The sequence below is a fragment of the Pteropus medius genome, unplaced genomic scaffold (assembly GCF_902729225.1).
Source record: "Pteropus medius unplaced genomic scaffold, Ma_sr-lr_union100, whole genome shotgun sequence".
Taxonomy (NCBI): Eukaryota; Metazoa; Chordata; class Mammalia; order Chiroptera; family Pteropodidae; genus Pteropus; species Pteropus medius.
Window position 1 is genome coordinate 1050152 of NW_024345479.1, and position 64276 is coordinate 1114427.

A 64276-nucleotide genomic window follows, 5' to 3' on the forward strand; every position below is an offset into this window, starting at 1 on the left:
GCCCTGGGGGTCTGACCTTGGCTTTGAGCCCACTCCGCACCCCCTAGCAACCTTGAGAACCCCTGGACTCCACAGGCAGGATGGGAGCAGGATGAGATGGGGGTTGGTCCCTTTTCTCCCACGTAGCTGGTGTGGTCCCCGAGCGAGGAGACACCTTCGTGTAAGAGGCCCACCCACCTTCTAAGCAGGAAGCCTTTCATAGGGAAAGCCCGACTCCCTCCTTGTCCCTGTGTGTGGCGGAGAGCCCAGGCCACCCGCAAGCTTCCTGTGGAGCCAGGCTCGCCCTCCCCTGCCCATCCCATGGGGCCCTGGCTGGCCCGGGAAGCTTCCCATTCAGACAAGCCCGGTGCAGACGCCAGTGTCCTGGCAGCGCCTAAATCATTAGCGCCGCAGAGATTAGGCTGGTAATCTCCTTGTCAGCCACCAAGATGTGGAATCACACGGGTTCCTGGTGGGGTACGGGCGTGGCGCTGGCTGAGGGGCACCCTGCCACGTAGAGCTTGCTTCTCCTCATCATGCCTCCTGGGGTGGGAGGGCCAGGAATGGCTTTCCTCAGGTGCTGGAGGATGAGCTGGAGTGGCCGCCCTAACTCTCTGCTTCAGCCTCTCCCTTAGCCCCAGCTTGATTAAATGTTACTAGCTCTCCAGGTTCCCTCCAAGACCATGGGAGACAGGAAGTATCCCCATTTTACAAGTGAGGAAACTGAGGCTCACGAATTGACTTCCTATAAGACTCAGGTCCACGGCGTGTCTACTCCCCTCAGATGTGGGGACTCCCCGGCCAAGACTACAGACTTGGGATGATCCCAAGAGAGCTGGGGGCTTCCCAGGTCAGAGGCGGATTCTCCCTCAGCCCGGGGGGCTTCTTCAGGGCCACGTCGGACCCCGGGGAGGGCATCACTCCTAGTCTCTCCATCCTTTTCCTGGGGACCAGGAATCCTGGGTAGAGGACCAGCGCAGCCTCCAGGCTCCAGGACTGCGGAGCCTTGTTCCAGGCCTTTTCTGGCTCCTAAGGCTGGGTACTCTCTGACTCCCCCCGAGAATGAGCTCAGCGGCCTAATTGCTGCTGAGAATGGAGGATCACCCTACCCTGAGGCTGCGGCTCCAACACCCCCTTTGTTTCTGAACAATGGGCTACTCAGAGGCCACCTGCCCAGGCCAGGCTCTGGCAGGAGAAGGGGCCTGGGGGATGCACTCGGCATGTCCAGCCTGAGCCCCAGGCCCTGGGCGGCTGGTACAGAAGCAGATTACATGGCTGGGGTTTTGGCTTTGACTTCAAGGGCCAGGGGCCCAGCCCTTCTGTAGCCCGGCTATAAAAGGCTGCCCAGGGTCTCTGTCCAGACCAGACACTGCTTCTGACCCGTGGACACCATGGCTGCCACCACCACCAGCATCCGCCAGTTCTCAACCTCTGGCTCTGTCAAGGGCCCATGCGTGCCCAGCGGGGGTTTCTCTCGGATGTCCACTGTCCGTGTCGGGAGCTCCTGTAGAGCCCCCAGCCTCCTGGGATCTGGCAGCTGTGGCAACATGTCGGTCACCTCATCCCGCTTCTCGGCGGGCTTGGGGGGCGGCTATAGTGGGGGCTACACTTGCAACCTGGGTGGGGGCTTTGGCGCCAGCTTCGGTGTATCGGATGCTCTGCTGGGTGGTGGTGAGAAGGAGACCATGCAGAACCTCAACGACCGCCTGGCCTCCTACCTGGAGAAGGTGCGCGCCCTGGAGGAGGCCAACACCGACCTGGAGGTGAAGATCCGTGACTGGTATAAGAAGCAGGGCCCTGAACCCACCCGTGACTACAGCCACTATTTCAAGACCATCGAGGAGCTGAGGAACAAGGTGTGTGGACCAGCCAGCTTCCTGCCCTCTGCTCTCTGTCCTCAGTACCTGCTTCTGACCCATTCTATCTCAACTCTGGGTCTTTGTGAACATTTCTCTTCCACCTGGGGTCTTCATTCATTCATTCATTCACTCACTCACTTGCCCTGGAACCCTGCCCTGGGGCAGTCCTGGTCCCAGGCTTGGAGGATATCCCATGCAGGGAGGTTTTCTTGAATTCTCTCTTTCTGAGAGGCGTGTATTTGGGGTGGGTGATGGAGGAGTCAGCAGGGAAGGCTTCAGAACCTTGAAGGCAGCAGAAGGCATTCCAGGTATAGAGAACAGTACGGAAAAAGGCATAGAGGTGGGGAGCTGAGAATGGATGTCTTCTCACTATCCCAGTACCCTCTGGGTCTGCTGTCTGCCCACCTCACCTCCTCCAAGAAGTCCTCTTGGGTGGATGGCACTTGCCTTTTGTCCCCAGATCTTGGGGTCCTTTCAACACTTTGAGGTTCAGTCTACGCCCTGTTCATTATTTTGATTTCACTGAGTCTGATATGTTTTTATGGCTGCTTTAGTTGTGGGTCCTCCTCTCTTCCTCTGTGATGGTCACTCTGGGGATCTATGAGGGCAGAGGACAGATCTCTCCTTGCAGATTGGGGGAGAGTCCCTGAAGGAAGGAGCTATGGCTTCCTACTCAGACTGGAAGCTCCCAAAGGAGGGAATTTTGCTTACTTAGTCTCATGAAGACAACACACGTGTGCGCGTGTGTGCGCACACACTACTTCTAAGACCATGGTCTTGGCATTCCGTAAACGTGGCACCTGGGCTTCTGCACAAACACTGGAGGGTCCTACAGTGCTGCAGCCCCCAGAGGCAGGTGAGAGGTCAAAGATGCCGAGAGCCAGGCCTGGTTGGCCCAGGGCAGTCAGGCCTGCTCGGTGTCCTGGTGAGAAACCAGGCTTGGTGCTGGCCTGCTAGGGGTTTGTCTCCTTCTGCCTGGAACCTCTGCCAGCCAGGGAATTCCTGCAATTGCCCCCTGGAAGCAGAGCTACTGGGAGTGCCAGATCAGATACCGGGCTTGGCCTGGGCAGCGGGGAACCCGGGGGAGCCCTGGTGAGTCAGTGTTCCTGGTTCAGTCAGCCAGCGACTCACCGCCATCTCCCAGCTCACCCCACACCAGGCCTCCACACCTCTGAGTCACTGTGCCCCTCAGGGTTTTTCACAATGGCCCCTCTCTGGGCCCAATCAGCTTCCTGAGCGGGGAGGTGGGTGGGATAGGCCCACAGGTCTGGTGCAGGTAACAAGCTGGCCCTCGGGCACAGTATGGAAATAGGGCCTGAGCAGGTGGCTTCCTAGACCCAGGATGAGCCTACTGGGGCTGCTTTTGCCTGCAACGTTTCCCCCTCTTACTTCTCCTAGCTTCAGCCCTCAGCTCCTCCTCCAGCTCCACCGAGACCTCTCTGCTCCCTCTGGGCCTCGCTCTCCTCCCGCCCCCATGACCTTCGACGGGAGCTTCTCTTAGGCATTTTTCGCAGTAAAATGACAGCAGCAAGAATAATAACTAACCCTCTGCTCTTTCCAGAGCCTTCCATGTTCTCACTTAAACTTCCCGGATGACCCTGCGGGAAAAGAAAACTTTGCTTTAGGTTTGAGTTGGAGCCAGTCATAACCTCATTAATTAACTAATCACTTAATTAAACTAGTGTTTGCTGAGGCCCGACTCTGGGCCAGGCGCAGTGCCCAGGGCTGGGGATTCTGAAGGGAGTGAAACAGATATGGCCTTGTTCCCTGGGACTCAGACTCCACTGGAGGAGGAAATAACCAGAAAAGTCATGGAACAATTGCACCTGGGAGAAGTGCCGTGAAAGAGAGATGGCCGGGGAGGAGGTTTGACCGGGAGGAGGGACCCAGATTGAGGGCTTCCTGGAGGAGGTGGCGAGTGAGTCTAGAGGTGAAGTTAGTTGGGGAAGAGGGAGCAAATTTCAGGCAGCTTGGGCAGTGACCCCACAGTGATTGAGGGGTGCATCTGAGTTTCTCCTCTGGCGTCGTGGTTACCTGTGCCTGGGCATCATGCCCCCACCATTCTGCCAGGCCCCCAGCAGGGTCCTCAGAGGAGGAGAAGACCACAGGGACCCTCCCACTCTGGCCCACTCTCCAAAATGCTGCAAGACGGCTGTCACAGGGCCCTCTCAGGTGCTTGCTCACTGAGCACATTGTCTCCCCCAGATCCTGGCGGCCACCGTGGACAATGCTCGCTTGGTGCTGCAGGTAGACAATGCCCGCCTGGCAGCCGACGACTTCCGCACCAAGTGAGTCTGGGCCTCCGGGGCTGCTAGGGGTGGGTTTGGCTCTGCACACCACAGAGCCCTCTGTGTGTATGAGGGGTGGCCTCGTGGCCCTCCGTGTCTCATGCCCCTACCCTCCCCACCCCAGGTATGAGACGGAGCTGAACCTGCGCATGAGCGTGGAGGCCGACATCAATGGCCTGCGCAGGGTGCTGGACGAGCTGACCCTGGCCAGAGCCGACCTGGAGATGCAGATCGAGAACCTGAAGGAGGAGCTGGCCTACCTGAGGAAGAACCACGAGGAGGTGAGGCCGGCTTGGGAATGCATGCAGGAGGAGCTCTCCTGGGAACAAGCAAGGCTGAGGCCCTCGAATCCCCTTGGGCCCACCCAGGGGTCTGCATCCTAGGCAACCCTCACAGGGCCCTGGGTGAGGCCTGGAGGGTCCTCTCCCCACAGAGATACTTCCCTTGTCCCTCGAAGCACGGCCCATTGCGTAGCGGCAGTTAATATCTAGTGAGCAAATCAGTCTCAGAACATGCATGCTAATTATTACAATTAATTATAATAGTGATAGTCATAACAACGAACATCTGCCCAGCGTATTATAAGTGATTCACAGTAATTACTTCAGCTGATACTGACAGCCGTCCTGGGAGAAGGCGCTTGTTCTTTCCTTCACCAGTGAAGAAACTCAGGCTCAGAGAGGTGAAGAGATTTGTCCAAGGCTGCACGGGAGTAACCACCCCGTCTGTCTGACCCATGCTCACACCCAGGTCTCACTCCACTACTCTGCCACGTCTCCAACCTCTTTTTTCAGAGAACTCTGGGTCCCAGGGACCCCCAGGCTCAACCCACGACCCTGCAGGGGGACTAATGAGCCTGCGGCTCCCTTCTCAGTTGCCCTGTGGGCTGACGGAAGCGGGGAGCCCAACCCCCGAGGAGCAGGAGCCCAGAAAGAGTCTCCACTTGGCTTTGGGGCTGGTTATGGGGATCGCATTTCCTAAGGAGGTCTGGCTCTGCTGATAGCGACTTGGGGCTGCTTTCCTCTTGCTGTGCTGCGTGATTGGCAGTGGGTGACAAAGCTGGTGGTCAGCGTTGGCGAGCGAGGTTGTCCTGGCTTATCTCCTGCCATGATGGAGAATTGCCGCCTGTCCCGACCCAGCACACATTGGGGGTGAACCCCGAGTGCGTGTTGGGAGAGATGTTTGAGGAGCTGTTGGCCTATCTGTGTCTGTCTGTCATCTGCACTCATCTCCTCAAGGTAGAGAAGGCCCCAGGGTCTTTCGCCAGGATGGCCTCGGGTGAGCTTTTGCTCTGCTTTCTGCCAGGAAATGAACGCCCTGCGAGGCCAGGTGGGTGGAGACGTCAGCGTGGAGATGGACGCCGCCCCTGGCGTGGACCTGAGCCGCATCCTGAACGAGATGCGTGACCAGTACGAGAAGATAGCCGAGAAGAACCGCAAGGACGCCGAGGACTGGTTCTTCAGCAAGGTGGGTGGCCGTGTGTGAGCAGGTGCGCACGCATGCGCGTACGTGTGCTGCGTGCTGAGTACGGGCTGGACAATGTGTGGATCCACAGACTGTCCCAGCTGGAAAGACCTTTGGAAACCAGTTGGACCAACCCCCGATGTGTAGATGCAGATGTGAGGCTCAGAGAGGCCTCAAGCTCACACAGCCCTTCACTGCGGCCTGGGGACCGGGTCCAGGGCTCCTGGCTCCCAGTGAGGGCTTCTCCCGCACAGCCTTCGTGGGTATGTCTGCGCTTGGATGCATAACACATATTCTTAGAAAACACACACTGAGCAGCTACAGTGCCCTGGACAATAACAGGCACAAAAAGAATAAAACCTAGGGCCTGTCTTTGAGCAGTGCTTGCAGCTCAGGAGGAGTAACCAAGGTAAATGACCACGAAGCAAAGTGAATTCTGCTAAGTTCCTGTGTGGGCACAGAGGATGTCTGTGTGCAGGTGTGTTTGGGGCCCCATACAGGCCAGCGGGGTGCTGGGAGAGCAGGTCCGGGAGGTCAGAGCTCAGGTAGGGCCCGTGTCCTCCCTCTGCCCCACCTCCGCAAGCTTCCTCAAGCCCCTGTGGCCCACCCTGCCTTCCAGACGGAGGAGCTGAACCGTGAGGTGGCCACCAACACCGAGGCCCTGCAAAGCAGCAGGACGGAGATCACCGAGCTTCGTCGCTCTGTGCAGAACCTGGAGATTGAGCTGCAGTCCCAGCTCAGCATGGTAGGGCGTCTGTCCTCTCCCCGCCTGTAACTTCGTCCCAGCGCAGGCCCAGCCTCGTAAGCCCCCAGTTGGAGAACCAGAGACTCCCGCACTGTGTCACTTCACGCAGTGATACGGGCCCCTCTCTGCCCTGGTTCCTGCCCCACCGCACTGGCAGCACCCACAACCCCACACGGTGGGGCCTCCCTCTGGGTTCTCCGCTGTAGGGAAGGTTCCCATCTTGGTCTCACCCAGCCACCTACCCCCTGACCCACAGAAAGCATCCCTGGAGGGCAGCCTGGCGGAGACCGAGGCCCGCTACGGGGTTCAGCTGGCTCAGCTGCAGGGGCTCATCAGCAGCATCGAGCAGCAGCTGGGTGAGCTCCGCTGTGACATGGAGCGTCAGAACCATGAGTATCAGGTGCTACTGGATGTGAAGACGAGGCTGGAGCAGGAGATCGCTACCTACCGCCGCCTGCTGGAGGGCGAGGACGCCCAGTGAGTGGGGCACCGGGGACCCGCTCGGGCGGGCTGGGGCCCCTTCACCCAGTGAGGGATGTGCGAGCTGTGGTAATAGCTCCAGCAAAGGCCAGGAGGAGGCAGGGAGGTTTGCAGGGGGGTGAAACTGAGAACAATGGCTGGGATCCAGCTGTGAGGAACCCTGAAGGCCACAGAAAAGCATGCAGACAGGATAATGTAGGCCATGGGACACTGTGCACAGGAGGGGTATGATCAAGATATCTCGGAACACCCACTCTGGCTGCAGAGGGAGAAATGCATCAGCGGGGCCACGGCGGGCTCAGGGAGCCCTGTCTGGAGGCTGGAGCAGGGAGTCAGGCGGGTGGACCGTGAGGCGAGGGGCGGAGGGCGGGGAAAGGAAGGCGATGCACCAAGGGGATGTGTTACAGTGAAAAACGGCAGGGCTGGGTGCCTGGACGCGGGGGCGGGCGCGGCTCGCAGGCAGGACTCGGTGAATGTCGAGTGAGCACACACGATAACTCTGGGTTTCTGGTTTTGATGACTGTGTCATTGGTGATGCCATTACCCGGGATGGGATGAGGAGCGATTGGCAGGAAGGCAGAGCGGGGCGTTACTCTAAAGGGTCGCGAATGTTCAGAATCTTCATGCTTATTCGCATATTCCAGCTTTTCTGCTCCCTGAAGATAGTGAAGTCCATCTGCAGTCTAACCGCAGTCTCTCCTGCTTTAATTGATTCTATTTGTTGGACCCTATGGGGTATAGAAAAACCACTTGCTCAGCTTCTCCTTGTAAATCCTTGATTAGCTGCAAAGTGCCTCTGAGCCTCCTTTTGGGGTGTCTGCTTTCCCCCTGGGCCCGTGCCCGCTGACCCTTGTGGTTGCTGTTCTCTTCCGTGCACGCTCAGCTGTGATTTCTCTCTGATTTGCTGGGACCTCTCTCCCCTGGCCCTGGGCTCCCCCAGCTGCTCCCGCTCCCAGAGGGCTGGGCTCCTAGTGGGCACCCCTGGGTTGACAGGTCTCCCTCTTTCTTCCTGCAGCCTGGCCACCCAGTACTCCTTGTCCCTGGCCTCGCAGCCCACCAGGGAAGGTAAGAGCTTGCCCCGTCCTGCCCAGACCGGGTGGGGGAGGCTGAGGACCCTTCCGTGTGGAAGCCTGGGGGAGAGGCTCCAGCCTGAGGTCCCCTGCACCCCCTCTACTGCCCGCACCCACAGTGACCAGCCGCCAGGTGCGCACCATCGTGGAGGAGGTCCAAGACGGCAAGGTGGTCTCTTCTCGAGAGCAAGTCCATCGCTCCACCCACTGAGGCCCCTTTCCACTTGCAACAGCCCAGCCTCGAAGGTCCTGGGGCAGCCATCGCCTTCAGCTCCTAGCATGCTACTGCTGAGCCCCGAGTGCCTGTCTGGGCCACTGCCCAAGAGCTGTTGCCTTTCTGTATCTGCTTCCTGCAGCCCCTCACTGAGGGGCCTCCTGGGTTTGCCCCAGTGCACACTATTAAAGCTTTGCCTGAAGTTCAATGCCTTGTGTGATCTGGTGTGGTCATTGGCTTAGGGCAGTGTGGGCTGAGGGACTGGGGGAGGAGAGTTTGTTGAATGTTTGGGTGGCGCTTGTCAGCTGCTAACCTATTCTACCCACCCCATCCAGGCCTGGGAGGAGGAGAGGGAAGGAGGCAGAAGGATTGAGGGTGGGGCGTGGGGGGAATGAGACAGCCCAACAAGCTGGGAAAGTTTCTAAGAATCAGCCCCCGGGTCCCCATTGCTTATGGCTGGTTGCTGGGAGGGCCCCTAGACTTTCCGAGGGAACCACGCCTGTTCTAAGAGAACTCTTGCCTAGCCGTGAGCAGGTCTGGTTCAAAATCAGAGGGAGAGGGGCTGGGCAGGGGGTTTTCCGAAGGAGTGGCCCGAGACATTGATGGGTGAGAGGAGGTGGCAGCAGCACAGCCAGCCCAGGAAACCAGACTGGCTCTGCCCAACTCGGGGGCGTGTGTGGGGCGGGGTGGCTGCTGTGCGTGTGAGTGTGGGGGGCGTCCTGTTTTCTTTGGTGGCTTGGCAGCTGCCAGGCTATTGGGGAATCTCTCTCAGCTGCTGGCTGGGGCTGTCTGGGCCTGTCTGGGGAGTAGAAGCCACTGGCAGTCTGAGACACGACTACATTCCACCCAGTGGGCCTGCTGGGACCCTGGGACCCAGGGCCCGGCTGGGGCGGTGGGCAGGGCAGGGTGGGGCTGTAGGGAGGCTCAGGGCACATCCTGAGGGGCCACAGTCAGGGGACTGGGTGGGGCCTCTGGAGAAGGCTGTTGCGGGGCGGTGGGGGGGTCTCAGGAAGACCCTCTTCTTGAGCAGTGTCCTTTAGGTTTCAGCCGGCTGGGGCCTGAGGTACATGCCCCTCGCCTCACTCCGAAGCCTCTTGGGGTCTAGGAAGGAGCCTGGAAAGGGGCACGCCCCTCGGTTCTCCCAGCTGCCATTTCCCCATCCTGCAGCTAAGCTCCTCTTTTCCCACCTGAGCCCAGGATCCCCCTAGCCCCTCGCCATCTGTTAGAGGGAGGTAGGAAAAGATTTGTCTGGGTCGCCAGGGGGTCTAGGGATGCGGCAGTTCAGAAAACTGGCCAGATGGAATCATTACCCCAGATGTGCTTCCTTGGGGTCAAGGCTGTGCAGAGGGGCCAGGGTGCCTGGGGTCCCAGGGACGGGGGATGACCGGTAAAGCCCTGCCAGCCCAGTCTTGCAGGTAGGTGAGGTGCTCACTTCAGCAGTACATATACTAACATTGCAGGTAGATGGGGCGGTGGGACACTATCCCTCTCAAGCCCCAGTTTCCTTATCTGTAAAATGGGGTGATCATCTGAGGTAGGTTTAGGACCAGTTTTCAGGGTGGGATTGAGGCTCGGTTCTCACTGTCTCCCCAGTACCCAGCCCCAGGCCAGGACTGTGTGTGAAGCGGTGTCTCATGAAGGAGAGTAACCTCAGGCTGGGGCTGCCTGGTTCTCCAACCTGTTTCCCCACCAGACGCAGGGTCCCGATGGGCCAGGCTGGGGTGGCAGCTGCCTGGGAGGGCCTGGTGACGGTGACGTCCTGCCTCTCCTCTTCTCCGTATTAGGTCATGGGAAAGCATAGCTGGAGGGCCTGCCTGAATCACAGGTGATGAGCCCGGGACCAGAGACACGCGCACACACACATGCAGACACCCAGCATGGGGTTCGGAGTGAGGCAAAGCTCCGGTGGTGGGAGGAGGGGGGCCCACAGCCACCTGGGAGCTGGCAGGCGGCCAGCAGTGATGAAAGCCCAAGGGAATGGAAACAGAGGATGGAGCCTGTTGTAATCGTTATGCCCGCCCACTTGTTGGCCTATAAAGGAGGCGGGCGAGCCCCAGCAGTGACACGCACCTCAGACCTCTCTCCTCTAGAGCTCATTCGCTCTGTGCTCGCCCACCTCCTGCCGCCGCCACCATGACCACCACCATCCGCCAGTTCACTTCCTCCAGCTCCATCAAGGGTTCATCGGGCCTGGGCGGTGGCTCATCCCGCCCCTCCTGCCGGCTGTCTGGTGGCCTGGGTGCCGGCTCCTGCAGGCTGGGGGCTGCCAGTGGCCTGGGCGGGGCCCTCGGGGGCAGCAGCTATTCCAGCTGCTACAGCTTTGGCTCTGGTGGTGGCTATGGCGGCAGCTTTGGAGGAGTCGATGGGCTGCTGGCAGGAGGTGAGAAGGCCACCATGCAGAACCTCAACGACCGCCTGGCCTCCTACCTGGACAAGGTGCGCGCCCTGGAGGAGGCCAACACGGAGCTGGAGGTGAAGATCCGCGACTGGTACCAGAAGCAGGCCCCGGGCCCCGCCCGCGACTACAGCCACTACTACCAGACCATCGAGGACCTGAAGAACAAGGCAGGGCCTGCTGGCGGGAGGGGCCTGTGGGGCATGACTTCTTCCCCATCTCCTGCCCGTGACCTGGAGTCCAGCCTGGGGGGCTGGCATCGGCCTCAGGAAGCCAAGGACAGCTTGGCTTTGGCTTGGCCTTTGGGAACCCACCTTGGGGCTGCGATGTACGTGTGTCACCCTTTTCAGGGGGCAGCGGGCTGGGTCAGGGACAATCATGGAGCTCCTTTGAGCTCCAGTTTCCTCATGGCAGAGCTTCTCGTCACCTCGTGTAGTGATAGGATAAGGCAAGTGGACGCTTGTGGAGGGCTAGGCTCATGAGGCTGCCAGGTACATGGGCATCTCTCTCCTTGGAGTGCTATGGGGATTTGGGGCAATGGTGGGGTAAGGGGTCTGAGTGAGTACCCGATGACACTTGCTAGGAGCTGGAGGCAGAAGAGAGGGAGTAGGACCTTAGGAGGCCTCTTGTGAGCTTTACTTGGGGATTTTTCTGCCTTCCCCATCCCTCCTGCTGTCCCCTCAAGAATGGGGCTGAGCAAACCTGGGGAGAGGGGACTGCTGTCTGCCGGATCCCCAGGCCAGCGCTTAGCGGGGCTCATGACTTCTGTTTTGAAACTACTCTTCAGCGAGGTCTCTTTTAGCTTTCCTCTTGGGGGAGCCCCTCAGAGGCACCATCTCCCCAGCTGTAAAATGAAGGGATTGCCCGTATCCTCTCTGCTTTCTGGGATTCCGGAACAGCTTCTGTCCCGTGGGCACCCTCCTATTTTCTGGCTGTCCTGAATTCTCAGCCTGAGAACTCCCTGCTCTGGTTTAAGGCAGAGCCTGGCATGGGGGTCTGTGTCGGGGGAGGTAGGTCCTGGGGGAACAGGAGGCAAGTTTCAGCGCATCAGACTCCTGCTGGCTCCACCTTTGTCAACAATTGCAGCAGAGTAAAAGGGAAAGGCTGGGTGGGAAGGGAGCCTTCTTGGAGAAGACAGCCACCTCCTGGCCTCCAGGCAGGAAGACCCATCCCAGAACCCTGACCTGGGCTGAGCTACCCTTACCCAGTGACCTGACTACTCGCCTACCTCCCCAGATCCTCACGGCCACCGTGGACAACGCCAGTATCCTGTTGCAGATCGACAATGCCCGTTTGGCTGCTGATGACTTCCGCACCAAGTGAGCCTTTGCCAGTGAGCTAGAAAGGAACTGGGGGGCATCCCTCTCCACCCTAGGACTCCTTGGCTGCTTGTGGCATGGGCCAGGAGCCGGGGTGGGGGCGTCTACCTCTTTGTCCAGGGTGCAGCAAATTCTGAAGGTCGCTGGGCTTAGGCTGATGATGGAAGAGAGGGAGGGGAGGCAGAAGGCAGAGAGGAGAGAATTAGAAATTAGAGGAGAGAGAATTAGAATTAGAAGGCAGAGAGGAGAGAATTGGGTGGAGGTTGGGCCTTGCCCTGCATGGTCTCAGGTCCCTGGGGCTGGATTTGCTTCCACTCCATCTTCTCATTATTTCTCACAAGCCCTTAGTGCCCTGGTGAAGTCAAGGTGCTGGCCAGGACCTGGACCTGCCAGTCCGAGCATCGAAACTGAAGCTTCTGGTTTCCTTTTCAGGTTTGAGACAGAGCAGGCCCTGCGTGTGAGCGTGGAGGCCGACATCAATGGCCTGCGCAGGGTGCTGGACGAGCTGACCCTGGCCAGAGCCGACCTGGAGATGCAGATCGAGAACCTGAAGGAGGAGCTGGCCTACCTGAGAAAGAACCACGAGGAGGTGAGAGGGAGGGGGAGCAGGTCGAAGAGGCCGTGGAGTGGGAGGCAGGGCTCTGGGGCGGGGCCAAGATTGAGACCGAGGGAAGAGTACAGAACAGGTGCTTCAGGGCTGGTCACCTTATAGGGCTGCCCTGTCTGTGGAGCCAAGCAGCAGAGGAGCCTCCTTCCAGCTTCCCTGAATCTGGGGAACCTCCCAGGGGCCCAGAGAGACCTCTTCTGCCTGCCCTGGCCTCCCTCAGGAGGACAGGGGATAAGTGGGGAGGTCTCTTCCTTCTCCCAGCTCAAACCCTTGAATCTGGGTCCTATGTAAAAGTTTGGAAATTAGAGGGGATATTCTGGAGGCACAGGCCTAAGAATGAGATTGTATTTTTGGAAGCCCTCAGTCTAATGGGAGAGACACAGAACCTGCCCTCAGGGAGCCCCCAGTCTGATGGTGGAGGCAAAGCCCATACAGAGCAGGTGCATAAAAGTCTTTGGGAAGGTCAGAGGCTACAAGACAGGTGGAACGAGAAAGGGGTCTTTGGGAGGGACCCGGAGAGCTTGTGTGGGAGTGGGAGAGCAGGACAGGCACGGATGCCCACGCCACAGTCCCCCTCCTCCACAGGAGATGAGCACCCTGCGAGGCCAGGTGGGCGGTGAGATCAACGTGGAGATGGACGCCGCCCCTGGCGTGGACCTGAGCCGCATCCTGAACGAGATGCGTGACCAGTACGAGAAGATAGCCGAGAAGAACCGCAAGGACGCCGAGGACTGGTTCTTCAGCAAGGTGGGGGCTGCTGTGGGCTGGAGGCCTCTTCCAAGAGATGGGTGTAAGGACCGAGTCCAGACGGCAAGCCCAGTGCCTGGCATCTTGGGGGCTCCCTCTCCTTGGTGAGCTGCATGGACCCCAGGCTCACCCGCTGCATCTACAGGCTTGGGACTTGGCTAAAGCTAGGATCTGGGGGGTGGCTGGGGAGCCCCGGGGAGCTCCACTCAGACCCCAGGAGCTTCCTACCCTCAGGAACTAGCACAAGGGGCCAGGCTACTACTCTCCTGGAAAGTTCTCAAGTTTCTTATTCCTTTCTTATTCTTATTTCCACTCGTAGGGATTAAAGATAAAATTAACATCATTTCAAAGATTTTTGGGCTTTGGGAAGTGGGAAGCTGGTGAGAAAGCACTGCCCTGGTCAGGTGGTCCAGGGAAGGTCAAGGCCAGGGGTATTATGGGGAGCGGGAAGAGCCCCAGGTGCCTGTCTGGGCACAGAATGGGCCTTGGGCTGAGCATATAAAGGGCATGGCGGTCGTCTGACTTGGAGAAGGGATCCCAGGCTCACGTTGCACTGTCCTGGGTCCTGTCTGCAGACAGAGGAGCTGAACCGCGAGGTGGCCACCAACAGCGAGCTGGTGCAGAGCGGCAAGAGCGAGATCTCCGAGCTCCGGCGCACGGTGCAGGCCTTGGAGATCGAGCTGCAGTCCCAGCTCAGCATGGTACGGCTGCTGCCAGGCCGGGGGTGGGCTCAGGGCCCCGGAGGGACATTGACCACCATTGCTGACCCCTGCTCCTCCCACCTTCCTGCAGAAAGCATCCCTGGAAGGCAGTCTGGCGGAGACCGAGAACCGCTACTGTGTGCAGCTGTCCCAGATCCAGGGGCTGATAGGCAGCGTGGAGGAGCAGCTGGGCCAGCTGCGCTGTGACATGGAGCAGCAGAACCAGGAATACAAGATCCTGCTGGACGTGAAGACGCGGCTGGAGCAGGAGATCGCCACCTACCGCCGCCTGCTGGAGGGCGAGGATGCCCAGTGCGTGGGGGCCTGGGTCCAGGGTTGGGGGCCTGGGTCCAGGGTTCTGGGCCAGGGGTGGAGGTGGGGCTCTCAGACCCACAACTAATCTCCTCTCTCTGTTTTCTTTGCAGCCTGACTCAGTACAAGCCCAAAGAACGTAAGGATCTTGGTAGCTGAGGGAGGGGTATCACCTACCTGTACCTTGCTGGAGGAGGGTCCCCAGGAGCTCCAGGAAATGATGGCTGATCTTTAGGCCTCAGGGCTGATGCTTAGGAGAATAAGAAGAAGGAGACACTGTCTAGTCTGATGGGGGGCGGGGCAGGGAGTTGGCCCTTAGCCCGGAGTTCCTAGTCTGATGGGGGAGATATGGTCCTGGCTCTGGAGACTCTTATCTGTTGGGGAGAAAGGGACATGGCCTCCCGATCTTTGTTCGGAGGCCCTACAGGTGAGCAAAAGTAGTCCTGTCTCTGGGCTCTAGTCTGATGGGAGAAAGGGACTTGGTCCTTGTCCTCCAGATCTCAGCTTCATAGGGAAGATGAGATCCTAGCCCTGGGGTACCTGGTCTATGGGGGTAATGGGGACCAGGTTCTTATCCTGGAGAGTCCAGTCTGATGGGAGAGACAGGAGCATAGTCCACACCCTGAGAACTGCAGAGACACAGAGATAAACACCACTTCGGGGAGCACCCAGTGTGCATGAGGCCTGGAGGACGTGGGGGTCAGCATCGCTCCACCCCTCTGGGAAGTAGGACTCATACAGGGGCCCCAGCATAGGGACAAGATGGAAGGGAGAAAGAGGCGAGGGCAGGAGGGACACAGGTGTGGGTGTGATGCTGAGGGGCCGACGGAGGCATGGACACCGAGGGTCTATAGGGGAGAGAGCTGGCTCCACTCAGCGGCTGGGGGCTGAGCCGGGCTCTCTCGGCCCCTGCCCACCTCCGAGTGTCTGTCTCTTGCAGCTGTGACCACCCGCCAGGTGCGCACCATTGTGGAAGAGGTCCAGGACGGCAAGGTCATCTCCTCCCGCGAGCAGGTCCACCAGACCACCCGCTAAGGACTCTGCTCCCCTGGCCAGCCCCCCAGGGCCCCTCAGCCCTGCAGCCTCTGGGCTTCCCAGCCTCAATGCCCCCGGCTTTCAAGTGCCTTTCCTATACCCCACGGCCTGACCAATAAAGCTTGTTGACTCAGATGTGGAATGCGTCCTGGTTGTGAGGTGGACCCTCATGAAGGATGGGTGAATGACGGGGCTGGGGAGGAGCTGATGCGAGCAGGGGAAGGAGTCTGGTGACACCCACTGTCACTGACTTAGGGGTCAGGGTCATCTTAGACCAGAGTAAAGAGAAGGTCTGGGCAGAGCTTGTATGTGTGGGGGCTTCGCATCTCCCAAGGGCCGGTGATCCGAGGGAGGGTGGTCCAGTGCCAGACCCAGGGTGAGGTCAGCGTATGGGGGGTCTTAAGTGGCCACTTCTTGTTTTATAAGTAGGTCCGTGACCATGGGCAGTCACTTCCCTTTGCTGAGCTTCATTTCTCATCCAGAAATGGACAAAAAGAGCTCAGGTCACGGAGCCGGAGTCCCAAGGGATGATGCATCCAGTCAATCGCTCCTCGAGGTTCCTCCTCCGAGAGGGGCAGGGGTGGGCAAGGACGGGAGTCAGGGTCCTTTTGGGAGAGGCACGGGGTGGGGGGGAGAGGAGGCAGGCTGGGTGGTTAGGGCCCCCAGTATCTGATCCCAGGAGTAGGAACTGGAGACCTGTATCTCTAGAGAAGGCTGTGGACCCCGGGCAGCTGTGGGAGAAAGGTGGGGCCATCCTCAGGGATGTTTCCTTAAATGGCCAGCTGCAGCTCAGGATGGGGATGCTGGGGGCGGGGTGGCAGGTGCGAGTTGTGTCTGGGAAGCAGCACTACCTCACTTGATTCCAGCAGCCTGGAGGTGGGGGTGAGTGGGACACTGCAGCCTGGGGAAGGGGGCAGCGGGCAGGGGCAGCCCTGCCCAAGCCACTCCCAAGACCCTCTGGGCCCCAGATCCTTTCACTCTGGTGGCCTGTGATGAGCAGTTGGGGAGGAGCCCGATACCTGGAAGTCTGCCTTTGAGTAAATCCGGAAACCACTGGGTGGGGTAGGCCTGCTTTCCTGGTTTTCTTAAAAAAGTGGGGTTACATGGAAGGGGTTATGAGAGAAGGAGTGTCTCTTCCCCTCAATTCACTGATAAGCCTGGGACCGTCTGCGCTGCAGAATCAGACCAGGGCATCCAAAAGCCTGAGCTCTCCTGGTCCCTGGCGACTGAGGGTGGAGCTTGGGGCAGGGAGTGGGCAGGAACAATCAGATTCGCACCTTCCCCCTAGGCCTGGCATAGTGGTGGGGCTTGGGAGGGGTGGCTGTGTATGAAGTGAGCAGCTGGGTGTGGGGACTTTAGGCAGGTCCCAAGCCGTCTCTGAACTTTAGAAGCCACAATAAGTGAAGAGTGAACCCCAGCTAACAGTCCTTCCGGCCCTGATCCTGGGGATGGTGAGGGCAGTGAGCTGGCTGGTGTTTGGGAGCCCACGCTGCAGCGGTAACTAGAGCCCTCGACGCAGGCTGGCTGTGCAGGTTCCGCTCCATCAGAGGCTGGCGCCTCTCAGCCGTCTGAACAGCAGTCAGGGCAAGGATGGAGGGCAGGCGGGAGGCACTGTGCCCCCCAGTCCACCACGGCACATTCCACCACAACCAGAAGAACCAGCCCTGGGCTGAGGGTGGCTCATCCGGAGGGTGATCTCATTTATTTGAACAACCATCCCAGGAAGCAGGAAGGCTCTGGGAAGAGGCGCTCCATTGTGTAGATGGGGACACTGAGGCTCTGAGAAGCAGTGACTCAGCCCTTTCCTGGAGCCCGGCACGTTAGGGGTGGAGCAGGTGCCAAAGGGGAGGCGGCTGTGCTGGGAAGAGGAGCCAGGAGCGTAATTCCTTCCCAACCCCAGGCTCCCAGGCAGCGGTCCTCTCCCTCAGACTCCAGAGGTCCCCTCCTACTGATGATGTAGCTGAGAAGGGGTCAGGTTGGAAGAAAGTCTCCCCTCTGCTGAGAAAGAACCCACAAACTGGCAGTGGGCGGTGGGGATGTGTGTGGCTCAAGAGGCAGTCATGGGGGAGAAGCCAGGTGTGCTGAGAGCTAAGCCAGGAGAGGCAGTGGTTGCTGTGTCGGGGTTAGGGTTCTGCGGGTGATGGTCCTGGGCCCAGAGAGGGAAAGCCCCGCCCTTTCTAGAAGTGCTCAGCCCAGGCCTGGGCAGGTGGGGGACACAGGGCAGAGGGACTAGGTCCAGAGGGCCTGTGGGAACCCTGATGGACCGCAGCTTAGGGGCACACACACTCCCTCAGACCCCGTGCACTGCTGGTCTCCTGTGCCGTCCTAGGCTGTGGGTGGCTGAGGAGAACAGAGAGACCTGAGCCAGGACGGTTCTGCCGTCAGGCCCAGGGCTGAGGACGTAACTGAGCTTCGCCCAGCCATGGACTTTCCTGAGAGTGTCTTAGTTGTGCAGACCATCGTGAGGGGCCATGACAGCTCCCACCCTTGGGAAGGGGGACGTCAAACATGTGGGAGGGTAGAGGACTGCCTAAGGCGGGCTTGGTACTCACTGATTCACCCAGATCCTGGGACTAGTCATGGGGCCAGAGCCTGCATCAGGGGCATATGTTCAGTCCCAGGGAGCCTGCCCCTCCCTGCTGGCCCCTTCACCCCATCACGGCCTGAGCGCATGATATCGGGACTGTTTCTGCCCCCTCTCTCCCCACCAGATGGTAAGCCCCCAGGGCTTCTCTTGGTTTTTTTTTGCACCCGAGTGTACATAGTAGGTGCTTCATAAATATCTGTGAATAAATGCAATATGGCCACCAGTCTGTGCCAGTGCTTTATTTATTCCGTTCCGTCTCTAACATGCCTGCGAAGTAGTGCTGGCCTTCCTAATCCCGGAGAAGGACACTGAGGCTCAGAGAGGCCGAACGACTTGCTCAACACCTGGCTCCCACTTGCCTGATTCCAGGCTGCTCTGTCCTGGCGTGTTCAGGCTCTTCTCTTTTTATCCTGCCCTGAGGCCGTGGCTCTGGCTCCCACGGAGGCTGGGGGCCCAGCAGCAGCCTCCTTTCTCCCTTCTGTCTCCCTGGGGACTCCTTCCCCTGCCCTCTCTTCTCAGGGCCTGGCTGGTCATCAGCGGACCTTTGCCAGGGCCAGGTTCGTCCCGGTGATGCTGATGCAGTGGGCCGGAGCGCTGCCCGGGGAGCTGGATGGGATACTGGTGATCAATCTGGTTTGGGAATCACAGCAAGTCGAGGCGTGGTACTGGCCAGTGATATTTTCTGGCCAACTCTGGAATGAGATGACCTCACGCCCGAGATGGGGCGGGTGGAGGAGAGAGGAGAGAGGCCAGGTGGGGAAAGGAACCCCCTGCCTGGGAGGTTGCCAGCTGGGTGGGAGTCAGTGCTCTGCGCCCATCAGACCTGGTGATTCTGCTCTTGGCAACCTTAGAGCAGGTGTAATGGAGGAAATGTCCCTCCCACCCCCTTCTCTGCCAATTCACATCTTCTGAGGCCCAGCTGCAGCTGCCCCTGGTTGCTGCCCAGGCATCTTCTGGAGAGGAACTCAGAGGCAGCCCCTTCCTTTCCTTCTGGGGCTCAGAGTTGGTAACACTCACCCAGCTGCATCCCGCAGGCTGAGCACCTCAGGGTTTCCTGCACCCGGCGCTGTATTCTCGCCCTAGTTTTCTCTCTAGGTCAAATGATGAGTCCCAAAGCCAGAGACTGTGTCACATCTTTCCCAGTCCCTACACCCTGAATGCTGGGCATGCAGTGGGTGCTTGGTCTGTGGTGTTGATGGTTTGGTTGGCAATTTCCTTTGTGTAGCTCCCTGGACCCTCAGAGATGGGTCAGTACTCCTCGAGGAATGGGGGAGGGGCAGCGATCCAATTAGAAAGGAGGTGGACAGTGTGCCGAGGACAGAGAAGGACAGCTCCCGGAGAGCACTGGGAGAGCCGGTGTGTACCTCGGTTAGGGTGCCGGAGCTGGGTTTGAGTCTTCACTCCTCTGCCTCCAAGCTGTGTAACCTGGGACAATTCTTTCACTCTCGGGTTGGGGCTTGGTGGCCTTTGGTAGCTTCGAAGGTCATTTCTAGTTGTGAGGGTGATAAGTCTGTGATTGGACCTGAACTTCAGGCCCATCCTGACACCTGGGACAGCAGGATTTTTTGTCTAAGATTTCAGGGCCCCTTTGCCTGTTTTGGGGGCTGGGGGAAGGGAGCGTCAGGTTGTCTCTCCCAGGCCTAGTGCTGAAGGCATACGCGGGGCACAAGCTCTGCTCATACCTCTGGGCCCTGTGCCCACGAGCAAAGCGACTGACAGGACGCGATGTGGCAGTAACAAAGCTCTGGTTATGCTGAGGCAGAGACTTTCCTGCCCCAGGGTTTGAGGTGGTATCACGCAGCACAGCTCAGGCTGAGGCAAGCCTTCTCTCGGCTCCTCTCAACTCCACGGAGGCACTTCAGAACAAGGACCGTTGCCAGCTCTGTGGGTCACCTCTAAGACCACCCCGTGGAGGCTTCTGTTTTGGGGTCCAGATCCCCCAATCCTGTCTCTAGCTCTTGGGCCAAGGTCACTCTCACCATGCGCATAGCTCCATCTAGGCACCATGGGGAGGGAGATGAGAATGGACACGCCTGGCCCCTGTCTACCAAGTGCCTTGGGAGACGGCCCGAGCTCTGGGTTCTAGTCTCAGACTAGTGACTTTGGGCGAATCACTCTCTCTGGTTTCCCCTCTCTCCTCTCCATGTCACAGGATGAATTCAAGACAATGCGTATGTTGGAGACGCATAGAGAGAGTGGTTCAGGATGGTGGAAAGGGCTTGAGCTGGGCAAGCAAACACCAGGGGTTCAAACCTCAGCTCCCCATCGACTGGTGTCTTGAGAAGCCCACTTACCCTTCCAGCTCCCTCGTCTGTGACTTGGTGACAGGAATAGGCCCCTCATGAAACCATGTGGCACAGGTGGGGTGCTCTATACAATACCTGAGCATGGCAAGTGACAGGAGAACCACCTTCTCCCCTCTCTTGACTGAATGAATGAAGCTGCGAAGCCCAGTCAGGAATCTGTGCACACCGGAGAAAAGACTGTTGGGAACTGAGCCCTGGAGACAGTATGGGGACTTGGAGGCCCCTATACGGTGGGGTCAGGGGTTACTCATGGTACTAGTGGCAGAACAGGGGCTCCCTTCCATCACAGTTTACACCGGGCACTGGTAATTGGGTGGAGCAATGCATTGGGGGTGGGTTACTCAAAGGCTGAGAGTGTGGGGGTACAAGGGGGAGGGCAGGATGTGAGAGGGAGGTGCCAGAGAATAGAGCTGGGTGTGAGGAGGCAGGCAAGGGGCAGCCATGCTGGAGAGAAAGGATGGGGAGGCTGAGGGTCAGGGCTGGCCATTGGGGAGTGGACAGCAGGGTCTTTTACGCATGTTCCTCTCTGGCTGGTGGTATGTCTTCCCCTTTTACAGATGAGAAAACTGAGGCCCAGAGGGGCTAGAGGACTGCCTAAGCCATGCGGCCTGTAAAGGGCAGAGTGGGGATTCGAGCTACCACCTATCTGGCTCTGAAGTACCTGCTGGTTCCACGGTATACGCCACTTCTGGAAGTTCTGGAGGCTCAAGGCGGCCTCAGAAAACAGACTGAATCCAGTAAGGGAAAGAGAGTCATAGAATTTTTCGAACTAGAAAGGACTCCGAGATCACTCAGTCCAGTTTTGTCATCTACCCCCAGAGAGGGTAGATGAGGGGCCTGTGGTCACACAGCAGGCAAAGCAGAGTGAGGCCATGAACTCAGCTCTCTTGTCCAGAGCCAGGCATGTCGGATCCCTACAGGGGCATCCTGAGACAGCCCTGGGACGGCATCACTGAGGCTGCTTCAACCGAGGCTGTCACCGTGGGGCAGGGAGTCCTCCATGGGCTGACTCACTGCCTGGGGACGCAACCGCCACACAGCCGCCTGTGCCAAGGCCCTGCTGGCCCCTCGGGCTCCAGGAACAGAAGCCAGATTCCTGCCGCCCAGCCTGAGTCAGACTGACTCGTTTTTGTGTATTTTCTCTCAGCCCCACACCACCCCAAAACTGGGTGGGAACTCCGAGCAGCACAGCAAAGTGAGTCGACCCTGGGCTGAGTAATCCGGAGTGGGGAGTTGGACGGGACCTGCAGTGACGAAATCCGAGGGGAACCCGGAGTCAGCAGTTGAAAGGGCCCCACCTTTCCCAGGTGCATATAAAGGTGCCTGGAATTCGAGGCAGCCACAGCACCCTCCCAGCCTCGCTGAGCACCTTTCTCTTCTCTCCTCCACTCGCTCAGTCGCTCACCTCCCTCCTCAGCACCATGACCACCTGCAGCCGCCAGTTTACCTCCTCCAGCTCCATGAAGGGCTCCTGTGGCATCGGTGGTGGCTCCAGCCGCATGTCCTCTGTCCTGGCCGGAGGGTCCTGCCGGGCCCCCAGTGCCTACGGGGGGCTGTCAGTCTCCTCCTCCCGCTTTTCCTCCGGAGGAGCCTGTGGGCTGGGGGGCGGCTATGGCGGTGGCTTCAGCAGCAGCAGCAGCTTTGGTGGGGCCCTGGGTAGCGGCTTTGGCGGAGGATATGGTGGTGGCCTTGGTGCCGGCTTCGGCGGTGGCTTTGGTGCTGGCTTCGGCGGTTTCGATGGCGGCCTCCTCTCTGGCAACGAGAAGATCACCATGCAGAACCTCAATGACCGCCTGGCCTCCTACCTGGACAAGGTGCGCGCCCTGGAAGAGGCCAACGCCGACCTGGAGGTGAAGATCCGCGACTGGTACCAGAGGCAGAGGCCCAGTGAGGTCAAGGACTACAGTCCCTACTTCAAGACCATCGAGGACCTGAGGAACAAGGTGGGTGGACTATGTGGGTGAAGCATTGAGAGAGGTCATGTGTGCGCAGTGGCCCGGAGAAAACCACTTACTTGCTAGCATCGCCATTTTGTAAACAGGGGGACTGAAGCTGGCCTTGAAGGAGTAGCCAAGGGCCACTCAGAGAATTGGTAGCAGAAGGTCCTTTTTCAGCATCTAAGTGTCTGAGCTGAGCCTGGACCCCTGTTCTCCTATTCCTTGCAAGCGTTCTTTGCAATGCACCCTCGGCTTCTCTCAGCCTTGGGCCCAGGATGGGGTGGGTGGTGGGAGAGGTGGGATGCATCTCCTACATTCCCTGAACTGGGTGGAGAAGGTACCCCAGGCTGGCTGGGGGAGCATAGGGCATGACCCGTCAGCCAGGCGACCCCCAAATTTGGGGAAGCTCCTTTCTCCTCTCTGTGCTCTTCACCCCTGAGCAGCAGGATCTTGGCTAACCCAGCCTCCTGTCCTTCATCCCCTCTGCAGATCATTGCAGCCACCATCGAGAACGCTCAGCCTATTCTGCAGATTGACAATGCCAGGCTGGCAGCTGATGACTTCAGGACCAAGTGAGCAGCCATGGGGTGGGCCGAGGGCAGAGAGTATAGGGCAGGGAGCGAGCAGTGGGGCCGTTTATCCAAGAGGACCAGCAGGTATTGAGCCTCAGAAGCCTCACGGATGGAACCTCATGCCCTGACCTCTGTCTTGCCAGGTATGAGCATGAGCTGGCCCTGCGCCAGAGCGTGGAGGCCGACATCAATGGCCTGCGCAGGGTGCTGGACGAGCTGACCCTGGCCAGAGCCGACCTGGAGATGCAGATCGAGAGCCTGAAGGAGGAGCTGGCCTACCTGAGGAAGAACCACGAGGAGGTGAGGTCACTGCTGGTTCAGTGGGGTTGCAGATGCACCTGGGGTCAGGAAAGGGATCAGCTGACCTGACCACTTCCCGCCATCCCTTCCTAGGAGATGCTAGCCCTGCGGGGTCAGACCGGCGGGGACGTCAACGTGGAGATGGACGCCGCCCCTGGAGTGGACCTGAGCCGCATCCTGAATGAGATGCGTGACCAGTACGAGCAGCTGGCCGAGAAGAACCGCAAGGATGCCGAGGCCTGGTTCCTGAGCAAGGTGGGGCTCAGGTCCTCAGCCCTCCTGAAGAACTGCCCCGCCCGCGAGTGCCTCTGCGGTGCCTCATGCCTTCCGCTCTTCTTTCTCATCTCAGACCGAGGAGCTGAACAGAGAAGTAGCCTCTCACAGCGAACAGGTGCAGACTAGCCGCAGCGAGGTGACGGAACTCCGGAGGGTGCTCCAGGGCCTGGAGATTGAACTGCAGTCCCAGCTCAGCATGGTATGAAGGACCTGGTCCAGCCCCAGCCCCCAAGTCACCAGTAATGGCCACCACCACCTGAACACTGCCACAATACAGTTCCCAGGAGTGGGACTGAGGGATTATTGTACCCACTATATAGATGAAGACATTAAGGCCCAGAATGGTGGAATAACTCTTCTCCATGTCGTCTGGCCTATCAATGGCCCACCTGGGGCCAAAAGCTATGCACCTCACAGGAAGCATGCCCAGAGACCTGGAGAGATAGCAGTGACCACCTTCGATGACTCTCCTTTTTTCTCTCTTGCTCACAGAAAGCATCCCTGGAGGGCAGCCTGGAGGAGACCAAAGGCCGGTACTGCATGCAGCTGTCCCAGATCCAGGGGCTGATCAGCAGCGTGGAGGAGCAGCTGGCCCAGCTGCGCTGTGAGATGGAGCAGCAGAGCCAAGAGTACCAGATCCTGCTGGACGTGAAGACACGGCTGGAGCAGGAGATCGCCACCTACCGCCGCCTGCTGGAGGGCGAGGATGCTCAGTGAGTGCCAGGCCCCCCAGTCCTGCTCCACAGACCCTTTGGCCCCCTGCTGCTCCCAGTTCATCTAATTGCTCTGCCTTTTCTCCCCCACAGCTTCTCCCAGAACACATCCGGCCAAGCCTATTCTTCCCGAGAAGGTAAGGTTTCTGCGAGTTCTGGGCACTCCAGAGCACCACAGCCCATCTTCTCTCTATGTGGGACTAGCTTAGATCCCAGAGCATTTCTGACCTCTTCTCTTCTCTCCACAGTATTCTCCTCCTCATCCTCTGGCCACCAGACACGGCCCATCCTCAAGGAGCAGGGCTCATCCAGCTTCAGCCAGAGCCAGACCTCCAAGCATTGAGCTGCCTCTCCAGAGGCCCCTGCCCTGCCGCCGGCTCCGATTCCCGAAGGCCTGGGTCAGGCCCCTGTTCTCCCAGCGCAGTTCCCAGCTGTCTCCCCTCCCTCTCTGCTGGTGGTGGGCTAATAAAAGCTGACTTTCTGGTTGATGCAAACCTTTGTGGTCTCTGTTCTTGAACTGATGGGAGGGGAGTTGAAGGTGCCTCCCAGGAACCTTCTGGGACCTCACAACCTGGGGACCTCTCTTCCTGAAAGTCCTCCATGCCGTCTCAGGAGTGGGAGGTGGGATGTAGGACGGGAGAGAGCGCACACGTGTTACAGAGGTACTTTCCTTAGACCTTCCTGGCAACTCTGTGGGCTGGGTGCGGTCAGGCTCATTTTTGGAATGGAGACAACCCTGGGATTCAGAGAGGTTAAGTAACTTGCATGAAGTCACACTGATGTAAGAGGCATGACTGCAGTTCGCCTAACTTCAAAGTCCACGCCTTTCTTTTATACCGCTCCAACTTTTTAGATATTTTAACCCAAAGACACCAATGCTTGAGCTCTCAGCCCTACCCCTGTCTCCTCACATTTGCACACAATGATTTTTGTGTTGAATGGTGGAGGGAGAGCCTTCTGCCTTGGGGATGGTGGCCAGAGTTGTTAGAACCCTTCTTCTCCCAACCCGCTCTTCCTCATCACCCGCCTCAACTTCTTCCTCAGCCTGTGAATCGAGCACCGACGAGTTCCCTAGGAAATACCTGCCACCCGCACACACCTTTTCATCCCCACAACCACCGCCACATTCAGAGTTGCTTCCTCTCTCCCTAGAACTGGCCACAGCCTACTCGCTGGGGCCTCTTGCTGTCCATCTCTCCCACTCCCATTTCTGCCTAATGACCTTCTTAACAAGAATGTGGTCAAGGTCAAGAACAAGGATGTGATCAGGATGCCCCTGCTTCACAGCCCGTGATGTTCCCTGTCCCCTCTGATGCTTGGCCCTTATGTCTCAACCCACTTTGGTGCCTTCCCGCCCTTCCCTGCCCTGCTCGCCGTGAGTCAGCCACACCTGTGTAATTTCAGTGTCCCATACCTCTCAGTTACCACGGGTGCCATCCATGCTGAAAACTTCTCATTAAAAAAAAATCAACGTTATGTATGGGTAACATAATAAGACTTGGTATGAAAAAGAGCCACCCTAGTTTGTGTCCCATGCCTCCATCCCCGCCTCTTACTTTTAACTCTTAGCTGCTATTTTTGGCATTTACCCCCTTATTTCTAGCAGTGAATACTACCGTTTCTTGATTTTTTTTTTTCAGTTTTAGTTTTTAATTCCTTGACTTCCTGCTTTAAAAGTTGGAGACTTAGCTCTCTTATACCGCCTGACTCCTTTCCACTTTTTTTACCCTCTCAAAATATTCCTCTTTTCATTAGATAAATGTTTAATATTTATATTATTATGACTGTTTAAATATTATTCATAGTCAAATTACGTTTTCCACTATGTTAAAATTCCTTGGAATAAATATCTCTTTTTCAATTTGTTTAGGTTTTCTATCACTAATATATTCTCTCATTCACTGCCAGAAGTATACATCTCCTCTTGATATGTTAAATGTTCCGTATTCCATCGTTATCATCTTCTTAGGGATGGCCCTCCTGGAGCTCTCTGTTCTCCTGCTTCGGTCTGTCTGGCTGCTCTCTAGGCCTGCTGTCAACCCTGGAATGTCCTTCCAAGATGCCCTTGGGCATCCCTTCTTTCTGCGTTGCATCCCTCGTTTCCTGGATCCCATGTCTTCCTTTTTTTAGTGAAGCACATCCTCTAGTAGTTTCTGGGGAAGGATTCATAGACCCTTTCTGTCTGAAAATATTGTTAGTCTACCCTCAGTCTTGACTGATATTTTGGCTGGGTATAGAATTCTAGGCTGGAAATAATTTCCCGTCAGCATTTTAAAGATATTGTTATACTGTTTCCTGGCATCCAGCGTGGCTATTGAAAAGTCTAATGCTATTTTGATTCTAGATGGTTTGTCCAATTCTATTTCCACTCCTTTCTGCAATTCTTCTCTTTCTCTCTAGCAGGCTGAAATATCACATGTTCTGCCTTGATGTGGCTGTCTCTTCACCTGCTGGACTGGGCACTTAACAGAATCTTTCGATGTGGAAATTCATGCTCTTCGGTGCTGGGAAATTTTCTTGAATATTTATGTGATGATTTCCTCTCCTCCATTTTCTCTCATCCTGGAACTCCTTTTTTTTCCCTATGTATTTCATTTTGCTTGTCTTTTTTTTGACTGTCTGAGATTTAATTACACTATGCCATCTAATCTTATTATTTTGAGTTTAACTAAACTGATGTATTTTTAATACCTTATAGCTCTGGATATTTCTTTTTATAGTCTCTTGTTTTTGTGTCAAGATGGAATATTTAAGCCTATTCCCTCATCCCTTTAAGCCTATTAATCATGGCTTTAATAACTCTTCTACTTAGTATATAAAACATAACTACAACCACACTGACCGTCTATACCATTTTGCATTCAGTTTTTATTAATATTATAAGAGAAGCACTTCCTTGTATTATTAAAAGTGTTATACAGTAGTCCTCCCTTATCTGTGGGGGACATGTTCCAAGACCCCTAGTGGATGACCGAAACCACGGATAGTACCAAACCCTATATATACTATGTTTCTTCCTATACATACATACCTACGTTAAGTTTACAGCTTCTGTTTGGCATATCCGAATTGCCAGCATCTCTACTCTTGTGTTTTGGGGCCATTATTAAGTAAAATAAGGGTCACTTGAACACAGGCACTGCGATACGACAGCCAATCTGATAACTGAGATGGTGGGTAGTGTATGCAGTGTGGATATGTTGGTTAAAGAGATGATTCATTTTCTGGGCAGGATAGAGCAGGACGGTGAGAGATTTTATCACACTACTCAGAAAGGCACACAATTGAAAACTTATGAATGGTTTATTTCTGAAATTTTCTATTTAATATTTTTGGATAGTAGTTGCCTGTGCATACTGGAAGCTGTGGAAAGCAAAGCTGAGGATAAGGAAGAGACTGCCGTACATTTTTAATGCTGTTTCCCTTATTTTTTTTTTGGGGGGGGGTGCCATGCAACATAATGCAGCAATGAACATCTTTATGCAGAAAGCTTTTACAAATAATTTGCATTATTTCCTTATGCTGGATTCCCAGAAGTACAGTGACTAGGTGAGCAGATAACGGATGCTTTACAGTTCTTGATTTATGTTGCCAAATTGATTTAAAGAGGAGAGTTACAAATTTACATAATTTGCTAGCGGGTAATGGGAGTGCCTATTTCAAAACATGCTCACCAACTTTGAGTATTATCTTTTAAGGATCTCTTTAGGAAATGGATTTGTGTGTCACTTTTAAAGCTGAAGTTCTGGAAAGATTCTCACACTCAGATGTATTTCTGACCTGGGTTACTAAAACTCGGAGCTGGAGTATATGCTTCTGAGTTGTTCATTAATGAGATGTTGAAACAGAGGATGTAGAACACTCTCTGCCTGGGCGTGGGGAGAGATTTAAACAAAGCTGTTTGTGCCAGTGTCTTCAGAGGGCATGCCACCCATCAGCGGACCCTGAGGAAGCTCCACGAGAAAGGCCTCTATTTGATAGATGGGGGAACAAAGGTCCCAAATAATTAAGGGGAGAACAAACTTTCTTGGGGTCTCCCAGCTAGTTAGCAAAACTCCCTCTTCTCAGGAACCACATTTCTTCTGTTTGTTGCTGTATCCTGTAGACACAAAACATGAACCCCTTTAAAGAAGGACAATATCGAAGCAGAAATGTGTTTCCCCTTTAATAACGGAACCAGCTTTTCCATCTGGAAATGCCTTGCCGCCTGGATTTCTCAGGCTAAGATCCAAGTCCCAAATCAGACTGCATTTTGCTCTTGGCTGGCCTGGCACTGAGATGAGGAGGTTGAGTGCTCTCGAATGTTCCTTGTAACTCATCTACTTTGAACACACCCTCAGATTCTTTATGCTTGACTTAGTGTCAAAGTTTGTGAAATATTGTTTCAGGTAATTAAATAAAGTGCTAAAACAATGGCTGGAGTGAGAATTAATGATAGCCTATAAAGTGTATCTGCTGAGGTAAATGAATTAGTGGTTAGCTCGTAAGGTTTTGCTTTCTTTGGGCCCATTGTTTCTGAGAGCTATAAAAAGCATGGCCGCCCTCCTCATGAGATAAGGGATTTCTTACCTTTGTCTTCTCACTGCTGTAGCTTGTTTAAGACCTTCTGATAGCTCCCTGAAACATAAACATGAATGAAGCTTTCTGTTTTGCGTGTCTGCCACAACCCTAGACAGCACACAGCCTGTAAGGGACACTCAATAAAGATTTGTAGAGTCGAACCCTGGGTTTGGTGTTCATGGAACATTTTCAGACGCAAATTTCTCAAGGACAGGCTTGTTTAAATTCCACGTGCCTCTTACCATGTTGGTACAAGGCAGCCACCATTGTAGGTATTGATGAGCTGCCATGGAAGAGAAAGCAAGTATCTTCTTGAGCCATGAAGGGACAAACCAGGTCTGCTGAGGCATCAAGCATGTGCAGCTATTTATCTGGCCTTCCTCTGATGGGCTGTGTGGTCACTTCTACGGGATGATGTAGCTTTGCATCCCTCCTTCCCCAATTGTTCAGGACCCCTACAGGGCTTCAAGCAGATCCAGGAGTGTTAAAGCAAGGAGAGTCCCTTTTTGACTTGGCTCTCTGTTAACCCATTGCTGGGATCCAAAGGTCCCTGTTTTTCCACGATCACAGGGTTGTCACATATAAAACCGATATGTTTTGGCCTTTCCAGCTTTGATCTGCCATACGAATAGTGTGACAACATAAATGGAAATGTGAAAAAATAAAAACATTCGTCTATTGTTCTGTCCCCAGGGTTTTTATTCTCCCAGGCTCCCTCCTGGCCTCATTATGTGTGGATACATAGCAAAGATGATTTTTAAATATTTAATGGGCTTCATTACTAAATGAATAAGTTCATGGACATAAAAGACGAGTGTAAAACGACATACGTGCAAGGATATTTATTGCTGCATTATTTATAGCGACTGAAAATGGAAAACAAAGTGACTATCCATCAGAAGTGTACAGCTGAGTAAATAATGGTCCACTTATACTATGGAATATTAAGTAGCCATCACGGTTGATAAATTGGAGCTACATCAGATGGCAAGAAGAGATTCCTCAAAGTACCGGGAAAGGGAAATGCACAACGCAGAAAAGCACATGTTGAATATTGATCTCACATGTGTGAATAAAGAAAACCAGTTCCCCATTCCTGTAAATGCATATGTGTGTGTATAATTATATGAGCACCAAAAATATGAAAGGGTACAGATGACGTTATGAGCATGGGTGACCTTGGGGGTAGGGTGAAGGGCTGATGTGGGTAGCGGGGGAGTAAATGGAAAGAGGGTATCTAAAAAAAAAAAACAAAACAGGAAAGGAAAAAAGGAGTGCACACATATTTATACATATACATCGAAGCGTGTATGTGTGTATATAAATAAAGAAAATAAACAAAAAATTTAAAAACTAAAGAATCAGTTAATTTTGTTGGCTATCACATCAATTTCTTAGTGAAAAACAGACTGCACACACAATATCCCAGACTGTCAATTTTATACTGCTATATAACAGATTTTTTTTTTACCATCTTAATAATTTTTTAGAGTACAGTTCAATAATGTTGAATATATTCACATGGCTGTGCAACAGACCTCTAGAAATTTTTCATCTTACAACGTCGAAACTCTCTGCCCTCTAAACTCGAATTTCCTCTTCTCTCTCTCCCCAGTCCTTGGCGATCAACTTTCTACTTTCTGTTTCTATGATTTTGACCACTTTAAGTACTTCATCTGTGTGGAATCAAACAGTATTTGTCCTTTTTTTGTGACTGGCTCATTTCACTTAGCATAATGTCCTCAAGGTTTATTCACATTGGTTTGCATGTGACATACCAGGTAATAGATTTTTAATTCATTTTGTATTTAGATAATAATATGACTACACAAATTAAAAGTGGCAAGCAAAAGAAGAAAAAAATAAAACTAAAGATCGTAGTCCCTTGCAGAAGGTAGTGTGGAATAGTGGAAGGAGACAAGAGGCCAACTGGGGTTTAACCTTGAGCATGACATTGGGCCGAATCTTTCATTTCTGAGTCTTTTATTCCTCTTCTATATATTCAGGGTATTAGTATCTACCTGAAGGGGTTCATGTGAGCATTAAAGTAGATAAAAGGTGGACAAAGCACACAGTAGGCACTCAATAAATGTTTGCTCATTCTTTCCCTCTCCCTTTGACAGTTTTCAAAATGGCCTGACCTGTTATTGCCTCATTTGATTCTTGCGGCGAGGCTGGGGACAGGCAGATGTATCTGCCTGCTAAGGCTGAGAGGGAGCAATCCCTTCCTTCCCAACGGCTCTCTGCCAAGGCTCCTCGCTATCTCCCTGCACTGTACTGATTTCGTTTTATGCGTGAGGAAACTGAGGCTCTGGGAGCTTGAACGACTTGCCCAAGGGTGCAGACTGGCAGGAGGACAGCCAGAACATCCTCTTCCCCCTGCCACCTCCATGTAGATCTTCCAGATGAGCAGAGCCCTGGCCCTGTTTGACTTGATCTGGGTTGCAGAGAAGGTGAGCTCTCGCAGGAGACAAGCGAACAGCCCATGTCCTCTTAGAGGAAGCTCTGGGCCAGGTGTGCCGGGCCTGGGGGCGGGTGCGGGATGGGGGCTACCGTGATCAGTCAGGAGCTGCCCTGGCCTTAAATGAGACACTGACTTTCAGCACTTAGCAGGGCATGGCACTTGTTGTCCTTCTCCTAGAGGTGCCTGTAGTGTGTGCAGGGCAGGCGGTGCCCTTGGTGGCTAAATTCCTCTTTGGCAGCTTGGCTGATTTGGTTGATTGACGCCCCCTCTCCCCTTCCTCCTCCTTTAGGTAAGGCAGTGGGGCGTTTATACCATGGAAATGGCAAACGCTACAAATCAGGGCTTGATTAATGGTCTAGACTTAAGAAAGTCTAGACTTAAAAATTTTAAGGAAAAAAAAATCGAAAGAACGCAGATTAGTCTTAAAAGTGTGTCACGTCTGTCGTTATTGCATTGCGAATAGCAAAATATGTAAGAAAACACTAAAAATATTCTTTCGGTATTTGAAATCTGCTATCTGATTCGGCATAGAAATCACTCATATCTTTGATGAATGACTGGAGTTAGGGAGGGGTCTTTGCTGTTTTGCCGTTATCATGCGCCTTAATATAAACACAAATTTTAACTAGCATTTATGTCAGAACCACATTCTTTTGTGAATTACAACTGTAGGTTGCAAGAATTTGGCAAGATACAAGACACAGAGTTTGGCAAAAATCAATGAAAGTGTCCTATGAGAATCATTGACTACATGGACTTTACAATAAAGAGTGCTTCTTATTATTTGTAAATTGAGTGCTGCTATACATCCCTTATATGAGTAAAATTTATGATAACATTTTATATATAATGTACATATAATGTGTATATATAATGTATAATGTATGTGTGTGTGTGTGCATCCCCCTAGGATAGATGGCTGGTGGCTAAATATTTCCCAGCATACCATTGGCTTATATAGTTAAAACTCAAAAATTTAGGTGCCTCTGTGTGGGTTCCAGAAGCAGACTCTGGACAAAAATTCAAATGCAAGAAGTGTTTTGAGTGGTGTCTTATAAAACACCATTAGGAAGCGGGTAGGTACGCCAGGCAAGGGAAGGAAGCTACTAAGGGGTGTGTAATCAAGCCGGTGAACACTGTGGATACCCGTAGCTTAATCCTGCTGGAGGACCCCAAGAGACAGTGAAGAATATGAACCTCCATATTCTTCCCAAAGGATGAGGAAGCTCGGGTGTTTGTCCTCCGATTCCATCCGTCACAGGTTGAGGGCCGCTCTCAGGCAGGGGACTGGTGTGAACTCCTCAGCGCTCTAGCCTGTCCCCCGCACAGGCACAGTGGGCTCTGGTGGCCAGAGAAGGTCCTCAGGCAGAAGTCTCTGGTGCTGACAGTTGGAAATCTGGCCAGAAGGTGCACAGGAGAAGTGGCCCGAGCTTGGCAGCTACAGGAGGCAGGCTGTGATGCTGCCAGGGGCAGAGGACCTCGCTTTGCGGAGGGCCCTGGCACCTTTGGGACACCTGCGCATTCAGTGGCAGCTGGGAGGGGCTCAGTCCTTGGGGACTGAGGCTCAGGGAGCTTCCTTACTTTTACTTCTCTAAGTTTATAGCGCAGAGACAATGACGCTTTCCCCAAGGGGATTGTTAGGGCTAAATGAGAACATGGGTGGCAAAGCCTCGCACAGCGCACGACAGAGCCGGGCTCAGTAAACCGAACTCTTAGTGTCCTTCGGAGTCTACGAAGACAGTCTTCTCAGGCCTCAGACTTTAGAAGTGTTTGTCTCTTTCGACAGTCAGATCTTTCTTATTAGTGAGAGATTTATATTCCATCATGTTTCCCTTTTTGTCTTGGCTGCCAGGAAACCTGGAGCTAGATGTCAGGTAGGGCAGCCTCTTCCCTCTGTTACTACCACCTCCCTTTCGCAGTAGACACGCACTGGGGTGGCTGCTTAGCTCATAAAGTTTGGGGCCAAATCTGTGCCCCATCTTCTTCTGATATCTTCCTTCTCGGTGTTTGGGGGAGAGTGGCCGCATATGCCTGCAGAGTTGGCCATATAGGAGTCTGGCCACACACACATAAGCCTTTCCTGGGGTTTTTCAAATTCGATCTGATTATCTCTGGCCACAAGGCTGAAGGATAAGTTCAGGGCTGGCTTCGGCTTTGGTTCTAGACTTATGGAAGAGGCCAGGAGGCAGAGCAAGGCCGAGGGGGGTGTGTGTGTGTGTGTGTGAGTGCGTGTGCAGATGTTACTCCTGTTGCACCAACAGCTAGTGCTGGGAGGAGAAGAGCCAGGCTTTGGGTGATGCTGAGTGACCAGCGGGGTTTCCCTGGCCCCAGGCCCTTATTGGACACCTGAGCTGCTGCTTCCCCATCTCCCTCTCTCCCAGGCTGGGGAAGGCAAAGCCGGGCGTCCCACTTCAGCATGGGGATCCTGCTGGCAGCTCCCAGGCCTTCTTCCCTCACACCCAAACCGTCCTGCTGACTCTTCTTCAGCAGGGCTTCTGGCCCAGCCTGTTCCCACAGACTCCTCCCTGGCCAGGCCCTCGCAGACTCACTAACTCATCACCTCGGCCCCGCTGGCCTCAGCAGCTCTTCTGAGGCCTCCCTCTTCCTGTCGTCACTCCAACACCCCAGCGCGTTCCAGGAATCCTCTTTGTTCTTTGCCTCTGTCTTTGCCTCCCTTTTAATACCTGTTCTCTAGTTGAGCTCGCCCCCGCCCTGCCATTGGTCAAACTCTAAGGCTTAATTTAAGGGAGCTTTTTACCAAACATTTACTCTGTGCTGAGCACCGTGCTGGCCACTTGCCATGAACTCTCTCCTCCTCTCCACAGTCCTGCTAGGTAGGAACTGTTATGCGCGTTCATTAGGAAACAGGCTGGGAGAGCTGCAGTGACTTGGCCAAGGTCGCCTGGCTGCTGAGTGGGGGGGCCCCAGACGGGAGTCCCTGGCTGACTGACTTGGGGGGCCCTGCTGTGTCCTGGGTCCCACATGGTGTGGGCCTGGGGGAGGATGTGGACCGCATGACACTAAATCTGTTCTCCAACCTCTGGCGGTGGAAACCACTCCCTTTCTCTCTGGAACTCTCCAGGGGCCCCGTTCCCTTTTTTGCCCTCTCTCGCCCCCACACCCTGTAGCTCAGGACTCCTGACACAGCCGTTTGGTCTCCCAAGTGCTGACTTTCCTAGAGACTCACCTGGTGCTGGAGTTCCCGCAGCCACGCCCCTGCTTGGGAATGCCCTCTCCCAGCTCCACCCACCAAGGCCTCTTCCTTCTTTCCAAACCTGAGTCAAAGGCAGCCTTTCCAAGAAGCGTTCCCTGTGCTACCCACCCCACCTTGTGGCACCTCGGCTCCAGCTCCCCTCGGCCCACGAAACAGGGAAAGCTCTGGTCGCATTTGCCCTTCGCCATCAGACTGGACGTCTCCAAGGGCACGAGTAATTATAGTATTTAACACGCTGAGCCCCTACTATTGGAGAGACATTCGGTGGTCCCCAAAGGCACTGTCGTGAGCTATAAGGGGTGAGGGTGGGGTGGTGCACAGATAATAGAGGCAGTGGGAGGGCTGAGAAGGGGAAAGTCAGGTGATCCGAGGTGATGGGGGTGGGACTTGGGAAGAGGAGCGGTCTGAGACTACACCACCCCTTACCTGGGTAATGGAAAGATGACATCTTCCTTCTGGTTTTCTGTTTTCTGCCAGAGTATGTTCCACTAGAATGCCAGAGTTGCTTTTGTAAAACACACCTAACGGCGCCACTCCTCTCCTTAGAACCTCAGAGCCCTCAGCTACGCACACCAGCGATGCTTAAGTGCCTGCAGTTGCCCTCAGACCAGTGTTTCACCTGCCTCTGTGTCTTCGCTCAGGCGCTTCCCTGAGCGATTGGGATGTCCTTCCTCACTTCCTTTGCTTGCTTAGCATCATCTACTTAGTTAAGAGCTCCTCCGGGATGCATGCCTGCCCTGTGGTGGGTGGGATGACCACCCTTTCTCTGTGTTCTATTTATTCTTCACCCACCTGCCCACCCACCTACACACCCACTATCCATTCACCCTCTATTTTCCTATTTATCCATCCATTAATCTTTCTTCCAACCATTCATCGGCCACTCACCTGCTCATGCAACCATCTGTCTCGCCATCATCTATTCACGTACCCATTCTTTCATATTCCCTCACCATCTTCCCTTTCCTCTCTTCCTCCCGCTCTCCCCTCCCTCCTTTTTGCCCTTCATTGAGCATCTACTGCCACACAGTCTGAGAAATCGTATCTTAAATTTGTGTGTTGAACTGAGGCTTGGTCTTAATGGACATGATAAATTTGAGCCGGAAGAGAGGACGGAAACAAATTCAGGCAGAGTCTGGGAGATGAGTGGGAACGTAGAGGTCAGCTGCTGGGGCTGGAGCTCGGTTTGCAGTGGGCATCATGGGTAAGTGGCTGAAGAAGCGAAGCCTTACTGTCCCCCTGAACAGGAAGCTATAGAGGGTTAGTGAACCCAACTGCTTCTGGCCTTTGACCATCTAACCGTTCATGTTCCTAACCACCTAAGTGTGATTCTGGGGTGCAGGCACAGCTCTTTTCACTCTACATATTCTCACCCTGCCTAGTTCAGATTCCCGGGTGACACCTGTTACGTTTTTGCACTTTCAAAGCAGGCTCCTCTGCCATGTGTCTTCGGACATAACCATTCCCCTTTCTGGGCCTCGGTTTCCCATTTGTAAAGTTGAGGCTGGTCTAGATGGCTGTGGAGGCCCTTTTCGGCTCTGACTTTTGGAGACTCTCTAGCAGGAGGGGGCCTGTCACTGGAGAGGGTGGCTTGTAGCCGGGCAGAACTGGGATTGGATCCTGGCTGAGCAGCCTCCTTGCCTGGGCCTTAGGCGTTTCCTCAACCTCTGAAACCTCTGCATCTATCATGCAGTGTTGTCAATCTCTGTTCTGTCGGTTCCAGCTGCTGGCAGGTACAGACGAGGCCATGGGCACTGAAACAATTGGCTCGGCCCATCTGTTGTGTCAGCCCAGGCTCTCACAAGGACACTTGGCCCAGATGGACTGGCTGGCTTGGGAAACCAGTGGGTGGCAGAGCTTTCTAGGGGAAAGGGGACCCAGGGCCTCATGGAGGTGCTCCAGGCTCCTGATTGCCTCCTGTGCCTGCCATCCTGTCTACCAGCCTGCTCCTGGCCCCCATGCTAGCCCTGCCTTCTGGCGTCAGAGCCTGAAGTTTGGGTCAGCTCAGGCCCTAGAACATCGTCTCTACAAGGGACAGCCCTGAGCAATATGAGACTTTACCCTGACTATACACAGGTGGCTGGGACGTGGCAGAGAGAGGGATGAACAGGTGAAGGGGGCTGGGAAGGGGAAGGTGTGGAGGGACAGGGAAGGAAGGGCAGGGGATTGGGGAATTTGCCAGGAAGAGAGGAGAAGCCCAGCCCTGGGCAGACCCTGGGGGTCGGAGAGTCACAAGTAGGGTTCCAACTGATCACTTGACTGTAAGTCTTTCTGGACCTCAGACTTCCTATCTGTGACATGGGGAGGACCCTGACTGTCTCCTGCTTTCCCTGGGGGCTGGTAGAGGCCTAGGAAAAAAACTTTAGACATCAATGATTAGAGAAACATGGTATCTCTTCAAGGGAAGCCTTCATGGAAATGTTTTTGGTCACCGAAAGGGTTTAAGCAGGCCCAATCTGGCTTAGGGGCTGGACAAAAGAGGAAGAAAAGAGTCCTGGACACCCCTCCCCACAAGTCTCGCCTAAGAGACAGAGGCCCTCAAGGAGTCCAGGCCAGTGAGGCTCTTGGGTGTCATGAACTCTTTCCTTCCACTGAAGGATGCAAAAACCAGTGGGTGAAAGTTTAAGGAGAAACAGGAAAATCGTACAGTCTCAGAGTATCTTCCTCGAGGTGTTTATTAATTTCCATGGGAAAAATAGTAACTTACAGTGGAGAAACCTACCAAACACCACGTTAGCCCATGGACGAGGGTAATGTCATCAGTCATGATACACACGATCGTGTGTGTCATGTGCCTGAGACCGTGCACTGAGAAGGACACAATGTGTAACTTCAATCTGGCGATGAGAAAACTGTCAGGAAAACCCCAAGCGAGGGATGTTCTGCGAAATATCTACCAACCAGTACTCTCAAACGTGTCAAGGTCATGAAAGACAAGGAGAGATGGAGGAGCTGTCACGGATGGGAGGAGACAAAGGAGACGTGACAACTAATGGGACGTGGAATCCTGGACTGAATCCCGCCGCAGAAGAGGACCGTTAATGGAAAAAACTGGTGAAATTTGAATAAAGTCTGTGGTTAATTCATAACACTGGGTCAACATTAATTTATCGATCACCGTACAGTGTTTATGCGATATGTTCACATTGGGAGAAGCTGGGTGAAGGGTACACGTGAACTCTGTACCACTTCTGCAACTTTTTCTGAAAGTCTAAAGTTATTTCAAATTAAAAGTTAAATTAAAAAAAAAACAACCTCTCCCAAAGCAGTTGTCTATTTGTGAAGGAGCCAGAGAATTCTGCGCCCTCCTGCTGCCCACTCCCCAGCATCCTTATATTCTTGAGCTAAAAGCAACTCCCAGAAGCCTTCCAGATAGGCCCTGCCCGCATCTTAGCACACCCCCTCTCCACCAAGTTTTCACCAATGCCTCTGCAACGTCGACAGCTGCCAGTCTGTTAGATGGTGTAGTGGTTTTAATAGTGTCCCCCTTAAATTCACATCCACCTGGCATCTCAGACCGTGACCTTATTTGAAAACGGGTCTTTGCAGATGTAATTGTGGTAAGAATTGAGATGAGATCATACTGGATCTGGGTGGGCGCTAAGCCAAATGAATGTTCTTATCAGAGATAGAAAAGGACACACGGACACACACAGAGATGAAGGCCCGTGAAGACGGAGGCAGAGATTGGAGTTTTGCTGCCACAAACCAAGGAACGCGAGAAGCCAGCAGAAGCAGGAAGAGGCAAGAAGGATTCCTCGCTAGCACCTTAGAGAGAGTGTGGCCTGCCAACACCCTGATTTCAGACTTCTGGACTCCTGAACTGAGAGAGAATAGCTTTCTGTTGTTTTAAACTACAAATTTGTGGTAATTTGTATGGCAGTCCAGGAAACAAATACATACGAATTGCACTTCTCTTATTTTTGTTCACATCTTAAGTAATTTTGACGTGTATTTTCTCTTCCTTCTCAGGCTGGGGGCTTCCTACAGGCAGGGACTGTCTCGTCCATTAGACTGAGCTCTGAGGGCAGGGGCTATGCCTCCCTCTTGAGACAAGGATGTCCCGAGGTCCCCTCCTTCCTCAGGATCCCATCCCTTCCCACCCTGCCTGGTCCTCAGCACACAATGTGGGCTTTGTGGGGGGCTGCCTGGCCCCACTGCTTCACCTGTTTGGACTGGCATCTGCCCCGCCACAGGCTGGCTCAGGGAGACTCACCAACCACAAGAGACACCTCCTTAGACTCCTCCTTTACCGTTCCTTCCTGGGGCAGCTGGAGGAGGATCAGGTAATGGCATCTACACAAAGCCAGCCTAGGAATCCAGAGGTGGGATACCCAGGCCCCCACAAGCCACCCCTGCATTGCATTAACCCCTGATGCCCCAGAAAACTGCCTCTCTTCAAAATGTCACAAGCACCAGGCTGGGCCGTTGGTGCCTGGTTCCATGTCTGCAGGGGAAGGAGGGTTGGCCTCAGGATCGGAGCCAGGGTTCTAATCTCTGGTTGGGGGAGAAGATCGACTTGTATTCCACACTGGGGTTCCAAGGTGGGGGTAGGAAGGGTTGGCAAAGGTCTCTTCTTAGATAGTGTGCATGAGTTTATGTGTCATTGGTTCCCTACCTTCTTTATCTTTTGGAATTTCCCTTAGAGAGGGGAAGGAAGGGAGCCTCTTTTGGGTTCCATGAATCAGGTGAGGGGAGAAGAGAGCTTTTCCTGTGTCCCACGCTCGACGACATCTTGCCACGGTTCCTCGTGGGGAGATGGGGTGGTAGGCAGCACTGAGGAAGCTGGTGTTGGGCTCTGCACCCACTCCTGCTCCTTGGGTCCCTCTGGGTACTGCTTTCTGCCAACAGCAATATGCCTCCTAACACAAGCATTTGTCCCTCAGCCCAAGTCCTCGCTGCCCCTCACTGGGGAATCATAGGGCTGGGCCGGGTGGGGGACTGTCCTCTGGAAGGAGAACTGAAGTGCTCGTTGGGTGGAGCCTTCACTTACTCACATCCTTGCGAGTTCTTGGCGTGGCAGATTTGGGGAGCCCACAGCCTCAAGTGGCTGTCTCAGCATTGTCCTCTGAGCGGCTAAGCCTGGTGGGGGCGGGGGCTCCCTGACATCTGCTTTGATGGTAGTGAGGGAGCGGGGAGAGCGAGGCTCCGCCTTTCTTCCGGGAGCAGCCGATCCTCAGGGAGAGCGTTGGAGCCTCCAGCGGGGGCTGTCGGGGCCTGTCTGGGGAGATGGGACGCGTCAGGCAGCCCCAGACACGACCACATTCCTCCCAACATGCCTGCCGGGGTCCGGGCAGCTGAGGGGCTGGCTGGAAGGCTGGGTGCCGCCAGAGAGGCTGCCTTTAGAGGTTGTCTGGGAGATGTGGGATAGCTGAAGTCCTGATATACCAATTTCCAAGGCAGACAGAGATAGACCCCTGGCAATGTTCCCTAATCCTTGGAGTCTTGGGAGACTGAGACCCTTGAGTCCAGATGCTGGCACTCCCTCTCCTCCCCGCCAAATCCCTTGGCCCAGCTCCACAAGGGGCTCCAATAAGGGTGCCTGAGCCAGCCCCTCCCACCAGGGCTGCCCTGGGGGCCTGAGCAGAGACCTGGGGCTGGAAGCACAAAGGCTCCAGCAGGCCTGTTCCCGAGGTGAGGTGCCGTCTGCCCTCCTGGGAGCCCAGACTGGGCTACGACAGTGTTAACCAGCTTGGTGCCGCCCTCGGCTTACAAAACCCTTTCATATAGCTGAGTTGGATTCCGGGAGCTGACTCTGAAGCAGGCAGGGCGTATGGTATTTACTCTCACTTTACAGATGAGCAAACTGAGGCTCAGAGAAGTGTCTGGTCTTGGGTCGCACAGAAGTAAATGGTAGAGCCAGGACTCATTGACTGTATACTCTTTGCTGACGTCTCTGGCTGTGGCTGTGACACCACCTACCTTTGGCTAGAGTGGGCATCCAGCTCAATGGGCTCATTCTCAGGCGTGTGGAGGGTCTTTGGGTCTGTGCCCAGGGTGGGGATAGCTGCCTGGATTTCCCTTTAATGCTGATATTATCAGGGTGGAAGCCTGAGCCACCAGACTGGCTGGACGTTTTAGAGATGTGATATAGCCTCGTTAGCACAGCCCAGCGGGTCAGACCTGTGAGGGTCCCAAGACCCTCTCGTCTCTTTTTATAGATGGTAATGCTGATGGGGCATCTCTGTGCCTGATGTGACCTTGCCATGCTGGTGTTCCTCCCGCCAAGTGCCACCTGCAGTGGTGGGCATCCTCTAAGTGAATGTCAAGGGCTTACCTAGTTAAATAGGTTTATGGAGCAGAGACCCTGCTCCCTGCCACTTTGGAGCATGTGGGCTCCTAAGGTCCACAGCTCACAGGGGCTGATGGGAAAGTGTAGCCTGCAGGCCCACACCTTCTCATGTGAATCATGCCTGGCGGGATAAGAAACCCAAAACATCCCAAACAATGAGTTTCCAGTAAAATATGACAGACATGATGAGGCGGAGGAGAGGAGGGAGCTGGCTGGGAGTTGGCGCTGGCCCGTGGGTGATGAAAGCCAAGGGGAATGGAAAGTGCCAGGCCCGCCCCCTACTCATGGGTATAAAGCACCTGCATCCTTTTCCAACTTACCTGGCACCTTTCTCTTCTCTCTGCCAGTTGCTCGCTCACTCACCTCCCTCCTCAGCACCATGACCACCTGCAGCCGCCAGTTTACCTCCTCCAGCTCCATGAAGGGCTCCTGTGGCATCGGTGGTGGCTCCAGCCGCATGTCCTCTATCCTGGCCGGAGGGTCCTGCCGGGCCCCCAGTGCCTACGGGGGGCTGTCAGTCTCCTCCTCCCGCTGGGGTGGCTATGGGCGCGGCTATGGCGGTGGCTTCAGCAGCGGCAGCAGCTGAGCCAGGGGGCCTGGGTAGTGGTGGCTGGGTGGAGGGATCCCGGTGGTGGCCTTGGCTGGCGGCCGGTGGCGGTAACAGGCCCGGTGGCTTGGTGGTGGCCAGGTGGTGGCTTTGGCGGTGGCGATGGACTCTTGGTGGGCAGTGAGAAGGTGACCATGCAGAACCTCAACGACCGCCTGGCCTCCTACCTGGACAAGGTGCGTGCCCTGGAGGAGGCCAACGCCGACCTGGAGGTGAAGATCCGCGACTGGTACCAGAGGCAGCGCCCTGCTGAGACCAAGGACTACAGCCCCTACTTCAAGACCATCGAGGACCTGAGGAACAAGGTGCGTGGTCTGGGCAGCAGGAGGTGCCATTCCAGCGACCTGACTCTGGAGCAATAGATGCCTCAGGCCACTGGCACCTTTAGATTCCTAGACAGGACAGAGCTCTTCCTCTGGCTCTGGACACCCCCAACAGAGCTGGTCAGTAGGGAGACAGTTTCCCCTCTTGCCTTGTTCATGCCTTCCTGGGTTCCAGATCCTCAGACCATGTGAGACAAGGAATTCCTACCCTTATGTCTCACAGAGGAAGAAGTCGAAGCTTTGAGAGGTGCTCAAAGGCACGCAGTAAATTAATGGCAGAGCCGAGGCTAGAACACTTATGCCCCACCTGCCAGTACAGGAGGTAGCTAGCTACCTGTTCTCCAGCACAGGGGAGGAGAGAGGTTGTAACGGGACCAGGCTAGACGCATGAACCATTCATTAGCTCATTAGTCTGGGCTTGGCGGCTGCCGCCCATGAGCCTTGGCACCGGCTGGCCCCTCCCCACAGCCAGGCGGGCATGGGAAACCCACAGAGGCAAACAATCAGCGGTGGCCCAGGTTACATACCCGGTGCAGGAGGGAGCCTGGGAGATTTGTCATCTGACTGTAGTCCCCTGCTTCCTGCTCCCACATTACGCCAGGAGCCCTCCCTGCTGGTCCTGTTTCCCCTGGTGTCTGACTCTGATGCATTATGTGGATTAGGGAAATTAGATGAGGAGAGAGAAAACTCCAGCCAATCCAGAGTTCAATCCATCTTTTTCTTTTGCCAGCTGGGTCTCATCTTTTAGGAAAGCCCCATCTGAGGTTCCATGCTCTGAGGGCTTAAAAAGGGAAGTATGTGCCTGCAGAGGACGGGCAGCGCTGGCTTATGCAGAGAGGAGAATTCGGATGGGGGATCGGGTCTCATCTGTAGGTAGGGGACTTGAGGCCCTGATACCTGTTTCCAGTTTTGCAGCGAGTCAGTGGAAAAACCGGACCAGAGCTCAAGAGCTTTAGATTCTAAGGCCAGGGTTCTTTCTATCTCCTCTGCTGACTCTGAGTCAGCAAAGTCCTGGGTCAAAGCTCGAAACTGGAGGTTACCCTTTAGGCTGTTGTGGCAAAAGCTCGTGGGAACAAGGGGGAACTCAGGCAAGAGCATGAAAGCAAAGGTCTGTTGCCAGCGGCAGTGAAGCCTGGCTACGGATGGCCATTCGACCAATGACCTGTGCCCTTTCCATTGCAGATCCTCACGGCCACTGTGGACAATGCTAATGTCCTCCTGCAGATTGACAATGCCCGCCTGGCCGCAGATGACTTCCGCACCAAGTGAGTTTGCAGTAGTGGCCCAGAACATCCAATCTTCCCAGGGTGGGGCCGTGTTCCCCATACAGAGTCAATGAGTGCCAGGATGGCTATGTGAAAACCCTTTAAGGTGCTTGTAAAAATACAAGATTCCTGGGCCCCACCCTCTGAGTTCTGATCCAGTTATTTTTAACAGACTAACCTAGTGATTCTGATTCACAGCCAGGTTTGAGAGCCACTATTTTAGCAAGAGGCATTGCCCACTGCCCCGCAGGCCCACGAAGTTTCGGAGGTAGTCATATTTGGAGGTGTTCTGTGCCATTGGTTGGCTGAGTCCAGAAGCATCTCCCCTCCCCGAATTCTGCAGCACGATAAACCGCATTACTCTCTGCCCATCCCGGGAATGTTCACATCTGAGCAATCGATGGGTACTGTGTCCAACCACGCTGTTTTCGATATTGGCTTCCTAAACCACTTATGGGGTGCCGGCTATGGGAAGAAGCTGCAGGGAGAAGAGAACAAAGCCTTCTGTGTGGTCAGGATGGGTCTCTCATTCGTTTTTCTCTCGGGTCATTGCAGGTACGAGACGGAGCTGAACCTGCGCATGAGCGTGGAGGCCGACACCAACGGCCTGCGCAGGGTGCTGGACGAGCTGACCCTGGCCAGAGCTGACCTGGAGATGCAGATCGAGAGCCTGAAGGAGGAGCTGGCCTACCTGAGGAAGAACCACGAGGAGGTGAGAGCTAAGTGGAAAAATCAACTTGAAGAATTAAGTTAATTTGGGAGGGAAGAGATGGAATTGAGGGCAATGTTCAGGCCAGGGACACCTCCGCCTGGGGAACCCCGACAGGCTGCCACGGTGAGGCTCCTGACTGTGGCCTGTCCTCTGGTTGTGCAGGAGATGAACTCCATGAGAGGCCAGGTGGGTGGAGACGTCAACGTGGAGATGGACGCCGCCCCTGGCGTGGACCTGAGCCGCATCCTGAACGAGATGCGTGACCAGTATGAGAAGATAGCCGAGAAGAACCGCAAGGACGCCGAGGACTGGTTCTTCAGCAAGGTGGGTGGCCTTCAGGGGGGCAGGGACCGTGGAGTCCTGCCTCTCAGGGACTTTCACTCAGGGCGAATGATGTTTTCTTTTCTGCAGACAGAGGAGCTGAACCGCGAGGTGGCCACCAACAGCGAGCTGGTGCAGAGCAGCAAGAGCGAGATCTCCGAGCTCCGGCGCACGGTGCAGAACCTGGAGATCGAGCTGCAGTCCCAGCTCAGCATGGTAGGGCTGCCACCAGGCCGGGGGTGGGCCCAGGACTAGGAGGGAAGGAATGACCAACTCAGTGATCCCTGGTTCTCTTTGCCTCCATCACAGAAAGCATCCCTGGAGAACAGCCTGGAGGAGACCAAAGGCCGCTACTGCATGCAGCTGGCTCAGATCCAGGAGCTGATCAGCGGCGTGGAGGAGCAGCTGGCCCAGCTGCGCTGCGACATGGAGCAGCAGAACCAGGAATACAAGATCCTGCTGGACGTGAAGACGCGGCTGGAGCAGGAGATCGCCACCTACCGCCGCCTGCTGGAGGGCGAGGATGCTCAGTGAGCGCCCTGCCCTCCCTCCCGGTACACCCCCCACTATTTACTCACTGCCCCCATGTGTCTAATAATCTTGCTCCTTTCTGTTTTCACAGCCTCTCCTCCTCCCAGTTCTCCTCTGGCTCTCAGTCGTCCAGAGATGGTAAGACCACCCCCAGTCTCCCAGTAGATCTAGGGAGTTGGATAGGGGATTCTCGAGGGGTTGCGTTTTATCATCCTGTATCCCTTATAAACTATTTTCTAAGCCCTCCTTAAGGCTAGCAACTGGTGGCCTCCACTTTTCACTTTTGTCACCCAGGGTGGCAGACTTCATGGTTCTGGTGGTCAGCACCATGGACAGGATCCGACATGGCTCTGCCCACCATGGGTCAACCTGGGTCTATTTGGGTCATTCTGGACTGAACCAGTCCTGCCCGAGTTCTTAGGAGGCCCAAGTGAGAGGACACAGACTCCATTCTTGACTCTAGGGAGCCCAGGAGCTGATGATATCAGTGCTGGGACAAGAGCAGTGAATGAAGAGATAATCAGGGAGAGGGCAGCAGGAAGACAGTTCCTTTAAGTCCCCTCAGCTCCTTGGCCTCCCCTTCTGATTTCTCCACCGCCTGTCACCCACTGGTAACGCCTTCTTTGCCCTCTTCCCCAGTGACCTCCTCCAGTCGTCAGATTCGCACCAAGGTCGTGGACGTGCACGACGGCAAGGTGGTGTCCAGCCACGAGCAGGTCCTTCGCACCAAGAACTAAGGCTGCTCGGCATTGCTCAGGCCTAAGAAGCACCGCCCCGCACCGTGTGTGGACACAGATCTCACAAACGGATCCCCCCTCCTGCTTCCCAAACACTTCGCACCTGAGCCCTGCCTCACCCTTGCTCCCTCCTGGCATTCAATAAAGCTTCATTATCTGAGTTGCACAACTCCCGCTTCTGCTGGGTCATTGTCAGTAGTGGAGGTGGGGAGCAGGTGGGGGAAGCATCTCTTTGGAGTTTGTCATAGCACCTGGCTGTAGCCTCTGGGACTGGGAGAAAGGGCCTGGGGGAGGGTTGGGCTCAGGTCCCAGGATGGCTTTCACCATCTCAAAAGATAGAGATAGATGTAGGTACCAGGTCATGTATGGTGTCTCCTAGGGCATAGAGGCACATTCACTAATTCACTTACTCATTCATTCATTCGCCAAATATTATTGAGTGTCTTTTTTATGCCAGGCATTGTGCTAGGGATTGTCGTCAGGGATTTCTTTAAGAGAATATCGAAGCTATAGATCTTCTCTTCCTACCCCCCAATTAGCATACACATGTTTGCATTCAATTCATGAGGTTCGTGGGTCCCCTAAAGCTCATCAGTGGAGGTCCCTGTACCCAGTAAGAATTCATGCTGAGAGTTTTGTCTCCCTCCATCCCAGCTGCTCTTGCCTCCAGAGCTGGGTCTGAATCCTGCCTGCTCTTAGTTGATGTAGGGCAAGTTGATTATCATCTCCAAGCCTCAACTTCCACATGTGAAAAGTGAGTGTAATGACAGTACCTCTCTCATGGGCTTGTTGTGAGGATTCGCTGGAAGAATGCATGTGAGGCCACTAACACAATGCCAGGCTCAGAGCACCACTGCGTGAGCGATATCAGGTCAGCTAGTTTTCATGCGTGGGACTCTCTGTCCATGGAAAGGCCGTTTTTAGAGGCGTTGAGAGCAGACCAACTGGTTTTTAACTCTGGCTCTGTTCTGCATCAGCTCTGGGACCTTGCAAAGCCTTGGTTTCCCCGCTTATCCAGTAAGCATGGAGAACTCTGATTTTTGGAGTCGATACGGGAATCCAATGAGTGAGTGCACATTAAAAGCCAGGAGTGTATGAGCCTCCTCTGGTAGAGCATCCTTTCTTCTCTTTGGAGGATTGGAAATGGAAGAGCAGGGGAGGACCTTACCTGAGTGAATAGTGAAGATTCCAGAGGTGGGTAGGGCTCATTGCCTGGAGCTAGGAAAGAGTTGACTAGTCACTGTATAAATTTCAACAGCTCATTCATTTGGCTGCATGAATGAAGCTTCTAGGGAGAGCCAAAGGTGGGACTTGGGGTTAAAGAAAGATGCAGTTTTTGAGGCTGTGTAGTTAAAAGCCTAGGTTTTGAAACCAGATGTCCTGGGTGGAGTCCTGGCTCCTACACTGACTAGTCTGGAAGAGTCTGGGCAGGATCCTCTTTTATAAAATGGGGAATGAAACCCTTACTACATAAGGCTGATGAAGGATGAGATGATCTCATGCAGACAACCAGTTTAGCATCGTGTTTGGCACATAGTTGGTGCTTTATAAATGGTAGCCTAAGAGGGTGAGTTATTCGCAAAAGGAATGAAGTAATGTTGGTTTCTTGTGACCCGCATCTTCACTCCAGGGAAGAGAGGTCTGCTTTGTGTCCCCGAAACTCCTGGATGTCTTCTGACCTGACTTTTGGCATTAAGAAATGATTTGGTCTGCAGGTGAGGGTGGGCCATCCTGGAGGTGAATGACTAGAGTTTTGGAGGTATGAGGGGATGACTCACAGAGGAGGGATGTTTGAAAGAGCTCCCTCAGAGGCTGGGAATGGATGGTTTTGTGACCCTAGAAGTGAATGAACCCTGGGCGGCAGGGGTAGGGAGTACGCTGTGTGACTCTCCTATGGATGCTGGACCCTGGGGGCCAGTGTTCTTAGATGGGCAACGAGCTCAAGTGTGGCCCAAAATCTGGGGAGTGGTCCACATTTGGGAGGCTACGTGGGCCTGGACGGAAAACAAAACATCGGCAGTCACAGTGAAGACTGAGCCTAGACTGCTCTGCACTGTGTAAGAATTCCCAGGCATCAATCGCTCTGCCTTGGAGGTAGTCAGGTGGAAGTTTCCACCCCAAAGGAGATGCGCTTTGGGGGAATATAGTAACGTGGGTTACTATATTACACTTGGGTGTTGGTGGGGTCAGCTTCTCATCTCCAGAGGTTGTCATCACCGTCTAGAGGGAGTACGGGGAGAGTGGGCTTGTCTGACGGAAAAGATGGCAGCTGGAGGCAGCTTGGCCGAAAGCAGGTTCAGAAGTGGAAGGAGAGGGAGTCAAGCAGTGAGCTTCGAGGTGATCCCGCCCTGTGTGGCTTGGTCCTAGAAGAAAGAGCAGACAGAGCAGCTGTTCCGTAGTTCCACATGGGGTCTCCTCCCCTCTGGGGTGCCCCCAGCACCATGCCCCATTGGGAAGAGTGGAGTCGACACTTTGGGTCCTGTTGCTGGCCAGTGCTCTCATCCACAGGGCCTGGTGTCACGAGCACACAAGTAAGACCTGGGCCAGCCACTCTGACAACGGCAAGACTGCCTCCTCACCTTTACCCCAGATCTAATCCGTGAGAAACCAGGAAAGCGACTCCACAGCACAGACTAGTGGAAGCGGGAGGAATTGTCTTTCAGAGTCCTGGGTGGGTCCCATGGCCCCTCTGGCTGCACTTCCTCTAGTGCAACGTGGGTGGAGCGATCCTCACCCCGCCCTCTCAGAATGAAGAAGGGTAGTGCTGGGAGGGCCACAGAGACATCTCCTCCAGCCTCCTCATTTCTGGGGGACAGTGGCCTGTTCCACGTCCTACAGACTGAAAGTGCCGGGCCCCATGCTTGGGCTCCCAGCCCCTGATCAGGCTTGTGCTTCATTCCTGTTCTGTTCTCTTTCAGGGACGGGATGGAGATGAGAGTCTGATAAGATCAGCGTGGATTCTTAGCTGACTCTAAGGTTTTTTGTTTTATGGGAGGGGACCCACCTTGAAATTCTGGGCACCTTCTAGTTTTGGGGGTTCTTTTTCTTGTGGAAGGACTTCAAATATGGCCAGGGAATTTTACAGGCAACAAGTGGCATATGTCTCTATGGTTACCTGATCAGGTGAATGGTCTTCCCCAAGGCCACTGATGACCGGGTGTGAGTAATTCAGCCAACTAGTCCTACAGGTTGCTGTCAGAGAAGGCGCCCCAATGAGGCCCTAAGCCCAGAGACACAGGACAGGCACCAGCTCTGAGGACCTGCCCTTTGCTGGGCCATCACAGTGGTTTCTCTGTGCAGCACCACCTGCGTGGGGCCGGGGCTGAGAAAGGAAACCTTTTTCCTTTCTGTCAATGCTGATTCTGTCACCCTGACAACTTTGTGGTGACTCAGCATGGGAGAAAGGGCAAAATGAGACAGAGAGATAAAAACAAATGGAGAGAGAGAGAGAGAGAGAGAGAGAGAGAGAGCGAGCGAGAGAGAGTCAGAGAAAGAAGATGGTGAAGGTCCTGGGCTAGGACTAGGCAGTGAGGACCATTCATTCATTCATTCATTCACTCACTCACTCATACATTTTTTGAAGCTTACTGTTCTAGGTGTGGCTGAACCTAGGGCCGAATTGAGGCAGACTGAACAAGGAGAGAGACAAAATGAGGAGAAATGCAGAAAGGGACCCAGAAAGTGTGTGAGGCTGGGGATGAACAGAAGGAGCCTGAGCCTTGCGTCCATCTTGGCTCCTACTCACTACAGGACAAACCCTGCTCCATCTGCTGTTTGTTTAGCTCTGTGACTGTGCCCAAGATACTTAACCTCTCTGAGCCTCAACTTGCTCACCTGTAAAAAACAATTTGAAAATTAGTCCCTGCCTCATAAAATGACTATATAGAGTAAATATGACAGGGTGGCAAAATGAGGGTCTTGCCTGGAGCACTGGAGGGTCCTTGATGGAAAATCACAGTCCTTTAACTTTGTCCTTTAACCTCTCAGCCCCACTTCACACAGGTCCTTGATTTTAATGGTGGCTCAACAAACTACAGGGATGGACTGATAATAAGTGAGAGGGCTGAGAACACAAGTCATCCATATGGTCCAAGGGCAAGTCAGGGGGCAGACACAATGCCAGGGACAGTCAGGACAATGACCAACACCAACAGCTTTACAACATTAGCTCTTAATCCTTACAACAACCTCATGAGGTCAGAACTATTTTTTGCCACCAAAATCTTTTGGTTGACCCAACCCGCTGCCCTTTAGTCGCACTGGCATTCTGCCCTGGCAGTCACATTGCTCCTTCTCATCTCGGGACATCGGCACACGCTGTCTGTTCCTCCCCCAAGATGCTCTTCTCCTGGCTCACTCCTACTCATCCTTCATTCAAGCGTCTCTCTCTCTGTCTCAGGGATACCCTCTCTGATCTCCCAGATGAGGCCACACTCTCATTACGTGTTCCCCATTTTCCCAACAGCACTCATCCCAGTTTTGAATTATATACGTATTCAGAGAGAAGGAGCAACTTTCCCCAAATAAGTGGAAGAACCTGGTTTTAGACTCAGACCTGTCAGCTCCAAACCTCGTGCCCTAAACCTCTCTGCTTGGTGCATCCTTGCAGATACAAGGCTGGAGTGTCAAGACTCAGGTGGAGGAGTCTTCTGAGGGCCCACCCCATCCTCCCACCTTCGCCCAAGCTCCTTGGTCTGGTGGAGTCTGGCTAGATGAGGTGGTGGCTGGCGCCTAAGTGTGAGGAAAGAATCAGCATTGACAGACAGGTGCAGGGGCGGGACCACGCCATACCTACCCTCTCTCCTCTAGCAGCCAGCCACTTGATGACTCAGGGCTCTCCCTGGGCCCCACTTGGGCTTAATGACAGACTGTAAGTGGGGAGGAACAAGTGGGGGATGTGAGCAGCTGGTTACAGGCCAGCAGTAGGGCTCCCATGGCCAGAGGAAGGCTGTCCTTGTCCCCCCCAAGTCTTCATAGCCTTTGCCTTTTGTGGGTACTTCGTAGATGGAATCCGTTTGGTTCCCTTTCTGCTCCTCAGTCTGCCTGAGTCCTTAGAGGCCCTTCTCTCCCACTCTTTCCCACTCCAAGGGCTGGCACTGTGAGTGCAGGCTGCAGCCTTGTACGTGGGGCTGAAGAGAGGCAGTGCTGATTCTCCCTGGGTCTCAGGTGCCCGGGTGCCCTGAGCTGCGTGTGCTCCACTCCTTGCTTTCCCACAGGGGGTGTTGCAGGTGGGACTCAGAGGGCAGCCCCTGAGCCCCGAGAGGGTAGAAGAGTGAGCCATGTCATATGGCCTAGAAGAAATCACTCACTCAAGCCGGATGCTCTCAGCCTCCCTCATCCTTGAACTCCTCTTGCCCAGTCTGGTTCTCCATGCCAGGCAGAGAGCTTGGAGGAAGGGAAAGGAAGACACCCAGGTGTGACTGGAGTGAGACCAGGCCACAGGAGGTGTCCGGCACAGCAAGCTCTTCTTCGTATTGGAAGCAGGGCCAGATGTGCAGAGAACTGACTGATGTGGGGAGCAGGGCCTCGCCTGGGGAGTAGTTGAACATTCATGCAGAGACCCCTCCAGAGAAGGCCTCACGCAAGCACTGTCTTTGTGGCCCCTAAGAACTCTGATGAAGGGGCTTCTCATGAGGAAACTACGGCCAAGGCCCAAGGGACAGGGAGGGAGAGGCTGGGAGGCAGCCCTGCTCTCTCCATTCCACTGCTCCCCTGAGTCCCAGTGAGCAGGTGCTGGAGCAGATGTGCAGGACAGCCCAGATGTGGGGGAAAGGCCTGGGCCTTCCTAGAGCTCAGGGAAGGCAGGGGAGTGGGCAGTGATCAGGGTAGAGAAACAACCATATAAGTCCAAAATTCAGGGGAAAGCCAGGTTTGACAGCCAACCCGGAGCCCATGTCAGGTGTTTGCCTCAATGGCTCCCGGGAAGTGGACGTGGGAAGAGGACCAATTGTGTAGTGGTCCCACTGGCAGCTCAGCCTTCCCCGGCAGCTGCTGTGGAGTTCTGAGGACAGCAGCCTGCTGCTCTGAGCTGAGTGGGAGTTAGGTCAGGCCAGAGGATGGGAAGTTCAAGGGGTGACTGAGGGCAGGGGTTGGAGGGCTTGGGACCAGGGCTGGAAATAGGCCATGTCTCAGGAGAGCCCGCTGGGCAGGGGTGCCCGAGCTAGGAGCTTCTGGTCAAGCAGCAGGTCTCAGCTGCCCTGACACAGTCAGGCCTGGGCCTTTGGGTCCCCCAACACGAATGGATTTGATGAGAATGGACAGGCAGGGCCCCAGAGGCACCGCTGTGCTGGCTCTCTCCTTGCCTGTTCACCCCAGCTCTGCCAAGTATTCCTCCATCATGCTCAGGCACCTGGGTCCTGGGGTTTACCCCCAGAGTGGTGGCATCAACATGGGGAGTAGGGGGAGGAAATTGGAAGGACAGAACCATCCCTGGTCTCCAGTCACATGGCTGGCAGGCAGATGCTGGGCTTACCAGCAGAGCTTGGTGCGGGAGCCTGGGAAGGTTTACAACCAACACACTCGCCACCAACCCTGGTCTAAGTGTTTCCTGTGTGTTGGGCAGTCACAAAATGCCTTCAATATTTTTTTGTACTACGTGTTTGATTTTTAAACATATTTCGTACTACCCGCGTACATATTTATTTAACACATTTTGGTACATCAGCTCACCTTTCATTTCAACCAAGATATATTTATGAAGGAAATCCTATAGTACTACCAAAAAATGAAAATCAGAATCATTTGCCAAAAAAATAGAAGGAAATTATATAAATAAATACTTACCATCTAACTAGATACTGTTGCTTCCTCAAGGTTCTGAGCCCAAGGCCAACTTTGGTTTTGTTAAACAGGGTGACGAACAAGTGTGGAGGGATGGTGACGAGGCCGCAGTGCCCGACTGCGATTTTCTCCTTGGCTGATCAGAAGATTGAAAAATAGAGAGAGGAAGTACTTTTCTTACCAAGCGACTCAATGTTATCTGACAGTGTCTGTGCATTGCCTGAAAGCATCTCAGGAAACACTGGTCCTTCATGAAGCCTAAACATCTTTAGCTTCAGCCCAGAGGTCATTGCTGACCACCCAGGCCTCTCTTTTCTTACTTTTAGTTCTTTTTTGGTTCTTAGCATCTTCTACCTGGAATGAGCGGTTATCTTTCCATCATCCCATCTGTGTCAAGATCCTGCTTGGACCAGACATGGTGCTGGGCACTGGGGCCAAGACAAGATGAGCAGGCAAAGGCATAGAGGAACTTCTACCGTGGGCACCGAGACACAATTTGCAAAGTGTAACAGAGCAAAGTGCAAAGTCAGAGGGAGAGAATGCAGGAAGGCTTCGTGGAGCAGGAGGCACACGGAAGAGTAGCCAAAAATGAGTAGGAGTTTTCTGGGTGGAAAAGATGGAGAGAAACATTTCAATTGGAGGGACCTGGAAGCATGGAGCATTCTCCGAGGTATGAACGGTGCTTGGGGACATTATGTGGTTTGGTTAGAGAGTCTGAGGAATGATGAGAGCTGGGGCTGGAACAGAAAGATCAGGATGGGCCTTCAGTACCAGGAATATGGACCTTGTCTTGAGGGTAGAGGGAAGTCAGTGGAGTGATATGGTCAGACATGGCTTGGCAAGACTACTTCGGCTCCCGCATGGAGGGGGAGTCAGAAGGTCTAAGAGAGACAGGGAGTGCAGCGAGGAGCTGGTGGTCCAGGTGAGGGCAGAGTTGAGAGGAATTCGAGGTTTTTGAGTGATCAGAGGCAGCCTAACATTTCCTGAGCTCTTCTCATGCGTCTCTTTTTAGGAAATGGGCACACGACTAGGATTATCGTTTTACATAGGATGGAATGGAGGCACAGAGTAGTTAAGTAATTTATCATTAGTCATCCTTCAGGGACCAATTTAATTGCTACCTCATCCGTGAAGTTTCTTGATCTCTCATAGCCACCAGTCATCTCTTTTCTTTGAACTCTTCTAGGATACTGTGGACATTGTAGTAGACTGTGGGCTCCTTAAGGAGAAATATCTCACGGTGTCTAAACCCCACAGCGTCTTTTGTAGTAGATCTTCAAGTATTTGCTGAATGAATGAATGACGTTCCACACTGAACGTTCTTGTTGAAGGCTGTGAGGGGTCTGTGCCATGTGCCAGATTTTGGGAGCTCCTGTCATCTCTTGAGTGTCTTCCTAGATGGGGTCCTCACCCGCTATGGCTTTGCCTGGACTTTTGTGCTTCCAGTAGTGGGTCATAGCAGGGGAGCACGGGTTCCATGCCATCTCCTCTTTTTTAGATTGTGACTATGACAGTGAATAACAACACGACTCTTCTGAGCTCTCATTGGTGGGGAACGGTTGAACGGGTTCCACATGGTAACTCCACTCTAATATTCCTATTTTTCTAGCTGGTGGCATGCCTTCCTCCTTATTACAACAAGGATTTTGTTTTGAAACTCAACTGCGTTTTATATAGGCCACCATCGAGTTCATTTTCTGCCACCCAACTGAGGAAATATTTAGACTCACTCCCAGATACTCTGACTGCTTATAGTCCAGAACAAAAGAATTTAAATATAATACTCTTTCTTTTAGCTCTCCACTACAGTTAGAAAATAAACTAGTTGATGCCTGTTTTGTCACAGCATGCCATGGGCTTCTAGAATCCCATAATTTAATAATTGCTAGATTTTTACTGCCTTCAGGCCCATCTAGGCAAAATAACCATTTTGATGCTCTTATCATTCATTCAACAACCTTTATTGGATAAATATATATTAAGTTCCTTCTATGCCAGACACTATTTAATGAACAAAAAAGACAAAGATTCCTGCCTCTGTGGAGCTTACATTCAAGGTAGGGGGAGAGGAAACAATAAATGTAATAATAAGTAACTAAATTTTTATAATGTATTTGAAGGTGCAAAGATAAGTAAGGGATGGTGAAGGGGAACTGGAGTGCTGTGGTAGGGTGGGGAGGATTGCAACGTTAATAGGGTGGCCAAGTTCAGGGTCATTGAGAAGGGGAAGTGGAAGCAATGACTTGACAGAGTGAGGGAGGTGGTCAGGCTGATATGTGGCGTGGGTGTGTGAAGGCCCTAAGGTGGGCGGCCAGTGGCGTTGGAGCAGAGTGAGTGAGAAAATACTGAGTGAGTAGTGGAAGACGAGGTTAGAGAGGTAGGGGGTGGTTATATCACACAGGGCTTTGTGGGACACTCTAAAGAGCTTGATTTTTATGCTTAGTGAAATAGGGAGACACTGAAAACAGCTGAAAGTTAAGGGCTCCAAGATAGCAGATGCCAGAGAAGCAGGATGCCTGACTTTACTGCCTGGAGGGGAGGCTTCAGGAGACCTGCCCACCCAGGGACAACCATATCGGTCCTTGTGTGAACATGTAAAAACACTTACCCTGTAAAGCCAGCGAGTTTTGAGGTTGTTATAGCAGCTAACATTGGTGAGCATGACTAACACACAGGGTTTCAAGCAGAGAAGCAGCACCATCTAAGTTACATCTTAAACAGATCTCTTTGGCTGTTGTTTAATAAGAGGTCAAGGGAGCAAGGGTAGAAGCAGAGGGACCATTCTGGAGGGAGGTAACCCGGACAACAAAGCAGAGATTTTTGTGCCTATTTTACAGATTAAAGGAAACTCCAGCCCAGAGAAGTTAAGCAGCTCGTCTGAGGTGACACAGCTTATCAGTGACCGAGCGAAGACTCAAATCCAGTTAGCCTGGCTCGGAAGCTGGTATTCTGGCTTCAAACGATTATTCAACCCGCACTGAATACAGAGACAAGCAAATCCTATAAGCAGAGACTTGTCAGAAATGCCCTTTGTGGGAAGCAATGATTATGCAAAGAGCTGAGAAGAGGGCAGGTGACTTCATGCCTGTCGATTCTTTTCTGGGACCTCAGTCTCCCAACTCAGAAGGCCCTAGGCCTGTGCTTGCCAAGGGAAGAAAGGGCAAATGAGCAAATCGTGGAATGAGAGTGACAGCTGGATGGTCTCGAAACATCCTTTTGGCTCCAACATCTATGATTCCAACACTTGTAAATCTCAAGCTCTTTGATCTCCTGAATTCCCCTTTCCTTCGCGTCTCTCCTACAGGTCAAGGCTGCTGCTGGCTCTCTTCGCCTCGGGGTGCTGCTGCTCTCTCCCTATGTCAGGCCCAAACAGGAACCAAGTCAGTTCCCCTTGCTGCTCCTCTTACTAGACTGAAAACCACCGGGACTGTCTGTGAGAATTCTTATGAAACCTAAAGGAAAGTTCAAGGAAATAAACCACAACTGACAGCAAATAAAACCCTGGAGAAACAAATAAAGATGTAGTGAGAAGCCGTAAGGCGAGGGCGGGAGTCTCAACACTGCCTCTTAATGAACGTATCTAACTGGGGTCTCATCTATTTTAATCCCTTCTTCAGATCACTTATTCATCTGTTCATCTATTCAACAAACATTTACTGGTGCCTTTTCTGTGTCAGGGGTTAGAAATAAATAAAACCGTGAACAAAACAGATGAGGTCTCTTTCTCCACGGGGCTCATAGTCTCGTGCTGGAGGCAGGTAAGTAGATTAATTGCAAAATGGTGTAGTGAGTGCCGTTGGTGATGGGCGAGGACACAGTGATGGCAGTTGGGGAGGCTTCCTATGACAGGCATGAGACAGAGTCCGATGCCATCTCGTTTATTTCTCACAACTGTGAGAGGTGGACACTGTTGCTTTCATTTACAGATGAGGAAACCGAGGATCAGAGAAGAGAAGTAACTTGCCCAAGGTTGGCCTGGCTCCGAATCTTGCCCTCCTAGCACCACCCATCTGGCCTCTTAGAAAGTTCGAGCACGTTCTAAGGTCAGAGATGGGCTTCTGAAAAGCAGAGAAGAACTGCTTGAGACAATCGTGCTATCTTTGACACAGAGCAAACTCTGCTATCTCTAGCCTTAGTTTTTCCTATGAAAGCACTTTGTCTGAGCTCGTGAAAGGAATGAGTGACTGAACAGCTAAGGAAGGAATGCGGGTGTCGGACCAGACAGTCGCTAAGCTCTCCTCCGCCCCAGCGCTCTCTGGTTCTGACATTTGGACATCTTTAGATGGCTCCGATCTTTCTGAGCTTTTGGGAATCTCTCATCCAAGAATCTCTCGATACATCTTTGCTGCCCCCGGCACCCTCAGCCTCAGGGACATGCCATTCTCACCTACCTTAACTCAGGCCAAACCCAGTCAACCATGATCCCTTTCATCTTTTCCCCTTAGCATGACTAAGATATGCTGGGCATTGTCAGAAGGAACATTCATCAAGACAGAGGGAAATCGCAGGAAAGTGAATCAGGAAACTACTAAACCTAGAGAGAGAGTCACGTTTGAGAGCTAAAAGGGGGTGAGGGTAGAGAGGAAGGTTGGCTCCCAATGGAGCCCCAAGTGGAGCCTTTATTTATCTTTACCAAATCATCGACCTCTTCATTCAACACGTGCTCATCAAGGACTTGCTCTGTGCCTGGCATGCAGCCAGTTGCTGGGTCTACAACAGTGACCCAGGCAGACACAGGCTCTGCCCCCTACAGTTTTACAGGGGAGATCAACGAGTGGCAGCAACCACAAAACGGCGTGCTGAGAACCACTCTGGGGAAGTCCAGGGGCAGTGGGGCACACAGCAGGGATGTCTAGCCCAGTCTCACAGGAAGTGCTGGGATGACACCTGAATGAAGAGGTGGATTTATCTTCATAGTTGATGGAAGTGGTGTGCGCGCGCGGTGTGTGTGTGTGCGCGCGCGGTGTGTGTGTGTGTGTGCTTTGGGGGAGGGGGAACTACATCTGTCAAGGCGTGGAGGTGACACTGAATGTGGCACCCCATGGGGAACTAGAACACGTTGCAGTGCAGAGTGTGAGGGGGAGCTGGTGAGGGTTGGTGGCAGGGAAGGCATAGCCGACGTTCTCAGTGAAAATAAGAAGACTGAACTACATCCTGAGGGCTGCAGATAATCCCATGCTCACTCCGCCCTTACTTTTTCCTAGCTCTGTGGTGGGGGATGAGGTTCTATTGGCCAAGGACTCCCCACTCTCTTTGTTGCAGATAAATCCCTCCTAGGAGAGGATGAGTCTGGCAAGAAGACAAGTGGTCTCCATTCTGGTCGAACACAGCACTGGAACTAAGCAGTGTCACCCATCAAACTCCCAGCAGCTGCTTTCTCCAAGTAACCACAAGGGCCAGGTTATGTCACAGCTTCAACAGCTCCCCATGCTCACCCATCATACTCTGTCACTGCTGAGGCCTCCTCACCCCGCTGCCCCCAGTTGAGAGTGCTGTGCCTGAGTGGGTGCCCTCCTCTCTCCAAGGGTGTGCTCCATCGATAACCGTAGCTCTCCGCCATCGTCATCCTCCGCCTCCATCCCATCCTCCTCCTTATTGTACCTGAACCTCTTCTGTGCTGGGGCTATGACAGATCTTTACATGGGTCGTCTACTTTCGATGCACAACCTCCCAACTTCACCGAGGCTCACACAGACACTGTAACTCAGCTGATAAAGAATCTGAGTTGGTCTGACTCTCAAACTCACCTTCAGTGTCTCAGGCCGTCTAATATAATCACAGAACACCTGGCGCGTGCAGAGACGAACGCCTCCCATGAGCAGGAAGGCTTTGGAAATCCTCTTCTTAGGAAGCGGTCACAGGTAAACAATGAGTGCCTGTCCCAGTTATTATTATTATTTTTGTCTCTGAATTTCAGTTTCCTCACTTGGGGTCCTCAGTGTGTGCAACGAATGGGGCGACAATGAAGGAATGAGGGTGTTGGGTGGATGGTCTCCATAGACTTTTTGAGCCATGGAAATCTGCGGTTCGTAATCTCTCTGAATTTCCTCTGCCCCTGGAGTCTCACGTCCATCTCTGCCTCAGGACCAGACAGTTCTCTCAGGTCCGAATGTGAACCAAACCACCTCCCTTCCCTCCATTGCCTTCGACATGACTAGGACACGCTGGGATTTTCCAAGGGAGCTTCTGTCAGCCCTGATGGATACCTCCAGTAAACACACAGGAAACAAAGAAAATTCAAAACCCATAGCAGATAGTCATGTTTGAGGTGCAAAAATGTGTGTGTGTGTTGGGGAAGGGGGAGCTTGCTCAAAGCATCCTCTTATGAGAGTTCCTAACTGGAGCCCCTTCCTGAATTCTTTGTGTCCCAGAATTTTCCATGTATGGTCCTTGGGGTGTTAGAAATATGAGACGACCCCCACGATCCCAAAACTCTTGTGATCAGATCCAGTGGGAAACATGAAAATAACCAAGCCAAACATGGACCTCACCACCCGCCAGGGCCACACAGGTGAACAGAAACCAAGTCCAGTGAGCTAAGCGCTGCGTTAGGAGAGGAATTCTAGCTAAGGGGCTCAGGCAGAGCAGGGCCACCCAATCCGGACTTGGGGGAGGATCAGGGATAAGAAACAAGTGGTGGTGGGATGGGTGGTGGGAAGGGCACATTCGAAGCACCGGAAGTTTGGAATGGTGGGAGGGAGAAAGTGCCCACGGTTGGTCGAAGCTGGAGAGGGAGGCCTAGCAGATTGTGAAGGGTTTTAAAAGCTATGCCAGAGACATGGGGCCCACTGAAGGGTTCTGTGTTCAGGCTGTGTAGTCTTCTACTGTCCGATTTCGTGGAGGCTGCTCTGAGCCTCTTGCCTGTGCCCACATTTCCTATGTGTGCAGGGAAATAGCTAGGAGAGAGTGGCGTCTGGCTCTCAGTGCAAATACTGACCCCATCTCCCACAGCGTATCCTCCCATCCAGTGGCTCTGGGAGGAAACTGAAGTTCAGGGAGGTTCGCTGACTTGTCTAAGGACCAATAGCTGGCGGGGGACTCCCTACACTCCTGGATTTGAGCCCACGTGTACAGGGTTCCGTGGCTGAGATTTCCTTCCGGCATCTCGTCTCGGCCCCTTCCGAGGGACTTAGGGGTGTTTCTAGGTCTCCCTGGACATAATCTCTGAGTCTGCCCAGCTTTCTATAGCTTGATCCCCAAGGAGCCCACTAAACTCCACTCCCAATAGAACTGTCAATTGAGGAGATTGTCCTATTCCAGGATGTTTTTAGTTTTGGGGGTTACGTGGTGATTCCAACGTGTCTGGTACAGGGAGGAGGGAGGCCGGACTGACCAGCTGCAGCGGCTGGATAACACAAGTTCAGCCTGGAAGGTGTGGGCGGGCAGTTTACGTCAGCTCCCGCTTGGTTCACAGCTGTGGCTGCACTGGCCCCTTGTGGCCATTTTATACATGAGGAAGTTGAGTGTCAGATAAACTACAGTTTAGAGCTGAGAGAGGAGATACCTTTCCCTAGAGAGATGGCCTCCTGCGCTCTTTGTCTCTCTGAGAGGGAAAGACACATGCCCGGGGTCACACGGCTGGAATCCAAGTCTTTGGACTTCCGGCCCTTCTGGGGCTCTTCTCTTGAACCACTCTTGGCTCAACACCCATTTGCTGTCCATGGATAGACGGGGGAGTAGCCCGGATGCAGAGCCTGCCCCGGCCCAGACCGCCCCCTCCTGACTCTCCTGTCTTCTCAGAACTGAGCAGGGTCAGGGGTGCAGAAAGAGGAAGGTGGGAGCAGGAAGGAGACCGCCAGGTGGCGGGGCAGCGAGTCCCCCTAGGCCTCCAGGGGGAGCTGTGGCACTGAGTTGGCCGGGCACTGGGCGTCTACAGCACAGGCAGATTGAGCTTGACAAACTGGGGACAAAGGGAAGCTGGGTGTGGCTGGGAGTCTGCCCTGTCCGAAGCTGTGGCTGGCTCTGAAGTAGCCACCACCACCTCCTTCTGTGGCTTGCGTGCCAGCCTCAGACCCGCCTCATAAGCCCCTCTTTGAGTCTCTGCGTGGCCTGGGGAGATGGACCGTGTTACCAGTCTGAGAAAGTTTCAGAGAGGCAGAGGGTTGCCGTGACTTTGGCCCAGGGTAGACGGAAAGCTGTGCTCTAGCTTAAAGCAAGGGGGGCTTTGGAGTCAGCGCCACTGCTACCTGCCCATGTGGCCTTCGGCGAGTCACTTAACCTCTCTGTGCCCCTTTCTCCTCATCTGTGACATGGGTGGTTAACCACCTCCCTTGAAGGCGGTCGTAAGGAATGGACATAGTGGATTCTGTCTGGCTGCTCGGTCTAGGGTAGCGAGTGTTGTGGGGCCCTGCCGTGTCTCCCTGAGGTGGAGTGAGCTGCGCTGGACTGTGGGGTCCAGCGCGTGGGTTGGACATTGCTCAGGCTGCCGGAACCAGAGCGGAGATGGAGCTGAGAGACGCCAGGCCTGGTGGGGGTCAGGGGTAGGGCAGAGTGTGAGGGATGTGGGGTGAGTCACTCACCGGCTCAGATATTGTGCGGTGAGGGGTGGGGGCCGGCCAGGCCTGGAGGCACCAGGCACCAGGATAGTAGGCATGGAGGCAGCTCTGTGGAAGGAAGGGAGGGCGGGGTGCTGTGCCAGCAGCCCCAGGAGCTAGAGAGGGGCGTAGCCTGGGACCTCTCAGTGCATGAGACTGTGTGGGGAGGGGTTCCAGAGAACCTATCAGGCTGCTTTCCTCTCCCTGCTCTACCCCTTTGCTAAGGCCTTTCTTCCCGACCTGTCTGACTGGGGGTGGAGGGGAAGGCTCCGTGGGCCTCTCCCTGCACCTAGTGTGGGCGCCATCTAAGACAGACAGACTGAGGCAGTGTCCACACGTGTACCAGGCCCACCGCAAATGGTCCATCCTCTCGGACTTTAACCACACCTGTGCAGGTCAGGGTGCCTGCGGGATGCGATGGGCTCTCATGGTAAACTGAATGGACTTTGGAGGAGGATTGTGGAGATGTGGACTGGAGCAGGATCGGGCCTGCACCCAGGGAGGAGCAACAGGAAGCTGAAGGGACAGCAGAAGAGGAAGCCGTGCGGTGGGAGCTGGGAAGGGCTGCACAGTGGCCACAGCTGACCTGTCGGGGGAATAGGTACCCGGCCTCTCTCTTCCCATCCATCTCCTACAGCTGCCTCCCGTTGGCTGATCGACTGGACAGTCAGAGACCAGCCTTCTGGGCACAGAGCAGGGTAGAGAGGGACAGGGAAGGGATCCAGAAGGACTGGGGAGAATTCTCAGGACAATGAGGAACACAGAAGTAAATAGCAAACCCTGCCCTCAGGAGCTCACCCTCTAGTCTAGGAGATAAGAGCCAGCTGACTCTCATCAGATGGGGAGAGAATAGCCCAGGAGAGGTTCAGAGAAAGCACCAGATGGGCTCAGGGGAGGGAAGGAGTTGGTGTGAGGATGGGGAGTGTGAGGGACCACAGAGGCTTTAAGAAAGAAGTGGTGTATTATGGCTGCTATAACAAGTTACCACAAACTTAGTGGCTTAAAACAGCACAGACTTAGTATCTTGTAGTTCTAGAAGTCAGAAGTCTGAAATGGGTTTTATGGGATAAAATCAAGGAACATAGCAGAACTGTGTTTCTTCTGGAGGGTGTAGGGGAGCATTTGTTTCCTTGCCTTTTTCGGCTTTTTAGAGGCCACCTGCATTCCTTGGCTTGTGGCCCCTGCCTCCTTTGGAGGGCGCTGGAGATAGGGCAGGGTTTGGACGTGTGAAGGCTGAGGGAAAGATCGCTGCAGGTGGAGGGAACAGCCCAGGCAGAGGCAGGGGAGCGAGGACATGAGCAGCACCTGCCAGCATCTGGTGTGAGGTTGCAGGAAGGTCTGGTTTGGGGGAACGGGCTTGGAAAAGCTGAAGGGCCAGGGCCAGCTCCATTCCCAAGTAAATGCAGCTGGCCTCTGAGTTGAGGGGCCAACACTGGCCCCTGAGGGATGGTGGGGCTGGGGCAGGCTTTGCTGGGCACTAGACTAGCATCACTGTTTAGTGTTCATTCCACTGCTTTATTAGGGCACTGGTCATGGCCAGTCTGATCCTTGCAATTGTCCCATCAGTGACAATTTAGCTCTGCCCCCTCATGACCCCCATGCCAGGCACTGTTCTTTATATACAATTTTTATTTATCCCCCACAAACCCTATGAGGTTGGTGTTATTAGCCTCATTCTAGAGATGAAGAAACCGAGGCCCTGAGAGGTTAAGAAACTGGCCTTGGATGACATGACTTTACAGTAAATAACGGATCTGTGAATTAAACCCAGGCCACATATTATAGGAGAGGAAACTGAAGCTCGGGGGAGGTAAAAAAAACTGGGCCAGGCGGATGAGCGGCTCTCAAACTGAGGTGTGGTTCGTTTTAAAGGCCAAGCTGGTCATTGCCTCATACAGGTTCACTCATAAATCTTAACTGCAATGCAACTACGCAGTGCTGCTTAGCTCTATTTTGTGGTTATTTGTATGGATCTTCCCCTGCCCCACCTCCTCCTTGCCCACTATACAGAGAGCTGGCTGGGGGCTGGGCCTGAGTTTCTTTCATCTCTGTCTTCTGCGCCTGGCTCAGAACACATGCTTATCATACCATGCTTATCATACCAGAATGAGGGAATGAATGATGCTTCCTGGGTGTGGCTCAGAGCAAAGCTGGGAACCGCTCGGGGAGGCCACCTGCAGCCACCAAGATCCAGAGGGGCTGCTGGGCCCAGGCTTGGGGTCTCAGTCTATCCAAATTTCTTGGCAGAACTAAATGCCCAAGTTTTTTTCTTTCTTTTTTTTTTTTTTACTAATGTATGTTATATACAGTTTTTGGAAGACTATGTATTTTATACATAGTTTTGGAAGACTCTACATAGTTTTTGGAAGATTATATATGCATAAAAAAGTACGAAAATTTTAAAGCACAAAGTATAAACAACAAAATATTAGTCTTTCTGCATCCTTTCAACCCAATTTCCCAACTCCTGTCCCAGGAAGCATTCCTTCTATTACTTTCTTGTATATCTTTTATTATTATTATTATTATTATTATTATTATTATTATTATTATTATTTACTCCTACAGCACCTGGTCTTCCTAGGTGGTCTCCCACCCGAGTACTAACCAGATTGGATGCTGCTTAGCTTCCGAGATCAGACATCGGCTTGTTCAGGGTGGCATGGCCGTAGACCATGGACCGTGGCTCCACTGGGGTGCAAACCCAGGACCTTCTGCATGTAAAGCAGAAGTGCTAACCACTACACTATGGAACCATATCCTCTTGTGTATCTTTCTAAAGAGATACTATGCATTTACAAACATATGTTCCTCCCTGGAGCATACAAAGGGTAGCAGACTATATACATTGCTCTGCAATCTTATTTTTTCATTTAATAAAATATTTTGAAAATTTCTTTCTATTAGTCCTGTGTAGAGCTGCCTCATTCTTTTAGATGGTGGTACAGTATTCTGCTGTATAATGGTGTCATATAATGGACATTTAGGTGTTTCCAGTTTTTTGCTATTATAAATAATGCTGCAACGAACATCCTAGTTCATCATGTCACTTTGCATGTATACAAAATTACACTTGAAAGACAAATACCTGTAAGAAAATTATATTTAAATTTTAAAATTATATTTAAAGTTTTGATAGAGATTGGAAACCACTGTTCATAGAGTTCATACTAATTTTACTGCTACCAAGAATGTGTGGATTGTCCAGTTCCCCATATTCCCAACAAATAATACATTATCGACTCTTTTCAACTTTACCAATCTGACATGTATAAAATGAGGTTTCATGGTAGTCTGAATTTGCATTTCTCTTATTGTGAGTGAGGCTGAATGTTTCCATATCTCTAAATGCAATTCATATATCCTTTTCTGGGAACTGTTTGCTCAAATCTTTGCTTTTTTTCCCCCTCCTGGGTTGTTGGTCTCTTAGTTATTTGTAGGAACTCTTTGCATGTCTTAAGGATATTGGCCTTTGGCCCATGATACAGGCTGCAAATATTTTCCCCTTTGTTGTTCCCATAAGTTCTGTTATGAAAGATTTCCTGCTTATCACTTTCCACTTTAGATACCTGCCTGCATATCTCACCTCCTCTGTAATTATCCCTTATACTCCCAGTAACTTTCACTCATGTGACCTGATTTAAAGTTTTTAAACTCCATTTAATTTAAAGCTTTTAAGATAAACGTTGATGTTATCATTTGTGTTGGGAGATAATTCTCCATGGATCTCTTGCGTTTCTGCCTATCCTGCAACCAGAGGCACTGACAGCTTTTGTTCTGGTCTGTCTTTTCAAAGATATTTTAGTAGAGAATTGTCTTGGAAGACAGAGACAACATGTTTCTCCTGAGCATAGGCAGTTTTTGTTTTGTTTTGTTTTGTTTTACTGTTCTGTATAATAGGGATGTTTTCCCTTGAGCAAAGATCAGACAGGTTTGCTTGCAAACCAATTACAAAAGATTTGATTTTTCTAAAGCTTGGGGTGCCCTCAGCGGTGGTGCAAAACCCATTGTATAACGCAGCACCCAGCTG

General features: G+C 53.4%; 4 protein-coding genes across 4 annotated transcripts; all 4 read left to right on the plus strand.

Moving 5' to 3' along the window:
• Nucleotides 1–1370: 1370 nt before the first annotated feature.
• On the plus strand, nt 1371–8246 carry LOC120611282 (keratin, type I cytoskeletal 42). Its single transcript, XM_039873787.1, has 8 exons — nt 1371–1835; nt 4044–4126; nt 4251–4407; nt 5432–5593; nt 6210–6335; nt 6592–6812; nt 7831–7880; nt 8005–8246. Exons 1-8 carry the CDS (start codon nt 1371–1373, stop codon nt 8094–8096), a joined length of 1356 nt encoding a protein of 451 aa, XP_039729721.1. The 3' UTR covers nt 8097–8246.
• Nucleotides 8247–10154: 1908 nt separating this feature from the next.
• On the plus strand, nt 10155–15350 carry LOC120611127 (keratin, type I cytoskeletal 17). The gene is made up of 8 exons (XM_039873513.1): nt 10155–10664; nt 11731–11813; nt 12246–12402; nt 13006–13167; nt 13743–13868; nt 13960–14180; nt 14294–14319; nt 15121–15350. The coding sequence occupies exons 1-8, from the start codon at nt 10233–10235 to the stop codon at nt 15213–15215; spliced, it is 1302 nt and encodes a 433-aa protein (XP_039729447.1). The 5' UTR covers nt 10155–10232; the 3' UTR covers nt 15216–15350.
• A 6041-nt stretch (nt 15351–21391) lies between these two features.
• Nucleotides 21392–24345, plus strand: LOC120611296 (keratin, type I cytoskeletal 16). Its single transcript, XM_039873802.1, has 8 exons — nt 21392–22051; nt 22535–22617; nt 22761–22917; nt 23011–23172; nt 23267–23392; nt 23686–23906; nt 24000–24043; nt 24155–24345. Exons 1-8 carry the CDS (start codon nt 21530–21532, stop codon nt 24247–24249), a joined length of 1410 nt encoding a protein of 469 aa, XP_039729736.1. The 5' UTR covers nt 21392–21529; the 3' UTR covers nt 24250–24345.
• Nucleotides 24346–40815: 16470 nt separating this feature from the next.
• LOC120611297 (keratin, type I cytoskeletal 14-like) lies at nt 40816–45041 on the plus strand. Its single transcript, XM_039873803.1, is given in 10 exon segments — nt 40816–41019; nt 41021–41093; nt 41125–41348; nt 42549–42631; nt 43187–43343; nt 43506–43667; nt 43755–43880; nt 43974–44194; nt 44287–44333; nt 44835–45041. Coding segments are annotated over 10 exon segments (1395 nt in total). The 3' UTR covers nt 44933–45041.
• Nucleotides 45042–64276: the final 19235 nt, after the last annotated feature.

Bases quoted from the DNA above. Each gene is read 5' to 3' on its own strand.
- LOC120611296 (XM_039873802.1), top strand. From the start codon at position 21,530: ATGACCACCTGCAGCCGCCAGTTTACCTCCTCCAGCTCCATGAAGGGC. The intron at 22,618-22,760 runs GTGAGCAGCCAT...CTGTCTTGCCAG, and splicing joins GCTGATGACTTCAGGACCAA to GTATGAGCATGAGCTGGCCC. The intron at 22,918-23,010 runs GTGAGGTCACTG...ATCCCTTCCTAG, and splicing joins TGAGGAAGAACCACGAGGAG to GAGATGCTAGCCCTGCGGGG.
- LOC120611127 (XM_039873513.1), top strand. From the start codon at position 10,233: ATGACCACCACCATCCGCCAGTTCACTTCCTCCAGCTCCATCAAGGGT. The intron at 11,814-12,245 runs GTGAGCCTTTGC...TTTCCTTTTCAG, and splicing joins GCTGATGACTTCCGCACCAA to GTTTGAGACAGAGCAGGCCC. The intron at 14,320-15,120 runs GTAAGGATCTTG...TGTCTCTTGCAG, and splicing joins TCAGTACAAGCCCAAAGAAC to CTGTGACCACCCGCCAGGTG.
- LOC120611282 (XM_039873787.1), top strand. From the start codon at position 1,371: ATGGCTGCCACCACCACCAGCATCCGCCAGTTCTCAACCTCTGGCTCT. The intron at 6,336-6,591 runs GTAGGGCGTCTG...CCTGACCCACAG, and splicing joins TGCAGTCCCAGCTCAGCATG to AAAGCATCCCTGGAGGGCAG. The intron at 7,881-8,004 runs GTAAGAGCTTGC...CCGCACCCACAG, and splicing joins CTCGCAGCCCACCAGGGAAG to TGACCAGCCGCCAGGTGCGC.